General features: G+C 35.0%; 1 protein-coding gene and 1 long non-coding RNA gene across 2 annotated transcripts; one reads left to right on the forward strand and one right to left on the reverse strand.

Moving 5' to 3' along the window:
• Window positions 1–3,739: 3,739 nt before the first annotated feature.
• Window positions 3,740–48,397, forward strand: LOC134847996 (cullin-4A-like). The gene is made up of 17 exons (XM_063865326.1): window positions 3,740–3,980; window positions 20,456–20,555; window positions 22,885–23,044; window positions 24,645–24,754; window positions 25,198–25,366; window positions 28,256–28,362; window positions 29,031–29,164; window positions 29,942–30,057; window positions 33,716–33,852; window positions 34,177–34,448; window positions 34,828–35,048; window positions 35,292–35,477; window positions 35,838–35,951; window positions 36,159–36,344; window positions 39,997–40,119; window positions 42,609–42,737; window positions 48,021–48,397. Exons 1-17 carry the CDS (start codon window positions 3,806–3,808, stop codon window positions 48,114–48,116), a joined length of 2,535 nt encoding a protein of 844 aa, XP_063721396.1. The 5' UTR covers window positions 3,740–3,805; the 3' UTR covers window positions 48,117–48,397.
• On the reverse strand, window positions 6,934–11,248 carry LOC134848448 (uncharacterized). The gene is made up of 3 exons (XR_010162939.1): window positions 10,513–11,248; window positions 7,611–7,847; window positions 6,934–7,436 (listed from the first exon to the last, which is right to left on the reverse strand). It is a non-coding gene; the product is annotated as an uncharacterized LOC134848448 (long non-coding RNA).
• Window positions 48,398–72,089: the final 23,692 nt, after the last annotated feature.

Raw genomic sequence — 72,089 nt, forward strand, 5'->3', positions numbered from 1 at the left:
TTTTCAAAAGGGGGAAATAGGGGGGGGGGGGGTTGTGTCGAAGTACTTTGGGGGAAAGTGCATCTGCAATAATCGGCGATATAACAACATTGAAGATTTTTCTGAGATTGCTCCATAAAATAAATCGGATTTGATCCAATAGCGTAGCGTTCAACTGATTAAGTCAATACCTGCCCCATGGTACGATGCGCTTAGCAATAAGAAACGTATACTATATAAAGAGTGCAACTGTTTGTCTTGATTCAGGTAATTCAATTTTTTATCTGAAAAATCAATGTGGGTGGACTAGAAGTTCTAGGTTGATTTGGAACGAGGAAGAAAAGGTGACGAGGGAGAAGGAAGCTAGAAAGAAAAGAGTTGAACGAAGTTGATTAAGAAAAGTTTTTTATAACAAAAAAAACGATGTGTTTAGTCTAAAGAAAACAGATTTTTAAGTTGATATATTAGAATAGTAGAAGTTTCATCAACCAGTTCAAATTTTTTACCAGTTCAGTTCAGATTCTATTCTAGTATTCAGGAAGGGACTGACTATAAACGGACCTTAATTGGACAAGGATTTGTCTGGTGCTGTGAGGCAGGGATTTTTAGAAGGGGAGAAATTGGGGAAGTTTGTGTCGAAGTACTTTCGAAACAAATGGATAGAGATTAGCAGGGCTTGAAAAGATGTGTTTAAAATCTTCATTTTAAAATAAATTTGAAAAGTTCAAAAATTCTAATCTATCAATTCAATGAATGAAAAAGCGTATTTGTGGCAACCCATCTGTCAAATTTTGTACCCACCTCTCCGCTTTTCCCCATAGAAGTAATCAAAGCAGCGTGGGGACTAGAATTTATTTTGTCAACAGTCTAGAGCTATAATGGAAAAAAGCCTTATTTATGACAGAAAAGATGACATTTCAGATGAAAATGTTGTGGCGATGGCAATAAAATATTGTTTCAACGTGGCTGAAATTCATAATCGGTGTTGGAAATGACAACAATGATTATGGAGGTTGACAACTCATCCAGTAGTCCCAACACCTCTAGTCCCCTTCCTATTCCTCTCTCGAATTTTTCAGCTGTGTCCGTTCGAAATGGATCCCACAGCTCCCTTATGAGGAAAAACGGAACGACTGCAAAGAAGCTAAACATCAAGAATGCAAAAGGTAATTTGTTTATAGTTTGTCATTATTTTCTGATTTCAAAAACTTGTCACAAACGGAGTCAGCTTGATCACAGCTGGTTTTTTTATGCTAAATTCGGTTGATATCTGACCATATTTCTAGAGGGTGAGAAGACTCTTTCTGCTTGAGATGGGATTTATGTGCGAGGTTATAGAGTTGAGTGGCAGATTATGGATGATCCAAGGATTAGTTAATATTACATGAATATCCATACACACGGTTAGATTCAAACATAGTCTCCAAAGAAAACGCTGGTTTTTCTCCAAGTCTTGAATAACAGTTTTTTTGGCAGTGGCGATTTTAAGTGCTCCATACTTACACTAGCCAGCGTAGTTTGTTACTATGACTCTACTCCCCCCCCCCCCCCCCAATTAGCAAATAAAAGCTCATTTGCTAGCTTTTCACGATCTGTAGCAAATGAAGTTTCATAGCATCTGGTCTTGTTTTATTTGTGACTAGTTTTTGATGATCTGAAAACGACCGTGGGACAGTTGTAAGGATGTGAGACTAAATTACTGGTCAGACGTTGAACGCCGCTCTTAGCACTAGTTTTATATTTATGGTGACCTTTTTCTGCATAGCATTGGCAATATATTAGCATCTATAGATGCAACCTTGATGGCTAAAGATAGCGAGACGGGTTTTGTTAGTGAAGAGACGGGTTTGATCCAGACACTTAACTAATGGGAAATTATTAGAGCCGATAAAGCAAACAAAGCAAAAGCATGGCACCCTACGAGAAGAAAATTTTAAACAGAATTTTGAAGCAAAATTCATTACAGCAGTTAAATTTTTTCCACGTTCGATTTGAGGGCAAGCAAATGTGAAACATTTATGTATATAACACCTAATTTGTTTAATCACCCACCAAAATGCCTTGATTTTGTTTCTTTTGCCGGTTATTAAGTTCACTGTCTAAATCAGACCCGTCTCACTGTTATTCACGGGTATTTTTTAGGAATTTTTTTCCTGCTGACCGACCCTAAAATTTTTCTGAAGGTGTCTTTGGCGCAAAGATATTTAAATTTTTAGGGAGCGCGAGCCAAAAAAATGCAATTTTTTGGTCAGCACTTTCCTAAAAGTGCTTAAAAAAGTCATTTTTGCCTGCTTTTTAAAACATTCGACTGCGGCGCAAAAAAATTTGTCAAAATTCGGTTATTTACGATTTTGAGAGAGCTTGTAAAATCAATTTGGATGACCTCAGAAGAAGGTCTAACTTCCCCCACTTCCCCTCTCGAAAAAGCCTAGATCCGCCGCTAATCATGATGAATATTGTGATGATACCGATCAGTTCGAACATTTGACTTCTATGACAACCTGCTTTGCGCTACGGTTGATCTTTTAAATTAACTTAGGGATTGGAAAAGTTGAGAATTGCCAAAACTCATGTTGAGAAGGTCTTTTGGTTGTCAGACCCAAGGGTGCATGACCGGCATGCGCAAATCGAGTTTTAGAAACTTAGCGACATCAGTCGGCCGAAGCTACAGGTCTACTGGAGTTAAAGTAGTGGAGTTCTTCGAACAGTTAAGTTGGTGTACAGTGGCGTATGGGGAAGTATAGTATGGGCAGTTTGGAGGGACGTTTGGGTCTATTCTGTTTAAGTATTCATGAAGGGGCTATAACCGTATCTTAATTGGGCAAGCATTTGTCTGCTGCTGTGCGGCAGGGATTTTCAAAAGGGGGAAATAGGGGGGGGGGGGGGGGTTGTGTCGAAGTACTTTGGGGGAAAGTGCATCTGCAATAATCGGCGATATAACAACATTGAAGATTTTTCTGAGATTGCTCCATAAAATAAATCGGATTTGATCCAATAGCGTAGCGTTCAACTGATTAAGTCAATACCTGCCCCATGGTACGATGCGCTTAGCAATAAGAAACGTATACTATATAAAGAGTGCAACTGTTTGTCTTGATTCAGGTAATTCAATTTTTTATCTGAAAAATCAATGTGGGTGGACTAGAAGTTCTAGGTTGATTTGGAACGAGGAAGAAAAGGTGACGAGGGAGAAGGAAGCTAGAAAGAAAAGAGTTGAACGAAGTTGATTAAGAAAAGTTTTTTATAACAAAAAAAACGATGTGTTTAGTCTAAAGAAAACAGATTTTTAAGTTGATATATTAGAATAGTAGAAGTTTCATCAACCAGTTCAAATTTTTTACCAGTTCAGTTCAGATTCTATTCTAGTATTCAGGAAGGGACTGACTATAAACGGACCTTAATTGGACAAGGATTTGTCTGGTGCTGTGAGGCAGGGATTTTTAGAAGGGGAGAAATTGGGGAAGTTTGTGTCGAAGTACTTTCGAAACAAATGGATAGAGATTAGCAGGGCTTGAAAAGATGTGTTTAAAATCTTCATTTTAAAATAAATTTGAAAAGTTCAAAAATTCTAATCTATCAATTCAATGAATGAAAAAGCGTATTTGTGGCAACCCATCTGTCAAATTTTGTACCCACCTCTCCGCTTTTCCCCATAGAAGTAATCAAAGCAGCGTGGGGACTAGAATTTATTTTGTCAACAGTCTAGAGCTATAATGGAAAAAAGCCTTATTTATGACAGAAAAGATGACATTTCAGATGAAAATGTTGTGGCGATGGCAATAAAATATTGTTTCAACGTGGCTGAAATTCATAATCGGTGTTGGAAATGACAACAATGATTATGGAGGTTGACAACTCATCCAGTAGTCCCAACACCTCTAGTCCCCTTCCTATTCCTCTCTCGAATTTTTCAGCTGTGTCCGTTCGAAATGGATCCCACAGCTCCCTTATGAGGAAAAACGGAACGACTGCAAAGAAGCTAAACATCAAGAATGCAAAAGGTAATTTGTTTATAGTTTGTCATTATTTTCTGATTTCAAAAACTTGTCACAAACGGAGTCAGCTTGATCACAGCTGGTTTTTTTATGCTAAATTCGGTTGATATCTGACCATATTTCTAGAGGGTGAGAAGACTCTTTCTGCTTGAGATGGGATTTATGTGCGAGGTTATAGAGTTGAGTGGCAGATTATGGATGATCCAAGGATTAGTTAATATTACATGAATATCCATACACACGGTTAGATTCAAACATAGTCTCCAAAGAAAACGCTGGTTTTTCTCCAAGTCTTGAATAACAGTTTTTTTGGCAGTGGCGATTTTAAGTGCTCCATACTTACACTAGCCAGCGTAGTTTGTTACTATGACTCTACTCCCCCCCCCCCCCAATTAGCAAATAAAAGCTCATTTGCTAGCTTTTCACGATCTGTAGCAAATGAAGTTTCATAGCATCTGGTCTTGTTTTATTTGTGACTAGTTTTTGATGATCTGAAAACGACCGTGGGACAGTTGTAAGGATGTGAGACTAAATTACTGGTCAGACGTTGAACGCCGCTCTTAGCACTAGTTTTATATTTATGGTGACCTTTTTCTGCATAGCATTGGCAATATATTAGCATCTATAGATGCAACCTTGATGGCTAAAGATAGCGAAGTTTTAAAAGACCATGTCTCAGATGCGGGAAGGTGAAACTCCAAATCTCGAGATTACAGATTCGAATCCGACAGCAAAACTTTTACTCATTCGAGGCTTATTTCTTTTAATCTTTTTTCAATTTATAGAGTTGCTTTCTTCGTTTTCTCGCTAGTATCTGCGAAGCGCAGCTTCGACTGTCAAATTCAAGACTAACAAAGATACTTTTAATTTTCATTTAATTGTTTCCTTGTTACCCTTGTGATAAGCAAGGGTATCACAATCGGGTACTAGAATTTTTTCCCGTAATTACCTATGTCCATCGGACTCAATTCTGGACTCCTTCACCTCTTAGTCCTCTTTGCAAATCCTACTCCTCTTGGTTGAAAACATTGAGCATGGTTGATTTTGTTATTTTTTTTTATTTTGCATAGCTAGTGTTATAGTATGAACTATCTTTTTTTCCAACTTAAGTCGCAAATTTTGATGCGATGCAATTGTTGCGACAAAATGTGTTCATTTTGTAAATGTTCATTTTGATCCAGTTATTAAGTACAGCCAATGTCAAGGATAATAACAGAGACTAATATATATCAAATATCACTTTAGCTTCAAGGTATCATGGATATGTCGCGTAGAGGTAAGGAAAGAGACCAGCAACAAAATAAAAGGATTCGAACCTGAGCAGGGTCGGATTTTTTTAATGAAATTTTTCCTATACTAGCTAAAATGCGTCCGCTCTATAAATTGATGCATGTTTGTGGGTAAATTTCTTTTTCTTTCAAATTGACTGGTACTGCTAATGCGTCATTGGCTTGCTTCACTTTGCAATTATGTAGACTCATAATTGGCGTGCGTCACTTAAGAAATTTTTTAAACTCAAAGTTTTGCTCATTCAGTTTTTCCCAGTAGCGTTATCGGGCATATATTTGCTTGTGTATGCGAAGTTCAACTTCGCCTCGGACTAAAAATTTGCTTTTTATGTTGGTTGTGATTTTACCATTTCGAGTTTATTATTCGCAATTGAATGTTATCTTGACTCAAATTTGAATGAAATTTTTCGGTGTTTCCTATTCTGACTTTTGAGAGCAAGTGTTTTGCATTAGGATACAAAATTTTATCCCCGTTCAAAGTTTCGTTCGCAGGCCTCATCCTCTAAGGCTTAGGACTCCCAATAGACCTTGGCTCTAGCAGTTATTATTTTAATATGTCTGCCCCGTTTAGTTGTCAATTCTATATGAATTTACTTTTTGGCCGTGTTTGAAAAATTGCAAGCTTCAATTGTGTACTTTTTTCGCCTGAAAGATTGGTTCAACTTCAACAGTTTCGAATTTTATAAAATATCTGGGAAGAATTTAGAACTTGGAATTTCAAAAAGTTCCGAAGCTTTTTTATTTGCTCTTATTTTAGAACTAACACTGGCTTGTACGGGCGTCTGCCCTAGTATTTTCGGCTGTGTATCGTTTCAAAAGTTTTGTTTCCTAGCTAATTTAACGCTAACATTTTTCTTGAATTCGTGTCTCAAAATGAACTTTGCAAAGGCATGAAAATTTTACTCGATTTTATTTTGTACTTTTTTCCGAACCATTGTTTCAACTTGTTGCATTCCGTCTAACTTTTGATCGGCTTGATTTCTATGCTAATTTTGTGATACATCTCAATTGTTTCGAAGCTTTGCTTCGCCTCTGTGTAATAAACTTATGATAAATTGTTTTCCGGCAGATAAGACTCAAGAATCACGATTGATCCAGTAGCGAATGGGGGGGGGGGGGGGGTTAGGAATCATTTTTGTTCACCTAAAAAAATCTTAATAAACCCCTCCCCAGACTTCCACCCTCATCTAGAAAAACCTAGATCCCCGCGTGATTGGGTCCACAGATTCTCCTGGATTGGTAGAATGACCATAGGATCCTGAGATCGTTTCCAGGTGTCTGTTTGGCAAAATTATTTCTGTATGAATGTAATTCTACCTCATTGATTATAGAAATCCATTGAAAAAACTACAGCATAAAAACGTATTCTCATTCTTCAACTTGATATAATCATTCAAATAGGACAATAACTCGTACTCTAAGTTGAAATATTTTATGAAGTTAGAGATTGAGTTTTTTGCAGTAATTTTCAATCAAATTTTTTGCTAAATTGTTCTGTGATCTGTTGTTCCCAAGAATTTAAAAATTATTAAATTGAAGAATTTCAAATTAAATTATAATTGAAATATAACTCTTTTTCTCAAAGAAAACTTATACGAAAGAAAGTTGCAATGCTTTCGTATCATCAATTAGCAACTTATTCATGCAATTGAGATTTGGATTTTGTGCTTCTAGCTGTTCGCAGTTTCTTTCGTATAGTTGATGCCAAATTGGCATCATTTTTGGTCAGAAAATCTAAACAAAGTTAATTATTAATTATTCTCAAATCCCATTCAAAAATCTAACTAACCAAAATTGCATCGTTTTTGACCGATGAGGTTGTTCAAGGTCACCGATAATGTCAACATCTTGGCCTTAACTTGATAGGTTTTGTTAAAATTTTCTTTTGATGTCTCGAATGGGAAGCGTCACGTGTGTTTTGAACTGGTCGTTGGTTTTCAAGAGCAACAAAATATAGAGCTTGACCAAAGTGTCGACAAGTTCGGACAAAAGATAGCTTAACAGTAGACACACGTCCTCTATTACTGATATTAGGGGATTAGTGTCTTGGCATGAAGACGTTGCTTTGATGATGTTGAGTTCCGACAACTGGAAACGAAGCTTGTCGCTGGAGCAAACAGCCCGGCAGATGTAGTTGACAATTAGAATAGGGCACACGATTCGAATGAAAGACCTAGGAGAAAAAAAAACAAAAATCGAATCGCCTTTTTTCTGTTCAAAACTGAGCTAATGATATGAGATGAGCAAAGTTAGGGCAAAGCACTCAATGGGGAACTAAATATTTGGATGTTTTAAGCTTTTTTCTTTTTCCTTGTTTACTTTCGAAAAAAATGACCAATTTTCTGACCTTAGATGTGAGACGTATTTTCGGTCGCGCCTTTGCATTTGCTCACTGTTAGTAGGGGTGAACTCGATAAGCATACAGTGTTCCTCCGATTCCATCGAGGAGCTAGACGAAGATTTCGTGTTGCCGATGTTAAGAAGAATATTCTTGGCAGTTCTTCGGTAGTACGTGCAGATCAAAACTAACGTTGTGATGTAGAATGCATGCCATACTAACATGTAAATTACCCACAGAATTAGTCTAAAACAAAGTGAAAGAAAGTATGATAGGTAAGATATGTGTCTGATTATTACAGGCGTGTACGGGTTTTTTTTCTAACCTAATTCGCAAATAAAATTGTTCATTGAAAGTGGAAAGTGTTCACTTATTTGGTTGCACTTTTGCTATAATTACTATCTAGCATGAGAATTTCATAGCATTTGTTTTCTACTTTATTTGTGACTAGCTTTTGTGATGCATTAAACGTGCGTGGCTGAGTGGTTAGTGCGTGAGGCTTTTTTCCGGTTCCCCTCTTTGTTTTTTGCTGAAACTCATTATATGAAATTCGTTTTAGAATGACTTTTCATCTTAAAAACTGCAATAAAACATGTCAGCGTGAACAAGTGAACAAATTTTTATTCCATATCGTAAATGAAAAATACCGTGTGAACAATTTATGAACTTTTTCATTTTGTATTTTTACGAGGGGGGTGGGAAGCTGGAAAAGAGCCATGCTCTAGGTTGCAGTAGATCGCAGATCGAATCCGAGACACAGCCGAATTTTTATTAACTCGAGGCTTATTTCTACTTTTTCTCAATGCACTGTATAGAACAGACATCTTGTCGTGTTCTCGCTAGTCGTGTTCTCGCTTTGTCGTTTTCTCGCTGTAGAACAGACATTTTGTCGTGTTCTTTGTGAAAAATTTCTGGGGCCTACAAAAGAAACCAGGTTCACTTATTTATTTTTGCCCTTGAGATACCCCGGTTCTTTGTCTACAGAATTCAGCTCGTGAGATGTTTTTTTTACATGTTGACATCTCAGTCTCGTGAAAATTTAAATTTAACTACCAAATTGTATATATACTGACTTTCTCAATATCATGAAAATTCCTGTTTTATCAACAATTGATATTACACTCTAGCCATTATACAATCTAACTCGCTAGTAAAAGTACTCATTTGGTATTGTTGCCATAATCACGATCTGCAGTATGAGAAATTTGATTGTGTCTGTTCCCTGCTTTATTTGTCCGTAGTGCTTGCCGATAGTTAAGCGTCCGTGCCTCAGAAGGAAGGACGTGAGAATCCAAATCTCGATTTCACTGGTTGGAATCCGACACAAAGAAAAGTTGTACTAACACGAGGCTTATTAATTGTATAGAGCTGTTTTTTCGTTTTCTCGCGAGTGTTTGTGAAGCGCGGCATCGCCCCTGTGTTGCGTTTGCAATTATAAAGTGTTTGTTTGATTTATGTTGTTTGACTTTTTTGTTTTAGCTTGGCTAGCTGCCAAGCTAATTTTGTGTTGCATCGAGAGCTCCCAAATATTTGTGGCTGCTAGTAGATGAATGTATGCGTATGCTGCATACGTGCAAGCTATGATAGCCAAATAAATAACTTCAACTTTTTTTGCTTTGTCAGCGTTTTTTTAAGACTTCTGGGAAAAATTTTACTTCTTTTCAGGAAGTAGACTTTTCCCGTTAACAATTTTTCTGACAAATTTTAAGGAAATTGACCATTAGTTGTCATAAAAGCTCAATATCGCAGGTTATCAAGATCTCAAGGTTGAGTTTCATTGGTTTGTATAGAAATTGAGTTCTTTTTTTGGGAAAACTTGATTGTCGGACAATGGTTGTTGTCGTAATTGTTTTTGATTCAAACTTTTCCACTAAAATTGAAAGTTGTTCTGTAATGTGTAAGTATACCAACTCTGATTTTGTATAATTTTTTCTTTTTTTCTCACTCAAATGGTTTCGGTTTATGTTGAGTCGCCTTATATTGCGTCGTTTTAAGAGAAAAAACATTTATACATTGGTCATATGGTTCGTTACGCTATGAAAAGTTTTTAGAGTTACCAGGTTATTTTCTTGCTAGTGTTTGCGAAGCGCGGCTTCGCCCCTGTGTTGCGTTTGCAATTAGAAAACGCTTTTTTAATTTATGTCGCATTGCAATCTACGGTAGTTAGTTCGTTTCCAGTTTTGACCTGGTTTTTTAGTTTGTCTGATATCTATTGTTATTTGTAAATTTTCCGGATATTGAATAAGTTTTTCTCTCAATCAAATGGTTTTGGTACATGTTTTTTTGGGCTAGTTTCCTTAGTTTCAAGAGAAAATTTTTTTGCCTTCTGATACTTAAGGGGATAGGGTTTAATCGCTCAATAGAAATATTTTTGACAACAATTAGTTTTTTTTTGTTTTCAGCTAAACAGGCTTCTACCCAAGTATTGTCGGCTAAGTAGCCGCTGGGTACACGAAAATATTTTAAATGCTGGTGGCTATGTTTTGTGGCTAGCTTTCCGAAATTAAATTTTTCTTTTTCAATTTTTTGAAGAAACCTTTTTATTCTTTTCGTTGGGATTTTGAATTTATCGCTTATTTTTATTGCTAGGTTGAATTGATATGCTTGCTTTGTATCACAAGCGTTGCGAGGCTCAGCTTTGCCTCTGTGTAAGTGGTAGAGATTATGGTTCAAGAATGCACGCTGTAAATTTATCAATAGTTTTTTAAGGAAAAGGCCGCCGTTTTTGATGTTGCGTTAATAAGAAAAGAAAAGCCAGTCGCATCCTAGTCATATCTCCGTTCACGCTGATTTGTCTTTTTTTTTGCAGTTGAGAACCTTGAAGTCATTTTAACCGCATTCCGTAGCTCTGATTTCAGGAAAAAAGGAGAGGGACTGCAGAAGAACCGGGAAACTTTTTTGCCTAATTTACCTAATTTTGTTTCCCATTTGCATGAACTGAAAAAGCATTGTAATCGCGATTGTGATGACTCCACCCAGAATAAAAATAGCGAGATATTTGAGACTTTTCCATTCGGAAAACAATGTGTAACAATAGTTGGAACTCCTATTGAAACTGTCTCTATATATGGCCAGTAGCAGAAGAAGAAAGTAATACATTGAATCGCAGTAGAAAATTCGGACATTTCCATTGAGTGCGAGAACAAAATTTGGCCAAGCATCATGGTCAGTCTGATTGAATTTTGCTGTCGATTGATTATCATTGTCACCTGTATTTGCATGGAAATGAACATATTTGTCAGTACTGACAAAAACGCGACCAGTGATTAGAGCAACTACACTCGAAATCAGAACACCGCATACTAAGGTGATGATAAGCTGTTGGTCCGGAGCTAAATGGGAGCTACGGTACCGCTTGCTGCAGTAACAAAATAGTATATAAGAGAAGACAATTATGCCGAATAGGGAAAGCAAGTTGTTATAGCCCACAATTATGAGAAAGAAGTATTGGTGGAAAAGATAGCAGATTTGGTTGAGTCGCCAGTAGCTGGCTGATTTCCATTGGAGGGCGGCAAGGACTTCGAAATAAATATCTCCATTAGTTTCCAACATTTTGGACTTAATTCGTTATGATATTTGATGAAAAACGAAAAACAACACCTGAAGTTGCAATTGGTCGACAATGGTTTGGTCAATGTTCTATGATATGCACGGGCGTTTCTGTTTAATCAAATGATCTCTCTTTAGAGGTAAACATAACAAAATGTGAAGGTTAAATGGAAACTTTTGTGTTTAGTGAACTTTGCAGTCGATTTATGTAGTTGTTTTATTTGGAACTTTTAGTGTTACGGTAAATAATGTCTCGCGCTGATAAGTCATTCGAAAGAAAAAATTCAGCTTTGGCTTGTTTCGCTCAAAATCAATATTTCTATATCTTGAACTGAAACTATTTTGATTCAACCTGATGGATTAGAATTAGCCAATCAGAGGATCAACCGTACAGTTCCCCCCAAAATTGATTTAGGGGGAGAAAATATTGTTTTTTTTTCAGGAATTAACTTTGGGTATAGCGTATATTTATGCAAAAATAAATTTTTACGCTTGCGATTAGCAAGCGTTATCAAATCTGAAGACTTTTTCTACAGAATCTGTTTTTTTTTCGGTTCAACTGCTGTCTCTCAAAGATTGTCGGCCTTGTTTCCGCTTCGTAAGTTTTGCTCAGTTGCTAATTTGAATATCAAATATCTTGCCTGCCATGTTTTCCTAAAATTCCTGTTTGATATAAGAATGTATTATGAAAGTGTATGGGATTTTTTTTGTTTTAGTTTTTTTTGAAACGCTTCGGAAAATTTTATCACTTTTTGCAAAAAATAACTTTTTCTCAAAAACTTTCATACCGTTGACGTTGCTCTATCATGAAACCTTAATTTAATTGGGAATTAGAGTTTCTCGTAAAGAAAATTTCTCTCAAGTAAGTAAGAAGTTGACGTTTCTTTACCTCTAACGATAAAGCCTTTGCGTCGGGGCTCTATGGTTTAGGGTTTGATTCCCGGCTGCACCTTTCGCTTAAGCATAGCTTTCGCTTAATTTTGTTTTTCTCTTGAGTGGTTTTGTCTGATATGATCTGGGCCTATTTACCTTAAATTGTGTCTTCTAAAGAACGAAAATAGATTATTATGCTTTTTTTCAAAGCATGGGGCGTGAAAACGTGAGTTGAAAACCATTAAGTTTTATGGCAAAATTGTTTTTTTTTGGCTCAACGCGCTTCGATACAAGTGTTGAAACTGATTCTATCTAATTCTATGCTTTTTTAACGCTGCTGTTTTTTTCGATGTGTTTTTTCCTCCAAATGATCAGTTTTTGCTGGAAGTTTTTCATAAGTAAATCAACATTTCAAACACGCTCAACGTGCCGAAGTATAAGAGTGCTGAAATGGTACGTCGGTTCATAGCGAAATATTTAGAATACGTTTTTGATATCTTTTTTCTAATATTCAAAAGCAAAGCTTAAATCCTTATGGACGCAAGATTTTAGCGATTTTACTTGAGGACAATGGTTAACAAATTATTAGGGGCGTTGGACATTTTTCAAGCAAAAGGCCTGAAAGTTCTAGAAGCTTTTTTCAAGCCGAACTCTGGATTAGTTTCTACTTAGGGTCTTTATTTGGGTCAAATGGAAATATCCGTACAGCAAGTCAAGGGAAAGGGGCACGTCACAGCGAGGCAGCTCAAGTCAAGACAGGGTAGCGCAAAGCAAGAGGTAAAGGCAATGCGAGGCAGCGCAAAACAGGGCAGCCTAGAGCTAGTAAGGGCAGCGTAAGGCAAGGCAAGGCAGAATAGTGTTAGGCAAGGCAGATCAGGCAACGCCTTGCCTTGCAGCGCAGAACAGGGCAGCGTAAAGCTAGTAAGGGAAGCATAAGGCAATGCAGAGCAGTGTAAGGCACGGCAGATCAGGGCAGCGGAAAGAAAGGCAGATCAGGGCAGCAAAAACAAAGCAGGGCAGCGCAAAGCAGGTTAGGGCAAGGCAGGGCAATGCGAAGCAAGGAGGAGGGCAGGGCGGTGTTTGGTGAGCGGAAGTATCGTAAAGCAAGGAAAGGCAGCGTAAGGCAGGGCAGCGTAAGGCAAAACAGGACAGTAATGGAAAGCAGGGCAACCCAATAGGAGTGCCAGGGCAGCGCAAGGCAGAGGGGTACGCTTAATTAAGTGGGGGCAGGGCAGCGCAAGGTAATGTGAGGCACGGCAGTGTAAGGCAAGGGAAGACCTCTTATGCAAGGCAGGGTAGCGCAGTGCAAAGAGGCGGAGGACAGGGTAGCGCAATGCAAAAGGTGTAAGGGCAGCGCAACGCAATACACGGCAGCGTAATTCAAGGCAAGAAGTGGCAGCGTAGTGCAAGGAAGTGCAGTGTAAGGCAAGACAGAAACGCTTAAGAGAAAGCAGGGTAGCGCGAGAGGAGTGGCAGAGCAGCGTACGGCAAGCAACGTATCGCACGGCAAAGAGGGGTAGTCTAAAGTAATTAGGGGCAGGGCAGCGCAAGGTAAGGTGAAACAAGGCAGTTTAAGGCAAGGAGTGACTGCGCAGCGCGAGGCAAGGGGCCGGGCAGGGCAGCGTAAGACATAAACAGAGCAGCGCAGTGCAATGAGGGACAGCTGAAGGCGGGGCAGCAGCGCCAATCATGGCAGCGCAGAGCAAGGACGGACAAGGCAGCGCAAAGCTAGGAGAGGAAGGCAACGCAGAGCAATGAAGCTTCTTAGTCCGAAATCTGAAAAATTTTGAAATAAGTTTTTATGTTTGTCAAGTTGAGTATACAGAATGCCCTGAAGATTCGAGAAACATTACTTCGATTACATTTTCAACTTATTATTTCAAATCTAAATTTTGGACGCGCGCTTGCATGCTAACGATTGTTTTTTCTATGCTTGCGATTCTTATGCCAAAATTAAGCCTTTTTTTCCAGGAGCTCTGAGTTAAGAAGTTATGGACGAGTTTCCGAATGTTTATTGAAAAAAGTCACAAAATTAGTTTTATTTCGTGGTCGAGTTGGTTCTCCTGGTTGAATGCTAACAGAGGTCTTGCTTAGGATTGCAATTATAACGCCATAATTCAAATTTGATGAAGTTTTCAGTTAATAGGATATGGATGGCTTCACAAATATTTCAAAAGTTTCTCAAAACGTTCAAAAGTAAGTTTGAACGAGATTTTTTTTACTGGCACTTGAATGCTAATTGGGGTGTAATTTTTTGTTGCGATTCCAATGCAAATCTGGGTGGTCCTCCAGTTGCTCGTAGTTTAGATTTGGACGATTTTACGAATCTAATAAGGAAAAGTGCAAACCAATGTGCATGATTCTGGTTGGAGTAAGCGTTGTCTGTTTAAGCAATCAAATTTTCGATCTTGGGTGCGCCAAAAGTTTTTGCGGCTTTCTCGGTTTGGAAAAAAGTGGTTTTGTTTTACGGTTCCTGATAATAAAACATCAAAAATACCCAGGGTAGGCGTTTTTAGGTTTTTTGGAGCTGTTTACTGTTCTCATTTCTGAGTCTCTTTTCTAGTGACCACTAACGATGGTTTGTTCAATACTTGTTTGTTGTTGGCCGGAATAACTTATTTTTTTTCTGTTACGCAATGAAACAACTGAAATTGAAAGAACTGTACAAAGAACAACTGGAAAAATTTCAAAATTGATTTTCTCATGCTCATTTTTTTGCTTTAAAAAGTTTTAATTTCGCGCCAATGGAATCAAATTTAACTTCAACTAATTTTGCGAATGGGTTCTTGGTTTTGATTTAAAAATTTCATTGCTTGCCGGGAAAAGTTTTATATTGATGATAATCGCTTCGTTATAAAAAAACTTGGAATATTCAAAAGGTTGAGCAATTTGTCAGCTTCTATGAAAGTTCGAAATTTTCTGCGAATCGATTCACGAAATTGAAGTAACTAGAGAAAATTCGAAGTTACAGTTCATGACTTGTTTTCCAAGAAAAACTCCGACTTCTGGTGAAGCGATTTACTATACATAATAAATTCAATACTTCTGAAAATCATCGCTACTGCGTAAAAAGCCTTCTTTTGCCAATTGGTCTAATAAGGTTAAAAAACCACGAAGTTTTGAAAATTTTCCTTGCTCGAGTGTTTTGATTATAAAAAAGTTTCACTTCTGAGGCAGGTTTTACTTCCCACTAATCTCAATCTGTACTGAACAAAAACGCTCCCAGCGGTAATCGAACCCATATATCTACTTTTTTGTCAAATGGTGTAGCCACTTAACTGAGCAGTCTGTAAAAACTGCAATAGTGAAAATTTTATAACCCAACGGAGAATTCTTAATTGTAGGCATAGGTATGGGGTACAAACACATGAACAGAAACCGGTCAATCTCGTTAAGATTTTCACACTAAGTTCGTATAGTTCTTCTTTAATCAATTTGCAGACTAGTTGGTATAGTGTCTAAAACTTATGTCTGAAGTCCTATAGGCTCGAGTTCGGTTCGCGGTGGGTACCAGCTTTTATGCTTACCTGAGTTAAATCAGTTGCATCTGCCACCTTTTGTAATATTTCTGTTAAGCTTTTTGATATTATAGAAAAAATCTTTTTGGTGTGTAGGATTAGAACGTATGACAGAAGGCAAGCACGCCGAGAAAAAAAAACAGTTCGTAAGAGGTAGACCAAAATACGTTTCGTGCGTTAGCTTTATTTAAGATCATTAACATGAAACAATGATAAAATCCATCGACTTGGGTCGATATAAGGTTCCGGGAGGGGGGGTCGTGGTGAGGGGATGCACATTCCTCTAATCCCAAACTACATCTTCAAAAACTCTACGGAAGTTTCACCGCCCTTCTTCCGGGCATCAGAGTAGAGCTTAGCCCACTTACAGCCAGCAATGAATGTGTGATTTTTAAAGAAGAAAGAAGGCTTGTTTCAATTGTATCTTAGTACAATTGTTTTTCTTAAGTTAAGTATTTTTTAAGCTTTCTGTTCGGCGTGTTCATCTATTTTTATTGGCAAAATTTTTTTGACAAATACTTTAAATTAAAAAATAAACAAGGCACTTTAAACGGAGCAGCAAATCCTAAAGGGCTTACGTTATGTTGACATTTGGCTATTTTTGTCGACAGTTGTATCGTTTTTTTTAATACTAAGGTTAGCCCCATAAAAATGGCGTTTTTGGGTGTTCACTGAGCGGCAAGGTCAGATTTAGTTGTTACGTTTTCTCCCATTTTTGAAATCTTCGTAATTTTTCTTAAACCATATTTTTTTGCTGAAAAAGAATAAGCTCTATATGTTTTGAGTTGTAAAACTTCGGTAAATTTTCGATGTCACAGAATATTAACCAAAAAGGCCACTATATCAGTTTGAAATTTCAATTGACGGTAGCAGAAGCTGATGTTAATTCTGTGACAAAAACCACAGGCTCGTAGTACATATTTCTGTAAGGCCGCGGCTCACACCATTTGCAGAACACCTTGCGGAAGTCGCGCCAGGGCTGAAGTAAGGTCAGTTTGAACTCAAAATTGGTGCGAATGAAAAATACGAAGTGAAGTTTCAACAGCGTGTCAGTTAAAGCACAGCTGATTAGTCGAGATAGGCTGACAATTTTTAACAATTCGGTTTTTCCGAAAAAGTGACCAGTAAAAAGTGTCGTAGAAGTAATTATGATCCAGGTGAGGTAATAGATACTGAGAAGTGTTGAAATGAGAATCATATATAGTCGTATAGTCTCGACGTACTGTTTTTCCTCTTTGAGGTAGACGGGAGAGTTATCTATGTCATCCATGTTTAGTTCAACGTATTGTAGTTTGTCATCAAGAGTAGCCGGTTGATATCAGTGCAGGTAGCACAGAATGTTACGACTTATGTTTGATATATTCTTGTCTATCAGCTTCAGAAATTTTCGTAAAACGTTTCAATTTTAATTAGTTTTTTTTTCCAATTTTATTCTTCCCTCTTCGTTTCCTCAGTCGTGATTCGAACAAATTTTTAAAAAATGTCAATTAAAACCGATTTGAACTTTGTGCTTTTTAGTCCGATTTCGAGTAGAACGAAACTTACTCCAGGAAACCTAGGTTTTGAAGGATATTTCCGTGAATAATATTGAATTTTTTTTATAATTCAGCAACAGGGCAGAATGTAATAGGGAAACTACTAAGAACTTTTAGACTTTATTAAGAGTCGATGAGTGTAGTTCAGTTTCATATATAGGTCATGATCTTTTTTTCTGGCTCAAATTAACTTTCTCGCGGTGGTTTTCTTATTTCTTTTCAAGTTCAGTTCATTTCCTTTTAAAAAGAAGGCAAGCTCCAGTATTGAACAGTAAAAATTAAAAATCACGAAAAACGTGATTGACTTCTAATTTCGAAAATGGAATTTAATTATCAGATATCTCAGCGAAATATAAGTTTTACCGATTGACCCAGTTGTCTCAAATTGGGTGAATTTTATCAAAAAAGTGTCAACCGTTAATTGTTCCAGAAATTCAGAGAAATGTAAGGCCAGCTATTTTTTTTGTCTTGGAAATTCAACATTAAAAATTTTTTCATAAAATAAGTCTTTTTTTTTCTGTTTATTTGCGTTAATTGCCTTTTCCAACTGTCTGTTGGCTATATTTGCGGTTTGATTTAAAACTTGCTATTAATTTTTTTCCAAGTCGAAGTCAACTTACACGCTTCAATAACAAAAGGTAAAGGTGTAAAAAATTCGGTTGACGTTTAGGTGCGATGAAGAATTGTACATAAACTTTTTTTGATGAAATTTTTGGGAAATTAAAATCTGCACGGTGATTTGACTCTTGTAAGAATATCGGAAAAAATCCTTATTGAATATCGGAAAAAATCCCCCAAAATAATTATAAAGGTTGTGAAAAATAACTGCTGCTGAAAATAACATTAATAAATAAATTAAATAATTATAAAAAAGTTGTGAAAAACAACTGCTGTTGAAATAGATGCTCCTTGTAGAAAATGAAAACTGGTGGTCTTAAGAAAATTGACACTTTAATGTTCAGCTCGATTTTAAACTTCTTCACTTTTGATAAATTTGCATTGGGAGGATTTAGGGAGGTAAATAAAAATCCGCAACTTAGCAAAAATCATAGATCTGCCCTTAATTGTTGATATTTTTTGAATAGTTGAACTAAGGACCGGTGTCGCCGCTTTCAGAAGAAGGGTCCAGCATGCTTTCCTGTGTGAACCTTTTCAGATATTGCTCCTCTTCATTGATGTCATTCTGAAGTTTTTTCGCCGTTAAATAATGAAGTCTGCAAATGACTATTATGCTAGTTAGAAAATAAATATGATGAATTATAATAATAGCACAAGCTGATGTGCTTTGGGTTGTTTCATCATCAAATAATCTGCCGCATACCAATGATTCTTTGAATGCTATAATGAATAAACTGACCGTTGTGTAAAGTGCGCAGTACCCTAAAATGGCATAATGTGAGAATATTTTGACATATTGACGGATCGGCTTACAAGAAGCATAAAATCGGAAAAATGATAAAAGTAAGGCAAGAAAGTGTAGAATGTCAGAGCCGAAGAAAACTCGAAAATCCATCAATAATGAGAAAAGGAAATGGTTATTGGTTTCGTCCCAAATAAAACCGATAATTTCGGTTATGACGTTGGTCCAACACGAAAGCAGTACGCCACAGCATATTGAAATGATGATGTAATAATCTTGGGCGAAATCTTTTCGGAACGATTTGCGATAGAAATAGCAGAAGATAATGTAGGTATAGGCTATGGCATTTGGTAAACCGTACATTTTTATCGAAATAGCGTACTATTCTGAACTATTTCTGCAACAACAAGGTATTGTTTTTTTTTTCAGAGACTACAATTTTTGCTCAGCTATTTGATAATGAGTCTTTTAAACGGTATCACGTATTTAGCGGTTTGTTGGTTCGATCACTTCAAGCGAAGGAAAGGAACTATGGATTAGCTAGTGTATTTTCCACCCAGTCTAACGTACCTCCAGGAAAAATTACAGGGGTTCAAGTGTGGAATCATATTAAAGCCAGTTTTGTCATGATTCGGTTTCAAAAAGTATTTCAAAAATTGTCTAGTGCCGAAGAAAAATTGGACTGAATAAATCGGTTTTCAGACTAAATTAGACAAAAATTGAAAAGATCCACATTTTTTTTGCTTTATTTTCCTATTCGTCCTTAATCAGTCTGGTCGGACCATTATGTGTTACTTGCTCTACAGTCGGCACAATTTTCTCCTCATGTCATTTGGAAAACAATGGTATTAAAAAAAGGAAGTAGGGGCACCGGTAGCTTACATTGTATGAAGCGAGAAGCATGAGTTCTTTGTGAAGCTCACAAACCATAAAGGTGGTTAAGTTTGGCTTCGAGGGTTTCTCTAGATATACTGTGTACGGTCTACCAATAAGGCCAAGAAACGATATAATTCTGGTGTAGATCAAAAAGGTTTGGAACGCCAATTCTCGAACGAATTCGCTGTCGCCATCATCGGGATAACAGAACACCAATTTCTGCCACTGTAATGAGGTGTCGTTGCTGTCATAGCCTATATGGTGTCTTATAAAGTCAGCAATGTTGCTAATGTTGGAAAGACTTTCTTTCATTTTGAAAGCCTGTAGAGTGAATTTGCAGTTTGGAGGTGCGTTTTAATAGGATTTCATAAAACAAATTCTAAAAAATATCTTAAAATATCAGTTATCGTTGGTATTTTGATAGTAAAGGTCCGCAAAATTTCATAACCTTGAGAAGCAAAATTATGCAGCCTATTCATGTTTTGTTGCTGGTGTTGATTATTTATGAACTTTCATGGTGTTTCCACTATTCCTTGTTTATTTTGTTTGGTCACTTTAGTTGACCTAATCTTTGTAGTTTGACCGAACTGATTGCGTATTTTACAATTAAGTGAACTCCTACCTATTTTGAGCAACCCTTTGATACGTATTCAGGGTCACATCAAATTTTTCTAATAGTTTGTCGAAGATGGTTTTATCAGATCAATTAAGCAAATTCCTGCTAGAACTGGTTTTTCTAGAATCTAGATAAGTACAAAATGATAGTGGTGTGATACGGCTCCTTCGAAAATATAGTTGCCCACCCATAGATGGATCCCTCAAGAAATATCTGGTCGTTAGGAAGTTCGGAAAGATAATTTATCTTTAGTTATTTGTATTTTGGCAATTTAAACCAAAATAGAAGGAATCATCGTTCATACTTGTTTTTTAGGGGCTCTTACTTGGGATCTTGTTAACTATCCCCCGCCACCCTACTGTACCTAGTAAAGAACTGCCATCACTATCATGAAGTAAAGCAACGATTAAGGATATATGAATTGGTACTTTTTAATGAATTTCCTCCTATCCTCCCCTCTCCTCTTACTTGCACCCTTCGCTTAATGGCTGTGCTTTTTTGACGCTTTTTGCTTTGTGTTGTTTCAGTGATTGGCCCAGTGTTGCCGGACAACTTTTACGGGCGCAGCTGGGTTGAACTGAAGGAAGCGATAGACGCCATACACGACTCCAAACCCACTAGTGTAAAGTAGGTGCACTTAACTTGATTAAATTATTTTGCTAATTGTCACAGCTAGTTTTGCTCAAAACTGACTCCCCAGATTTTTTTAAATGTTATATGAGATTGGTGACTTTTTTTGTCGGATACCGGCAATAGATTATACAGGCAATTGAATTGGGAAGTATGGCTCCATCATAATCAATCATGCATTTTGAGCGCAGAAATGTTCTTTAGGACCATGCCTCGCCGCCTGTTTAAGATTGAAAGATCAGCAAGGGTGTTGCAACCCCGGGTACTAGACTTTTTCCTCTAAGTAACTTTGTTCACAGAATATTCAATTTCGTAGGAATAGTTATTTTCAAGACATGCTATTTTTCTTGAAAATTCAAATCAAACTATCTCAATTTCGGTAGTACAAAGGTGTAGTCCGTTTTGGGCAGTACACATTTTTTTCATGATTGTTTTTTCGGTTTCGTGTTTTTCTGATTTGTTTTCGTCGTTTCATAGTCCGTTGTTTAAATCGCATTTATATTATCTGGTACTGTTTTTAATCGGGTTACTTTGTAAAGACGGATTTTATTGTTCCGACTTTCGTAAGAAAGTAACGGAATACTTGTGCTCGGGGTGTTTTTTTTCTTCAGACAAATTTCGACTTTTTAACTAGCCATTTTTGACGGAATTTTTAAAAAATCATTCGAAAGCTATTGTTGTCCGGAGCTTAAATTTGAAACAATATTTTACCTGTGATCATTTTTCGTAAAGTTATGGGGGTTTAAAGATAGCCGTTTTGCCAACTTGGGACAATTAACGCGCGATGTATTTCGCGCTATTAACGCGTAAGCGAGATTTAATCCGTCTTAGAAATTGTTCCGAATTGGTTCAAGGAAGCTTATATGCCATAATTGGTTTGTTAATAGGAGCAAAATCTATCACTTTGTACTTAATATGACGTGTGGGGGGATGTTTTCAAAAAATTTCATTTTATTTTATTACATATTTTAATTTTTCATGTTATTACTTCTCCATAGACCTTAAAAGGCAGTCGGAACATTCAAGGCTTCGCCCTGATACGATTAGTCTTGTTTTGATTTTAAATTTTAATAATATAATTGAAAGTTCTGTAATTTGTCGTTTTACCAATTATGATTTTGAATATTTTTAAAGGTTATTGTTTCGATCAAAAGGTTTCGGCTTACGTTTCATCGACTTATTGAACTTATATTGCGTAGTTGTGAGAACAGATGTGTCAATTTAGTATGAATCATAATACTGCTGATGCTCAATTCCGTGAAAGTTTCAATAAAATTACAATCTTATAGGTAAGCTTGTAATTAGGTGGAGTAATTCTGGCAGTAATTAAGGGTCCATGAACGTAGTTCAGACTCTTACATAGGTCGCAATGATTTTTTAAAGTTTTTTTCAGGAAAAGTCTAAAAGGCTCAAATTTATTTTTTCGTTCTTTTTTTTGAATTTATTTGATTCTTTTGATTTGTTTTTAATTTCAGTGCATTTCTGTTGTTACGAAGGCAAACTCCACTATCGAGCAGCAAAAATCGACTTCTAATTTCAAAAATGGGTTTTAGATATCAGATTTCCCAGCGAAATAAAAAATTTATCTATTCATCCAGTTTTCTCAAATTGGGTTAATTTGATCAAAAAAGTGTATCTTAAATTGTTCTTAAATCCAGAGCTTTCAGGGCATCTTTTTTTGAAGTTTGAAAGTTTTGGCTTGACTTTTTTCCAACTGTATCTTGGCTATGTTTATTTTTCAAATAAAACTATTTTAATTTAGGTAGTTCTTAGGTTTAGTCCGTTTTCGGCAGTAAATATTTTTTCAAAATAAAGTTTTTCAAAAACATTGAACTTTTTTCGGATTCGTTGTTTTCGTCCTTGTTTTCGTCGGTGCGTTTTCTGGTTTTTTAAATGCCATTTTTATTACCTGGTTCAGAGGTTGTTTTGACTTACTTTCCAAAGTTTGGGTTTTGCTTTGATTGAAATAGTTTTTGTAATAATTGAAAGTTCTGTAATTTATAAATTTACTAAGTCTGATTTTGAATAATTTTATTTATTTTTTTGTTTTTTTTTGACAAAACGGTTTTGGCTTTTATTATATCCGCTTAGTCGTATTATGTTGCGTAGTTTCGAGGCTGCAATGTTGTTTTTCTATCGCAAGTGTTGGGTAGCTCGGCTTCTCTCTATACAGTTTTGATCGATGAAAGATATTATTTCAAACTCTCCGGGATGCAGCACAAAATAGTTTTTCAAAAAGTTTTTAAATTAGTATGGTTCAAACCGTCTAGGCTGCTTTAGCAGGAACCGAATGCACTTGTGCACCGTCATTTGTTGTTTTTTTAAGCCTGGAGACGTTGTATGACCGCGTGAATGACATCTGCACACATAATCTGTCGGCCAGACTGTATGATGACCTGAGACTGGTGTGTCATCAGAGAGTGTCCCACACTGCCAAACAGCTCTGTGACCAGCTGTCACTTCATATGGACCAGTTCCTCACACAGGTGGCTTACTTAATTTTTTTTTTCGATGAAATGCATTTTATAGGGGCGATTGTATGTATAGGGGGATAGTTTTTTCGCAATGGAGAAAATGTTCAGGCTTACTGGTCTTTTTAAAAGGGCTGACATTTTGAGTATCTAAAGATCCCGCTATCTGTTTTCTTGATTCAGAAGTTGATGAATAAAGATCTAAAAATGTATGCAATTTTTTTAGAAATGTTTTCCTTACCAAAATCTCTAAATAGAAGTTCTGGTTACTGAAGAACAATTTGTTGGTGATATATTGCAATAGGTGGCAGATCCAACTGATCTATCTTAGCTGCGCAAAAAAATTGGTTTCCAACGGGATTCAATTCGGGGTATAGGGATTTTGTGTCAGTTGATTCGGCCACTGTAGCAATCAGTTTGAGCTGTTCAAAGAGAATAGTTTAAGATTTAATATCATTACCAAGAACTTCATTTCAACAGCAGTTGATTCATGTATTTGTGACTCAAAAAATACTGTTATAAGAATTCTGAGTTGATTGAGAAATTATCCATTTTAGCCTTTTTGCAGCCTGGTTAGTATCGTGTTCACCCATGGACTGATCTAGGATTTGCTGGAAGGGGGAGGCGGATTTAAAAAAAAAAATTAACATTTTTCAGGTCGACCAAATTGATTTTCTGAGCTCTCCTTAGTCATCTCCTAAATCCTAAATTTTCTGCGCCTTAAGCAAATTGTTGAAAAAACGGCCAAAAAAGGCATTTCTAAACACTCTTGGAAAATGTTGCCAAAAAATTGCATTCCCCCCCCCCCCCCCCTCAAAAAATAACTATTACATTATGGCGCCAAAAGCGCCTTCAGAAAAATTTTAGGGTCCGTCAGCCAAAAATGGATATCTCAAGTTAGTATAAAGGGGATACCCTTTGGGTCGGCAGGGGGTCGAATTTCTGAATACGCTGCTGTGTTTACTACTGTTGACCTGCCGGTTAACCTACCACCTATTGTAATATATCCGCAATTTGGAAACTGTTTGCAGGAAAATAATCGAAAAGTGATAAAGCACGCGGTTCCGTAATCATTACACTAGCAAGCGTAGTGTATTAATATGAATCTACTTTTTTCCAACTTAACTCGCAAATAAAATGTTTTTTTGGTGGCTTTTTTCTATAATCACGATCTTTTGTTTTCATAGCATGTTCTCTGCTTTATTTGTGGCTAGTAATTGCCGATTGTTAATTGTGGCTGAGAGGGAAGGACGTGAGAATCCAAAACTCGAGGTCGCAGGTTGGAATCCGACACATTGCGAAAGTTCTACTAATTCGAGGCTTTTTTATACTTTTTCCCATTTCAATTCATAGGGCTGTTTTTTTTTGTCGTTTTCTCGCTAGTGTAAAAGCTCGGCCTCTGCGTATAGAATTGCAATGTAAAAATTTAAAAATTAACCATTATAACTAATCAATCCGATGAATAATGTCATTTAAATCCCGCATTATGGGCAGTTATTTCAGACGTCTTTTTTTGGAAAGGTAGTATTTTTTGACTTTTTAGAACCCCTTTTTTATGCTGGTTACTGTCAAGTTCATCGTTGCATTACAATACTTTTTGTCTTGTGTTTTATAGGTGGGCACAGCGTGGGAGCTTCACTGTCAACACATGGTCATGATTAGAAGCATCTTTCTGGTCATAGACAGGAAGTACACATTACATACTGCAGGAGTGAACTCCATCTGGTGAGCAAAGACTGCGCCTATAATAATAAAATAATAATAAATATTATCAATTCAGTTCAATGTAAAGACATCGACTTTCTTTTACTTCGCTGAACTTTCAGTCAAACTGAAAAATAATTTCTACTGCAATAGTGGTACCACGTGAAAGTTCTAGGAGCCTAAATAAAACGGCCTTGAGGCACAAAAAAGAGCTTCGCTTAACCAAATAACTACGGAAAAAAAATTAGCAGCCGGCGCTTCTTAAACGAGCTCAAAAATAGTTGACTGATTTTTTGGATTTCGTAAAAACAAAGTTTTGGAGTCATGTCAATGAATGTTATGTAGACGTGTATGTATAGCTTGCGATGAATTTTTTTCGGGATTTTTAAATTGTTTTTGACCATTTTAAATTTTTTTTTTATTGTAGAAGCATAACAATTTTTGCGTTATGTTCACGTGTGTAGGGAGATTGGACTGGAGCTGTTCAGACAGTGCGTACTGTGTGACAATGGCAAGGCCATTTGTGTGAGGACAGTGGATGGTATTTTAGAGTTATTACAGAAGGAAAGAAACGGAGAACTTGTCAACTCCTCCCTCATCAAGTGCCTCCTCCGAATGCTATCAGACTTGCATGTAAGCTAAGCGAATCCCTCATGCGGGAATAGGTTGCCAACCAATCAGAGCTCAGTATATACACTACCGAGCGTAGTGCAACAGTACGAATATTCTTGTTTTCCAACGTAAGTCGCAAATATTGGCGCCATTTTTGGGGCACCTTTGCGGTATTTGGTAGCATGTGCTTTATATTAACATAATTAATAAGTTAACACAGTTGAAGCCTTTTTGATTCATCAAATGAGCCGAAAAATTCTATTTGTTTCAAACAACAGTGCAATAATCAAAATTCCATTTCAGAAATTTTCCTACTCAATATATCTGGCATTTTTTTTAAATGCATAAGTTATTCATAATTTGGCTCCATACTCTCCAATTTATTTTATGCAAAGTTAGTGTGGACGCTTATTAATTGGAATATGCATGTCCGTGATTCGAATTTGGCCAGGGCCTGTTTTTTTGTGAACGGACAATTTCAATTTTCATTTTATCAAAAATCTTAGTCAGAATTTTGTTTGTCTGCTTTTTTATCGGCTTAGTTGCTACAGCACGGCATTTTGTTGATTTCAGCCTTTTTTTTTACTAGAAATAAAAATCTCATTGTATTTTGCTATAGCGTTCCACGAAAATTCTTTTGATATTTTAGAAATTGTTTCATATCTTTTCATTTGCAACATTTGGTGGCTTTTGTTTCTAAAGGGTTTCATTGTTTTTACAGACGAAAGCAACAATTAGTGCCTTCATTTAAATTTCTTGAAATATTGATTCTTTCTGACTGCAACAATTAGAAAAAAATTTATATATTTGTTTTCCACTACTTCGTCGTAAAAGAAAGAAGGTTTCGATTTTTTTCCTTCTAAAAAGTTGTTCTCGCGTGGTTTCTGTTTGTTCAGTTTTTATGAATCAATAAGATTAGAAAATGATTAGATTGGCCTAAATTTTTATTTTATTTTCCGCCATAATTCTGGTACAATTTTGTATCGTAAGTGGTGGAAAAGCACTGCTTCGTGTCTGTGTTCAATATTCAATTGAAATCACCTATCTAATAACACTAGTCTAATTGCCTCTTTGGTTAAGATTAGCAATCAAATCGAACCTACTTGTTTTTTTTTTCAGTTAAAACAACTTGTCAACAGAATTATTGAATCATTTCTTATATTTGTTTATGGAATCATTGAATCATTTCTAATATTTACTCAGCATAGCTTGTGTGATAGTATGAACTCGCTTTTTTCCAACCTATGTCGCCAATATTGTTGCGACAAAATGTGTTCATTTTGAAAGTGTTCATTTTGATCAATAACCAGCTATTAGTTCCAGTCGATGCTAAGGATATGACACAGACTATTATATTACAAATAGCGCTTAGCTTCAAGGTATGATGGATCTGTAGCGTAGAGGTAGGGAAAAAGACCCACAACAAAATAAAAGGGTTCGAACCTGGGTAGGGTTGGATGTTTTCAATGAACTTTTTCGTATACTAGCTAAAATGCGTCCGCTCTATAAATTGAGGCATGTTGGTAAATTTTTTTTTCAAATTGACTGGTTTTGCTAAAGCGTCATAATTGGCTTGCATCACTTGGCAATTATGTAAACTCAAAATTGGTGTGCGTCACTCAAGATTCTTTGAAGACTCGAAGTTTTACTCATTCAGTTTTTCCCAGTAGCGTTATCGGTCATATTTTTGCTTGTGTATGCGAAGAGCAACTTCGCCTCTGTGTTATTTATATATTCAAATTCCATATTTTCTTTGGCACAATTGGCTTGGAGGTAACGTGAATGCTTGGGTAAATAGAGGTCCGGCCACGACCGTTATATTTTGCAAACCCAGTAAAGTTTTTGTTCAAAAAATGTCTGCCTACTGTTTGTCTGTTTTTTTTTGTTGTTGAATTTGTTGCCACTGCGCGGAAAAGTCAGTCATTTCGATTTATTACTGTTATGTGTTTCAATTATATTTTTGATTAAAAAGCGTTTTTTGGCACACAACACACTCTTCGGCACGCTACACATAAAAATCCGTGAATAATTTTAAGTTCTTTTTGTGTAATTCGGCAGTAGGACAGAATCTAATCAGGAAACTGCGGTAAAGTTCCAGTTTTTATTAAGAGTAAAAGTCGATGAACGTAGTGCTAACTCTGATATAGGTCATGATGATTTTTTTCAGGAATTATTCAAATTTGTTCAGGCGTAAATACTTTTTCGCTGTTTGACTTTTGATTTTTTTTAATTTCAATTCATTTTCTGTGTTAAAAGGAAGTCAAAATCTATTATCGAACAGCAAAAGTGCAAATCTTACAAAAAATATGAGTTTGACCGCGTTTGAGTTTCGAAAGTAGAATTTAATTGTCAGATTTTCCAGCAAAAATAAAAAATTTTACTTATTGGTACAGTTTTCTCATTGGGTTAGTTTCATCAAAAGAGTGTCAATCATAAATTGTTCTTGTAATTCAAAGAGCTTCAAGGCCATCTATTTTTTTTCTTCGAAATGCGAAAGTTGAAATTTTTAGAAAAGTATTTTTTGTTTACTTGCGTTCATTGACTCTTTTGGCGGCTATTCTCATGAGCGAAAGACTCATAGGAGAAGGACCGAAAATTCATTTATTGAAACGATACAGTTGCCGCTCAATGACAAGGAATTAAATGAATTAATAATTTGCTTCTCTTATAACGAAATCCGTAAAATATAAAATATGTTACAATTCGCCGGCGGTCAGTCCCCGAAAAAAGTTTACTTTCTTTGAGGCTTTCACGCTTTCTTTCCAAATTTTGAATACTGAAGTCTGATTGGCTGATTTATATTTTCGCCCATTTGGTCCTTTGCATATGAGGGATTCCACCCTCTTTTCCAGCTGTGTTCGCTATGTTTCTGATTTGAAGTGTTTGCGTGTTCATGTTGTTTTCGTTTAGGTGTACAGCAGCATGTTTGAGAAACGATTTGTGGATGCGACTGAGCATTTGTACAGGACAGAGGCACTCCATCTTATATCCACCCTAGACATAACAGAGTACCTCAAGTCAGTGCACGGCTAGATTGTTACACGCTGCAGCTACCCCTTTTCGTTAAATGACGGCCAATCAATATAATTCAGAAGCTTTTTCAGGGAAACATAGACGGGTTACTTAATAATCTGAATCAGCACGTAATGTCAATGAACTATAGTGGAAGATGAAAATATTGAGAAAAGATGTTGATTAAGAATTAACTAGTAGGCTTCAAGTAAAATATATGGTTGTCTTGCGAGTGTTGCAAAAATCAAATCAATTCGTGCCACCCCTCAATTTTCAAAAATCGTTGATCCACCCCCCAAATATTGTGGATTGTTAGTTGAAACATTTTGATTGCAATACGTTTGTCTTCTCTAGAAAACAATGGCAGACGATGTTAAAGAAATAACTTTCGATAGAAGTAAGGAAATAGCCGTATAGTTGATAAAATTTTGAACCAAATTGAACTTAATCTAAAGAAATTGATCAACCTAAGTCTTTGAAAAATCTATTGGTAGTGACGTGAGGTTGTTTCTGTAACCAAAAAAACTTTAGGTTGTTTTTATATCCTGTTATAAGAGCAATCGATGTCATCATAGCTCTTTTTTGAAACTAAACCGTTGGATATTAGATATGTTATTTAATGTAAGGAGGTTCTCATCTTTTTTCTTCTGTATTTCGTGCAACCTGGTTTTAGACGTGCTTCAAAACGTCTACAAGAGGAAGAAGAGAGAGCATCCAGGTACCTGGACCATTCGACTCGTAAACCACTCATAAGGACAGTAGAGAAACAGCTTCTGGAAGCACACGTCGACGAAATACTGGCCAAAGGTAAATACAGATGCTTTTGAAGCCGAAACTCTCTCAGACAATTTGAGTGTGACAATTTGAACATGAAAAAAACTAGTCTGAAAAGAATTTTTTGTTCTTGAAGCGTAAAAGAATAAATGATTGTCATTTCCATAGGTCGTGATGGTTTTTTTTCAGGAAAAGTCTTGAAAAGTGTTCACGCTCAAATTGATTTATCGCGGTTTGACTTGTGATTTCTTTTCAAGTTCAGCTCATTCCTTTTGTTAAAAGGAAGGCAAACTCGACTATCGAACCGCAATGAAAAACGTGAACGTCCTCTTGTTTCAAAAATGAACTTTGTCCTTAATTCCCAGCGGAGAAAAAAATACCTATTGATCCAGTTTTCTCTAAAATTTAATAAAGTACCAATCATAAATAATTTTTTTTGTGAATTTTTAAGAGTTGTATTTGGATGAAGTTGTTATACATTTGCACATGGTGACGTACCGGAAAGATTCCAAGTTAATTCTAGTTGGCGATAAATGATATTTATTGGCTTGACTTCTTAAGAGAGGTTTCATATTTTATTGATGGATTGTGATGAAATTGAAATGGATCGGGATTTTAGGGATCAATCTTCTAGCATGCTCCACACTAAACTGCAAACTTAATGGGTGGGGGTTATCTTGGTTTTATGTTGGAAATTTTTGCCTATCACAGTATTTTACCCGCAGTGCTGAAAGCGGCTTTACTTCAAAATATTGATGATGGATGATCTATGCATTGGGAAGATTTTAACTTTTGATGACATGTGCTTAGGTTTCTCGACACTACTCGCGGAAGGAAGATTGGAGCAATTGAGACTCCTGTTCGACCTATTTCAGAGAGCAAAGGCTCTTCAACAGATTAAGTCTGCCTTCTCAGAATACATTAAAGTTAGTCGTTCATATTTCTTCATCTGATTTGAATTAAGGCAGTACTTCTCAACTACAAGAAATAGTTTCAACATAATTTTTTTAATCAAATTGAATCAATGTTTTTAATGGTACTACGCTAAAAACCAGATAAGTTACATTTAATTTGTTCCTTTGTTTTTTTTTCAAAATTTCCGGCGTTTTGTTGATTTTAGTTAAGTTGTGAAGATTTGAATTCCAAATGAAAACTTTTTCTGGTACAAAAAGATGAATAAAACCCAAAACACTATTTACACGAGCAAAGGTGAAGATTTGAATTCCAAATGAAAACTTTTTCTGGTACAAAAAGATGAAAGAAAACCCAAAACACTATTTACACGAGCAAAGCTTGTGTGATATTGCGAACTCGTTTTTTTTCCAACCTAAGTCGCAAATATTAGTGCTCTTTTTGAAAAAGCTTTTTTATTGCAGTATATGCATAAGATCAATAACCAGCGATTAAGTACAGGAAATGCTATATTAACACACACTATTATATAACAAATAGCACTTAGCTTCAAGGTATCATGGATCTGTAGCGTAGAGGTAGGGAAGGAGACCAGCAGCAAAATAAGAGGGTTCGAACCTCAGCAGGGTCGCATGTTTTAATGAACTTTTTCGTATAATAGTTAAAATGCGTCCGCTCTATGAATTGAGTCACGTTGTTTGGTTTTTTTTTTCAAATTGACTGGTACTGCTAATGTGTCATAATTGGATTGCATCACTTAGCAATTATGTAAACTAATAATTGGCATGCGTCACTCAAGAAATTTTGTCGACTCAAAGTTTTACTCATTCAGTTTTTCCTAGTAGTTTTATCGGTCATATTTTTGCTTGTGTGTGCAAGTGTATATGTTTTCTGTTAGGATAATTCGTAAATTTGTTGAGGCTCAAATTTGGTTATTCGCGGTTTGACTTTTGATTTCTTTTCAAGTTCATTTCGTTTTCTTTGGTAAAAGGAAGGCAAACTCTACTATCGAAATACAAAAGTGTACAGGTCGAAACATTTTAACTTACAGATTTCCTAGCGGAACAAAATATTTTACCCATTGACCCAGTTTTCTCAAATTTGATTTAATCAAAAAAGTGTCAATCATAAATTGGTCTAGAAATTCAAAGAGCTCTAAGAGCTTGGAATTAGGAAGTTGAGAGTTTCTGTTCATTGGGGTTCCTTGACTCTTTTCCTACTGTCTTTTGGCTATGTTCTAATTGATGCCGAGTTGTAAAATATAATTTGAACGAAGTTATCTAACCTAAAGCTCGTGGTTCTACACATGCGAAGTGTAGTGTGATAATACAAGGCAACCCTTTTTCAACCTAAGTCGCAAATTTTAAAGCGTTAATTTTAAAGAGTTAATTTTGGTGGTACTTCTGCAGTCAGCTGCTACGACAGTTTAATAGAATGTACTTTGACATTCAGTTTATTTGTTTTTTTTAGAACAATAGTCAAATTCAGAAGTTTTTCAGCTCAATTTGTTTTGGCATGTTTTCGAAATGCATAATTTTTGCACAATTTTGCTTCAGTATTTCCAATCAAGTACATTCAAAGTTCGTGTGGTTGCCTTTAATTCATTGTATTACAAATCATTACATGCATAATTTGTGTTTTTGTGCATTTTGAAGCTTCCTTTTGCCGCATACTATCTTTTCTATAAGCTTCTGTGGCACAATAGTGTAGGGCAGTCAAAAGGAAAACTCGAATGCCCGATTACTAAGGTTCATTTCCCGTAGAGTTCATTTGCTTTCCAAAATTCATTACTGTTCATCTTCCTATTCTTTGATCCTTCTTAAGCTACTTCTTGGCGTTTTTTCGCTGGTGTTTATATAATTTTGGTCTTGATGTTCGAAGGGTTGCCAGCTACTTTCTTTTTTAGACATTAGTTTCTTGTGTTCTCTTTGAGTTCTCTGCTGTACCTAGATCGGGGTTTGATTATAGTGATATGCTTTTTTCAGTAAGGAACATCTTTTTTAAGTCATTTTTTCAAATGATCAATTTACCTGCAAAAACTATATTATTGATTTGTTCGTCAATTGGCTTGTTTTTAGTTTCTGTTCAAATCGCTGATCATAATGATGTAAATTAATTTGTCGGACATGTGTCGTAAAGAGGTTGAGAGGGTTTTTCTTGTCAATTTTTGTAGTGAGCGACGGATGTTTTTGACCTTCGCGATTAGCTAGTGTTAATAAATCAGGTACAAGATTTTTCCTCAAGAACATCGATCAGAAACACCCCCACCACAGTACAGTCAGCAGAGACTGCTCGCTAATGCTGTAATGAATGTGCTGCTAGTCAATCTTTTCTTTCTTAAGAAGCGTAATTTGTGGCGTGAATCTTTTTAGCTTGCTATAGCAAGGGTTCTTGTAATCGGGAACAAGAACAACTTTTTTTGTTAGATGTTAATTTGTTTTTTTTTATGAACCCTAATAACTTTGAGGCTACTTCTCACTTGGTTTAGTGGTATAGCGCGTGCCTTTGGGTTCCCTAGTCTTGGGAGTGGGTCCCGAAGTGACCTTGTTTTTTTTCAATGCGTGGAATTTGAAATTTTTGTCTGGTTATTTTGTATTGTCTCACCTTCCAAAGCATGGACAGTTTTGAGATTTAAGAAATTACTAAGAGTAATGACCATAGTGAAGACTTTTATATAGGTCTTGGTAACTCCATATGTGCAACTAATCTCTAATAACTACAGATGTGCATTCATACACATTAATGCATTAATGAATGCACTTAGGTATATATGCACTTTTTGAGCTCAATTGAAATTCATCTGCTGAAAGTGACGTAAAAAGAAATGTGGAAATGGCGCAAAAACGTGAACAATTTCTAGTTTCGAATGTGGAATTTAATTTTTAGATTTCCAGCGGAATAAAACGTTATCTATTGATCCAGTTTTCTCAAGTTGGGTTAATGTTATTAAAAGAAGAGCCAATCGTATTTTGTTCTAGAAATTCGAAGAGCTTTAAAGGCATCTATTTGTTTTCTGTGAAAATCGAAACTTTCTGTGAAAATCGAGATTTTTTCAACAAAGTCTGTTTTTTTTTCTGTTTACTTGCGATCATTACTCTTTTCCAACTGTCAGTTGAAAAGCGTTTTGTTATTTGTAATTTTGTTTACTGATTTTATGATTTGTTTTGTGTTTTTCAGCTTAAATAGTTTCGGCGTATGCATTTGTTTATTTCAGAAGTGGTGGGGCTTTTCAAGTTTTTGTAGCTCAATTTTCGGGCGGCTACCCAAGTTTTTTCAGCTCAGTTACTACTCAATAGTTGTTTCTGAATGCTTATTCAATGCTGATTATTTTGTTTCGTGACATTTTCCCTCAAATTAAACATCATTTGAGACAAAAGTATGAAATTTTTGTAGACTTAGTTTTTTTATAACTTTTTTGAACATTAGTTTTCGACTTAGTGGCTTCCGTCTATTTTTCTATCCACTAGCTTGCAATGCTATTAGTGTGTAGCGCAGGTTTTCTGTTTCGCCTGTGTTAAGCGAGTATTTTGCCATTTGCTAATTATTCCATCTTAACTATTATTAAAATGTTTTTTTTTCATTGATTTAGCAGGTCAAGATAATCGATTTTGTTAACAACTTGGCATGAATTACGAAGCTGTTGCTATATTTTACTGTTGTAATTTGTTTCAGTTGACAGGGTCGAACATAGTGATGAATGTGAACAATGATGAGCAGATGGTGTCTGAATTACTGTCTCTCAAGGAAAAAACAGACTCAATTGCTACCACTTGTTTTGCAGGTCTCGACATGTACACGCTTGCAATAAGGTACTAAAAATTAGTCGAATAAAATGTTTTAGTTATTGCCTTAGAGTCATTATATGAGGTTGCTTGTTCGAGGTCCTCTAGGATCAGTGCTTCTTGCTTAAATTGCAAACTGAAAAAAATACTGCATGTACGTTGTGATGAATGTAACAGCTTTGGTTCTTTGTAAAGACCTGAAAAGTCCGTATTTTATTTTTCGTTATATTTTGAGCAAGGGAAGCCTAGGGACGCCTGAAAAAATATACATTAGGCGTGTTGCACTTTGAATTAAAGCTCCAGTCAAAACGATCTATGTAGAGCTGCAATGGAAATTGTTTCTTATTTCAGGGAGTCTTTCGAATCGTTCATCAACAAGAGAGCGAACAAACCGGCTGAGATGATTGCAAAGTTCATAGACACGAGACTGAAATCGGGCAACAAAGAGAGCTCGGAGGAGGAGCTGGAACGTCTGATGGACAAAGTGATGGTCATCTTCAGGTTCATCCATGGCAAAGATGTGTTTGAAGCGTTCTACAAGAAGGATCTGGCAAAGAGACTGCTAGTTGGCAGAAGTGCTAGTGTCGATGCAGAGAAATCGATGCTGTCCAAACTCAAACAAGGTTAGAAGATTAAATGGATACTTTGCTGATGATTTAGAAGAAATAATGAAGGAAAGAAGTTTCTATATTTAGTTTGCGTGGTTATTGTGGTTTATTTTAGATGGTCCTAAAGACAGTTATTCATTGACACAGATTTCTCAACTTTGATTCGTTTTTACACTAAAAAGTCAATCAAAGTTTTAAAGGATGTAAAAATGCTTCTTTTTCGCTCATCTAATTTGTTCTTGAGATCTCTCCCGAATTTAAACAAAGCATGGATTCGTGGAAAATTCTGGTGTAAAAGAATTCAATTTTTTATACAGGTGTCCTCAAGTTTTCCAAAAACTATTGAGACTCGCTATCTTCAAACCCGAAAAGTAATGATTATATCATATTTTAGAATGTGGTGCTCAATTCACAAGTAAACTGGAAGGAATGTTCAAAGACATAGAACTGTCGCGTGATATCATGACCAACTTCAGACTGCACATGGAGAGCAGAGTCACGCCTACGAAGAAATCAACACCACCAACAACAAATGAGTCAACTGAAGAGGAGTCACGTGATCGTCAAATGGATGACGTCATTGAGGATGAGTTCGTGGATGAAATGCAGATAAAAGTAGGATATATATCAACTTCAAATGTAGTTATGCTTTAATTGATATTAGTTTTTATTTGATATATGTCTTAACGTGTTGGATAAAAGCCAGGTAAATTAATCTGGAAATTTTATTCTTAAACTTACGAATTCTTCAAACAAGTCTTATAAGCTGATATTCTGTTTAACAATTTGAAGTAATTTTTTCAGGCGCCGTGTGTTCAAATTGAATTGAATTATTACTTCTTGTTTCTAATTGTTTAGAAAGAAAAACTGGACCTTGCGGATCCGGTAACTAGCAACAGTAGCAGAAGGTCATCCAGAGATGTCAACAGTGCCGATGTCATTCCTGGCTCAGCAGTGTCAGGGGAAATTGAATTGATAGTAAATGTTCTCACCATGGGATTCTGGCCCACTTATCCCCCAGTTGAGGTCAACCTTCCAAAAGAGGTCAGTTTCGCTCTTCTGTTTTCAAAATTCAGAGTTGAAAGAATTTAGGGCTTTGTTGTTTTTACTGCGTGTTCAGTACCGTAAGGCGCTCACTACTAAGAAGCCGAGCACGGCTGAATTGTCACGTTTAAGCACTTAGATCTTTCCCCTTTTTCTTTTTTTTTTTCAGGAAAATCCTAAAGTTTGATCACGCTCAATTTTGATTTTTTGTAGTTTGACTTTTAATTTAATTATCAGGCTCATATTTTTGTTTAAAGGAGGGCAACTTCCACTATCCAACAGCGAACAAGCGAAGGTTAATAGTAAAATAGTGGACTGGAAGATCGTTTTTTGATGCAATGGTTTTCGGTGTCGTTTCAGATGGAGCAGTACCTGGAGTGTTTCAAGCAGTTCTACCTGGCCAAGCACAGTGGGAGGAAACTCAAGTGGCAGAGCACTCTTGGCCACTGCATCGTCAAAGCCAGATTTAACACTGTCAGTACCAATGTTCTGCAGCTGTGCCTCTGTATATATTTATTCTCCGATTCAGTTTCCTTTTGACACTTCTCTGACTTTTTGCTGGATATGGTTTTTTGCATGTAAGCTTGGCTGACGCATTATGATTTAATTTTTGGTAGCGTTTCATTATATGCTTCAATATCTTAATCTCGTCTAAACTGAGTTAGTGATTTTGGGTTTTAGGGTGTGAAAGAACTGCACATGTCACTGTTCCAAGCCCTCGTGATTCTCCAGTTCAACAATGGGTCCTCCTTCGCCTATCAGCAACTGAAGGAGCTGACTAACATAGAAGACAGTGAACTCACCAGGACTGTACAGTCGCTCTCTCTGGGCAAGAAGGACTCAAGGATATTGAAGAAGGATCCACTAGTAAATACATTTGGTTTGAAGCGAATCTTCTACCGTTCCCCCCGTCTATTTGAAGTAGTAATGCGCAGTGTTTTAAGGCTAGGAATGATATTCAAAAGTTTCTGGACATTTAAAACCCTGCATAGGTCATTTTTTTTAAGTTGACTTAAATTAAACATATCTCCGGCAAAAAGAGAATCATTTATGTAGTTAAGTTCATGCTAAAATAAAATCTGTGGTAAGCACCGAAGCAGGCACCCTAAAAGTAATGAAAAGATTTATCCAGAAACTGCCCTTGAAAGTTTACAAATCGATGATAAACTTGAATGAAAAAGAACACTACACCAGAAAATGTAGTTGCTATTCTCACACCTGCGAGGAGTTAACCTGAGTGGCAAGAAAAACAAAAAAGTCAACTAGCGACTAATAAGATTCTCATATAAATTAAAATTCGTTTGAATTTTAGCATCAAAAATGTCATCCACTGGTTATAAATTAGAAAACAAGGAAACAAAATCTGCAACTACAGCACTTTATTTGGAACTACAGAAATGTTTATTTGGATCAGGTTTAGAAAATACAGTCCAGGAGTTGATCATCAAACTCTTAAATAGTCTTTTTTTTAAAAAAAGTTATGAGCGTAATTCTGTTTCGCGATATCATTTTTTAATTTGTGAGGTGGCATTCCAATCCGATTCACGATTACGCAAGGAGTTGAATGTTATCTTATTGTTGTTACTTTTTTTGTTTACTACAACCTAGGTTGATGAACCTTGTATTGTATTTGTGATTCGATCCTGCAAAGTAATCATGAAAAATTGGTGAATTCAAATTGTTCAGACTTTGAGAACAAATTTGAGTAAATATATATATTTATAAACATCCTGCACATTGTCTTCAAGGAAAAGTGAATATGTCGAAGAAGGTTTCCGTTTGTAATAATGACATTTAAGAACTTAGGCTAAGTTTTCGTAATTTTTTGAAAGAGGACGCATGCATTAACTAAGAAGCATTTTAAATTGATTAAAAATATTAAATCTGAGGTTCAAAAAAATCTTTTTATCCGGGAAAGCCTCCAAACCGTTTAAAATTTGGTTCGAATGGAAAATAAGAATATAATAAGAATGTTAATTATGACAATAGTTGAGATGCGAAGAACGACATTGATTTTGGAAGATGTTTTTAAGGAGCATGTGTTCTTAACCGGTGATTGTGGCTCAAATTTACAAAAAAGGTCGGTTTTAGTGGAGCGTTGACGTCTCACGAGGTGGTTTTTTTTCTAACTATTTTCAACAAACTAGTCATGTTATATGGTGCCAGCGGTTATTTTTGGGGAACATTTACAGCTTTTTCATAGCATGCGCTTTGACATTCGAATAGTAATAAGTTAACACAGTTGATGCCTTTTTAATTCATCAAATGTACCGAAAAAAGTGATTTGTTGCGAAAAACAAAAATAATGAACACTCGGTTTCAGAAATTTTCTAGCTCAATATATCTCGCAATTTTTATGAAATGCTTAATTTATACAAAATTTGGTTTTATGCTTTGCGATTTGTTAGATGCAAAGTTAGTGTGGATGCCTTAAGTTTGTTATATTCCAAATTAAAACTTGCAAAATTGAGTCTATTTGTATCAGGTGCCCTTTTTGCTGAATCGCATTGGAAATTTTTTAGCATATTTAGCTGCCTTATAAGTGACTAGTGTTTGTGGGTTGTTAAGCTTGAGTGGATAGTGCGTGAGACTCAAAATCTCTTGATTGGAGTAGATCGCAGATTCGAATCCTGCACGTAGCCGAGTTTTTGCTAATTTGAGGCTTATATTTTTCCTTTTTCACTTTTGACAGAGCTGCTTTTTGGTCATGTTCTCGGAAGTGTTTGCGAAGCGCAGCTTTGCCTGTGTTATAGATATAAAAGTAATAACTGAATTCTTTTGAGGGGTCTAAACTAACTGAACAATTCAAAAAATAACTTTAACAGGCAGTGTACACGTTTTAAATTGAAAAAGGATAGCCAGTTGCTTGCAAGTAGCACAGAATGTTCCGACCTTATTCATAGTATTACAAAAAAAATGTTTATCTTTTTCAATTTAGTGTCGTTTTTTTTGTGCACGTTCTGATGAGAACTTTAGTGAACTAGACAAACGACAACAGTTTTATTTGAAGAATGAATATTTTTAAATAGATGGTTTTTTCTTGAAGTACAATTTGTGAATTTTCAGAATTTTTTTTTGCAAAGAATCTCTAAATGAAACTCCCAGAATTAGTTTTCCCGAGCAAAATTGAGTGAACTAACTCAATTGAATCGATCCTGGAACAAGTTTTTGTCGATACGGTGACAATTTTTTTTGCTGTTCCGATTCCGTCTGAAAGGGCGTAATTATGATACATTACTCTTCCCATTAAGATATTTATTTGTGGTACCTGGTTAAGAGTCGATGAACGCCGTAATTGGTCGTGATGCTGTTAGTTTTTTAGAAAAACTTTTGAAATCGTTTTAGGTTCAAATTTGACTTTTGTCGTTTGAATTTTGATTTCCTTAACTTTTGCGAGAGCAAGTGTTTTGTTATCGGGAACTATACTTTTTCGTTCCCGTAAACAACTTCTCTGACGAATTTCGAAGAACTTTAACTTGTATGATTATTGAAAATTTACAACTGTTAGGTTACTTGTAACAGCAATATTGTCAAGGTCACGAAAAACGTGATCGAAATCTAGCTTCGAAGTTGGTTTTGATTTTCAGATTTCCCAGCGGAATAAGAAAATTTAAGTTAATCCAGTTTGTGTTAATCGTATTCAAAAAGGGTGGTTTATGTTTTTCTGGAAAATGAAAGCTCCTAGGCCATTACGTTTTTCTAGAAAAACAAATCAGTGTTTTTTCATGTTTTCTGGCGTCCATTCACTCTTTTCCAACTGTCTGTTGGTTATGTTTTTCTCTGAAGTTCGATTTTTGAAGTTTTTCAAAAAACAATTTCAATAGATTTTTTTCCTTTTCTTACGTTCATTGACTCTTCTAAGCCCCAATTATAATTTTTTTCATCGTCTTTCAATAAAACCAATGGCTTTCTACACTTGGTTTTGATGTTTTTAATTAAGTTCCGAGCTGAGTTCAATTCACTCACATCTATGATCAATTACACCATGGTGATCAGAAATCCCCTTTTCCGATCCTGTTGTGCTGCAATCAAAGTTCGACGAAAATTATATGTATAGTAGTTCTGCTGGTTGCAGCTGTTCTGGTAAACCAATTTTCTCGATTTACTAAGTTGAAATTCAAATTGGATCTGTCAAAATCTGTTTTTGCTTAGAGTTGTCAGAAATATGTATGTTCAGATCTCCACATAAGAATAGATCTCCACATAATTAACGAGGACGTCGCTTGAATTTTTGTTCTAATATCGGATTACTGTTGATTTTTTTAATGGGAATCCTGAAGGATCGATTGCCCGGAAATGTGGTTTGCCGATCATAATTCCCTATGCGAAAATATGAAAAAGCTTGAAATTTAGTCAGTTTGAAAAGGTTAAAAGAAGCTGATTGGTTAAAAATTTCGGGCATTCAGTCCAGTAGTGGATTTAGGGCGAGGAGGGGTGATCTAATCGGCAGATCGACCCCTGACCCCCGAGTTTTGGTAAGTAATGATTTTCCTCCCTAATGTTTTTTGTGCTGTTGCAGGACAAGGAGGTCTCGCCAACTGACAGGTTTTCGATAATCACTGACTTCCAAAACAAACACTACCGCATCAAAATCAACCAGATTCAGCTGAAAGAGACAAAACAGGAGGCAGAAACAACACAGGTAAACAGCGATAAACAAGCGGTAGACCAACAAGCCGAAAATAAGATAACATTCCATCAAGCTGAGAAATAATTTTGTTATGTAATCTAACAACTGATTGCCCCTGCTGTTATGCAACTGTTACATAATTCTGGCAGTGAAATAGGAAATAAGTAAAACAAGAGCCTGGTTGCTGTGCAAGTAGCATGGAATTTTCCAGTCAGTCTTGTTGACAAAACATTTATATTCGGAGTTTTCACTTCTCTCTTAGAGAGCCAATTTATAATAGCTCAATCAATGGAAAACATTATATTCAAGGTCTGACAATTAGAAAACGAGCAAGCTGTACCATTTTGTACTCTCTCTATTTGACTTTTTTTTTTGTCCAGGTCAGGCATTACTTTGATTTTAAGCAGATGATGTTATCACGTAGGGGTCCCAATTCGGGGTTTGGTTCTTTGAGAAATTGAAAGTAGGTTTGAGAATCCGAGAAATCGAAAATTAAATCTTATTCGCAATTACAGCGAAAGCAAGTGTCTTGTAATCGGAAAGTAGACTTTTTCCTTTGCACTTGGCCTTGAGGTAACGCCTTCGTACCCTAAGTTCAGGGGTTCGAATCCTGGGCGGACCTTTTTTTTTAAAGTTAATTAATTTTTTCCGGTAATTTTTTGGTCAGGTTTAGTTTTGTCTGATCAAGTTTTTCGGCTTAGTTGCCACATCATGGATTATTTTTTGTGCTATGAGCAAGTATCATGTTAGTTGCAAGTGTTATTCATTGTAGTTCCAGGCGAACTTGAAACTTATAGCCGTTTTTTGTAAAATCTATTTTTTTTTCGGCTCAAATGGTGTCTGCTCACAGATTGTCGGCTTTGTATCCGCTTCGTAAGTTATGTTCCGTTGCTAATTTAGACTTCAATGTCTTTCTTTGCGTGTTTTCTCCGATTTTCTGTTGATAAAAACAGGTATTATGGAAAGGTATGGGATTGGGTTATTATTTATTTTTTGAAACAATTAGAAATTTTTTCACTTTTAACCAAAATTTTAGTTAAAAAATGGGTATCAATGGAAAGACCGCCTATTCTCCCTGTGCATGCATGCTTCCTAGTTTCTTCTTACATTACCCCACTATCTACAGCCTCTGAAAAATTCTGTGGGGGGAATATTTGACCCATGTTTTTGATTTTTTTTTTCGTTTTCTGAAAAACCATTCTTTCAAATCTGAGAAAGTGGATTCAATAGATAAAATGGATCGGAAAAAATTCTTTGCATAAGCATCTACGCGCATTTTCTTTGAAAAAAATTATGGCCCTCGGAATAGTCAATTTTTCGAGCGTATGGCAGTTTTTTCTTAATCGTTTTGACTTTTCTCGAAAACGAACCTCCTAAATTGTGGATTCATTGAAGGCAGCGGCTCCCGTTCAATAGTGGCAGATCACAATACTTTTTGACACAGAAAGGTGCGGCCCTCGGAAAAGTCAAATTTTTGATTTTTCGACCATTTTTTAAATTCTTTGACTTTTCTCGAAGTACCCAAATCAGACCTTGAATATAATGTTTTCCATTGATTGAGCTATTTTAAATTGGCTCTCTAAGAGAGAAGTGAATATAAATTTTTTGTCAACAAGACTGACTCCCAAATTTGAGTTTTCGGGCTCAATCTAAATAACATGTTGCATGAATCTATTCTGCATAAGCGGCTATTTTAAATTTCTGTTTTGTTGATTTTACTTTAATCGTCGTTTTTACTTTAATCGATAACTATCCTGCCGAATCTGATACCATAAGTTTGATCGAAACAACAACTTGTTGAAAGCCTACCTTTATAATTGGATACGCCCATTTTTTTTTCTAGAAAAAATCTATGGCCTTCAAACACTTCAAAGTTTTGGAACTTGGACCGTTTTCTGAAAACTTTTTGACTTTACTCGATAAATCCGGTTTTGGGATTTTTCTTTACTGTAGCGGCCACGACCTGCTTTTAGCAGAAAACATATGTAAATTCTAATTTCGTAAAGTCAAGCCTTTGAATTTTTTTACCAACCCTATCAAATCTGGGATGAAATTTTCAATCAAAAGAACCGGTTGCGAGATTTTTTCCGGAAAAAACGGCGACTCATTTTTTTCAGATATTTTTTTTTTGGGAAAATTCCATTTTCTCAAAAATGTTCACTCTTCTCACTTATTTTAGTTGGCTTTTTACTAAGGTTTTGGGTAAGGTCTTCTCGCTAAGGTTTTGGGCTAAGATCAATTTTTGAAGTTACGCATTTCGTCCCGCATCAGTATAACAAATTCAAAAAATTTCAAAAGGGTACTTCCAGCTTTATTTGAGCCCCTCGTTGTCTTTTATCGAGACATTCGAAAACTTTGTTTGGCCCAGTTGTCTTTCAACATTTTCATTTTTTTTTTCGGCATGTTTTTTCATGTTTGGGTTGGATCACAACAGATGCGAAGCTCCGCTTCGCCTCTGTGTTTGTTTTGAGTTTGATTAAGTGTATTTTTGCTTGCTTTAGGAGCAGGTGTTTGCAGATAGGGTCTACCAAGTAGACGCTGCCGTGGTGCGAATCATGAAGACCAGAAAGAGCCTCTCCCACAACGAACTAGTGTCCCAACTTATACACCAGTTACGCTTCCCCGTTAAGGTAAGAAAAATTGGCCATAGATTATAAAAGTGACGTTGCTTAATAGAACATGATATGCAGTAGATATATAATGCCAGCTGGCGTAACGGTCAAATACTTCGAGTTACGTTCGATTCTCGCTATGGTGAACATTTTTTTTGTAAAGAGGCGAACTATTATCATCCAGCGCTTGCTTACTATTATCAGCCAGCGCCTAAAACAGAAGCTTTAATTATTCACGCTACAGGAAAATCTACTTCGATTTTCTTACGGAAACCTAATTCTGTTTTTTAAGGTGTCAGTGAAGATGGTGATGACTCTTATAATGGTCGTGATGATTTTTTTTCAGTTTTTTAGGGAAAGTCATAAAGTTCGATTTTTCGCAGTTAGACCTTTGATTTCTTTTTAATTTCAGATCATTTCCTATGTTAAAATGAAGGCAAAATCCTTTATCGAACTGCGAAAGTGTAAAAGTCGCGAAAAACGTGATCGACTTCTAGTTTCGAAAGTGGAATTTAATTATCGAATTTCCGAACAGAAAAGGACTTTAGCTATTAATAATTTTCTCAAATTGGGTTAATTTTTGGCTTCCGCCTTCAAAGGTCCTGCAGATGCTTTTGCAACCGGTTTATTTTCGATGACTTTGCATAAGATCTGCTTTGATTAACAAAATCACATATTTTTTGGCGCGACATGGTCGCGTCACATAGTTCTTTGATTTCGACCATACTCTGCTCTTTTCTGATGAATAGGAATACAATGCAGTAGAAATGAGACTTTAAAGTCGAAAACAGAAGAGAGTTGATAAAAACGATATTGCACAAATGGCATTTTGTTTGAGTTGAAATCTAAACAAACATAGCATATTGTATTTCAGAGTTTAGTGGTATCGTTTTTTACGAAGTGCAAGTTTCTTTTGCTGTTTGAAATAAAAAACTATTTGCAATTTGGCTGTATATTTCGAAGTTATTTCTCTCATCTCTATTTTTATTGAAAATCTTTGTAACGTTTTGCCTCTTTGTTAGTCAACTTTATCAGAGTTTAAAAATTTTTTTTGTATTTGCGAATTTATATCAATGAAACTATTTGTAGCAATTTTTGTTCTTTCGCTTGTTTGCGGATTCTTGCCGAAATCAAACTCATTTTCTCAAAAGCGAGAGGGAAATTATTACCAAGTCGCGCAATCAGAGCTCGAACATTTGAGCAAACGACTTTCATACACATTTGGGTTATTGAAAGAATTTTGCGATCAGATCCTGAGAATGACGTTCATGTTGCAAGCATTTTCGAATGGAACTCTATCAGGAAATTCAAATCTGGAAAACATTGGATCTAAGATTGCAAAAAATATTGAAAAGTTGCCTCAGGAAGAAAAAAACGGCTTGGGTTTAATTCAACAACTAGCTGATGTAGTTTATCTGAAAGCAATGATGGGCGAAAGTGTGAACGCGGAAGCTGTTATGGATACTAGTTGGAAATGGTGTTCTGGTAAAATGAAATTACTGGAAGGTGCCAGTATGTTTTACAGGCATTTTGCAGGCCAGTTAGAACTGAAAAATCCCGATAATAGTGACACGGAATTGTTCAATGAAGTTGTTTCGGACAATTTGGAGAAAATGGTTTTAGCCATGACGTTGTTTTGCGAAGGGCTGAATGATTATTTAACTAAACTGCAAAGTGTGGTGGTTGAGTCTGAATTTTAATGTTAAAAAATTGATAATTGATCGTCGTAACAAATATACTTCAAATTTAATAACATTTGGAATCAAGGAAATAATGATTTCCACAAACTTTATTTGCTCTATCATTGCCAAAGTTGGTGCTTTGCTCCATTAGTGTAATATACGAGTCCGTTTGTCCTACATAAGTTTCACTGAAATTTGTATTCACTTTGTATTCGTGTTTTAAATTTTTGTTTTCCGCACAAAATCAGGTACCAGAAATAATGATCGGACTGGGTTGAGTGATATATCGTAAAAAAGCCCTTTCAGTCGTGATTCGAACCACATAAAAATTCTCAAATTTTCTGGTGTCGAAAAAAACCGGTTTGAAATTTTTTGACTTTTCGCCTTAACTCGAACGAATAATGCGAGCGAACAGGCTTATAATTGCTTAGGTTAATGTCTTTTTTAAGAGTAGTGAACATAGTGAGTACTCTTATATAGGTCTTGCTGATTTTTTTTGTATTTTTTTTCCAGGAGAAAGTCTTAAAATTTGTTCACGCTCAATTTTTATATTTCGCAGTTTGACTCGTGATTTCTTTTTAAGATTAGTGAATTTCTTTTGTTCAAAAGAAGGCAAACTCCACTATCGAACAGCGAAATTGCAAAGGTCACGAAAAACGTGATCGACATCTAATTTCGAAAATGAAAATTAATTATTAGATTTCCCAGCGAAGTTTGAAAAAAAACAAGTAGTTTTTTTCAGTTTCTTTGCGTTCATTCTTCTTTTCCAATTTTCAATTGGCTATGTTTTCTAGACTTAATCTCTTTTTTAAGTTCACTTCAAGATCTTTTGCTCTCAGTTTCGAAAGATGAATTTAATTTTAAGATTTTCTAGTGATAAATAATTTTAACGCGGAAATAAAGTTTCTCTTAAACAGGGCCAATCTTGATTTGTTCTAGAATTTTAAAGAGCGTCAAAAGCATCTTTTTCTTTTCTTTCTTTGAAAACCGAAAGTTGAGATTTTTCAAAATCAAGTCTTTTTTTTCTGTTTACTTGCGTCCATTGACTCTTTTTCAACTGTCTGTTGGCTATGTTCTATTGATGGAGCTTCGTCAAAATAGGTTATTTGAATCAAAAAATTACCCTCATAGCCTTTTTAGATATTAAAGGAGCTTCAGGTGATATTTTTTTCGATGTTCAAAAATCAATTGATGCTCGTTGACGAGTTGCTTACTGCATTTTGGCTCTATTTTAGTTGGTTTAGTAGTTCATCTTCCTAAGTGTGTTTGTAGGTTGTCATGATTGTTTTTCAGTCTTAAGATTTGCTCACGCTCAAAATTGATTTTTCGCAATTTTACTCATAATTTATTTTAATTCTCATTTCTTTTCCTTAGTTGAATTAAACGCAAACTCGCTTATCGAAGAGTAAAATTGTAGTGGTCGCGAAACACGTGATCGATTTCTAGTTTCGAAAGAAGATTTGATTTATCAGATTTCACCGAGGAATCAAAACTTTACATATTGATCTGATCCCGTTTTCTTAATTGAGTTAATTTATCAAAAAATTTTAATCTTTTTTGTTAAATTTCAAAGAGGTTTAAATTAAAAGTCAGAAATTTATAAAAAATGAAATTCGAAAAATGATTCAATTAAGTCAGTATTTTTTTCCTGCGTTCATTGACTCTTATCAACTGTCTATCGGCTATTTTTTGTGGCAGGCTTTCCGCACTAGTTGGTCAAATTGAGCTCTAATTCAGTTGCACTCTATGAGAAAAAATATTGGTTTCACGCAAATTTTGAACTGGAATTTAGTTTCAGAAATGGAACAAAAATTAGCTGTTGATTCTTCTCCAAATTGCCCTCTCCTCTGTCCGTATCTTTCAACTTAGCCCGCAGAAATCATTATCCAAGTTTCGTGCTTTTTTTCCGCTTTATTAGGGCGCCTGATTTTGCTCCGAACATTGAAAGTGGGGAAGAGTTTTTCTCTTCGGGTGTGATCAAGTTTTAAAAAAGGTTTTAAGTTATCAAATATAGTCGAATTTCGAGCAAGTAAAGTGAGTTCAAGTTGTAAAAACTTAGTTTTGCAAGAAAAGTTATTGTGCGAAAATTGTTTTAAATCCCCCCCCCCCTATTTTAACTCATTTTTTGAATACAGATGTTGTCGATTATGCCTTATTTTTTAATTTTCTACAATTTTGTTTAGTTCTCTAATCACACCATGCATTAAAAACTACACTAATCAGAAGAAAATCAGTTTTTTATGAATATGGTTGGAACATTCATTGTGCCATTTGCACAGCAACTGGCTAACCCTATTAATTTTAGTTGATGTACAAGATTTGGAAGGAAGATACATGGCTCAAAATCTGAGGATCAACGGTTCGATTTCCGCATTCATGTACTTTTTTCATTTTCAAAGCCTATTGACGTATCTTAATTTTCTTTCAGTTTCAAATTTTCGTCCTGTTTTTTGCGTGTATGTGCGAAGTGCATCTTCGTCTCGTCCTGCTCTAAAGTTTTTGATTTCTTTTTTTTGTTTGATAATTTTCCAACTATCCAGTACCCGTTTTGTTATTCCTATCCCGTAGTTGGGAGGAATTAAGTATTCTTCTGCTTGTTTATGTAAAATCAGTTTTTATAAAACGTGTCGTTGAAGGTCGGTCTGTTCATGTACATATTTTATAGGTTTTTCAGTCATCATTTAGTTATTTTTTGTCACTGAACTTTTTTGACATCATTTAGTTATTTTTTTGTCACTGAACTTATTGATTATTTTAATGATTTTTGGTTTCTGTTTAAGTTCAATCGAAATTCATTTGCTAAATGATGCTCTCCAATTACGAATCTGGAAACAGTGCGAAAAAAGTGAACGATTTAGTTTTGAAAGATACATACAGACCCAATTTTTGCTAAGTGGACTAGTTTTATGAAAGAAGTCATTCATAAAAGTTTCTTGAAAGCCAAATGGCCTTAACGAAATGTTTTTTTTTCGCAATTCGAAAGTTGAAAAATGTTTTAAAAAATCCGATAATTTTAATCGGTTCTCTTGAGTTCTATTGACACTTCTATCTGTCTGTTGGCTATGCTAATAAATAGGCCATGTTCAGGGGCGGATCTAGGATTTTCTCGAGGGGGGAGGCGGATTTCAAAAAAGGCGGATTTTTCGAGCTCTCCCAAAGCACTGTTTTATTCCAATTTTGGCCAAATTTTTTGCGCCGCAGGCAAAATTTCAAGAATAAAGGCCAAAAAAGGCGTTTTTAGGCACTTTTTGGAAAATATTGATTAGGCACTTTTTGGAAAAATGGATATCTCAAAATAGTACAAAGCAGGGGGGTCGAATCCCTAGAGGGGTAGGGCGTCCGACCCCTCCCCCCCCCCTCACTGCCCTTAAATCCGCCCCTGGCCATGTTGGTTAAATTAGTCCCACCTCAAATCTAAAAAAATCTCAACTAACCTTTATTTCAAAAAGTTTTTTGTCCATTTCTTTTTGTTCGTAAAAATAACTGTTGTTGAAAATATCCATGCTACCTGTACATCACACGCAGTTTGATCGAATTTCGTTGTAGATGTAAGTTGCTTTAAAATTAGACTTAAATAATCATTAGAAATAATGAATTAATAATTTTTTTGTAATTTAAGGCGAGTGATCTGAAAAAGCGGATTGAGAGTCTGATAGAACGAGAATACATGAAAAGAGACGTGGAAAACGTGAACAACTACATCTATGTTGCCTGAAGACTCACGAACGGCTGTCCCTTTTATTCATTTTCGAATCCCTACAACCGAGTTAGATCTGGATCAAACAGACTTTCTGTTGCAATAATTGCTCACTCAATTAAACTAGCAGCTCGTCGCAGGCACCAATCATTTTGCATTAGAATACAAAAATAAAGATTAGACGAAAAACTGAATCATAGACATCTAATGCTATTATTATTGTTGTTTATAGTTGATGTATATTTATGAACTCTTCCTGTCTCCTTAGTTGCTCATTTACATTTTTGTTTTTAACACAAGTTTTAAGCTGAAGTTGTTAGCAAAAAACGGCCTTAAGCTGAAACTTAAATAGGTTGCAGAGTTGACTTAATATTAGAAAAATTAAGTTGTTAGCTAAAACTTGCAAGTTTCTTGTTAAATCAAACTGTTCGCTGGAGATCATTGCAAATTAGATTGAGGCCTCATAATTCAATGACTCGAAAAAAGTTGAAGCAAGATATATTGGCTCCAAAACTGCCTTTGAATCTTAACTGAATAAGATTTAAGAAAAAAAATGGCTGGCTCGCGTCATGTTTTTGTTTCGGTCGCTGAAAAGAGAAACTGTGGACAATTTTCCAAGCTAAATCCGGGACAGTACAAATTATGAAGCGTGTTTAAAAAAACGTTTGTGGATTAAATTGAAAGGAAAATGTGCCCATTTTTTCGACTGTCAAAAATTAGATGAAAATGGGTTGAAATACTTTTTTTTCGGAAACCGAAATGTTTGATAACCGAGTCTGTCAACATGAGCACCCTCAAAAAGACAACAAAAGTATTTAAATGTTTTCTTAACTAAAATGTCTGGAGCAAAGCGGGCAACGAAAACATGATGACCGATTGAATTGCAAGGTGCTTTTTTCAAATGTCCAAAATAGCGCATGTAATTACTGGAACAATCTCTCATTGGTTTTATGGGACAAGTTACCTTCTCTGCTACCATTTTGATTTAGTTCGCGTTTGAAATCAGTCATACTCCTTGTTGTGTTCTGTTTTCCCGGAGGGTAGTTGTGATTAGTAGTAATTTCTAGAACGGATTTTACTTTGGAAAGAGATGCAAAGATTGGAGTTGAAGAAACAGAAATTGACTTGAACGGCAAGATTGGCACGGAAATTAAATCAGAAGTAAACCAGAGTGTAAACTCCAACCCATCGAAATAAGGTGCATATCCAAGCTTAGTTCTGCATAATTGAACGCAAATTACTAATAGATTACTAATTGCATAGATTTGGCAGTTTACTTCTCAGTCAAAGTTAATTAAAATTTATTGCTAATCAAAAAGGTGATTTTTTTTCACATTACTCAGGAAAAACTTATTCAAGCTCAAATTTGATGTTTCGCGGTTTAATTTTGATTTTTTTTTCAAATCCACGTTTAATTTGTTTGCAAAATGGAAAGCAAATTAAGTGTAATTGAAAAAGTAAATGCTGTGCAATTACTGTAAGGTCGAGACGAGAATGTTATTTCGTAGGATTCCCAACGGATTAAAGAAGAAACAGGATCAGTTATAAATCAAGAAAAAAATCTATACCGATTAAACACACCCGAAGTTTTAAGCAACTGCGGGGATTAACGAAAATTGTCGAAAAAGTTCTATTGAAAAACTAAAATATTAGACAATTTATCTATGACATGTTTATGAGCGTCGTATTTTTGGGTTGATATCGAAGCAACTCTGAATTATGTGCTGGTTGCCTTGCATTTTATTATGCTCAAAAATTACAGCATGTCAAGAGAAAAACCGAATATGTCATGCATAGAGATCTCGACAGGGAGATCAAAATAGTTTATTTGCACACCGTAATCAAGTTATTCAAATTTTGAAGTCAGCCTCCTTACAAAAAGTTCTGGTACTGCCGAATGCTTAATAAGAGGGGGGGGGAAGGAGGTAACTAGAGGGAGTCCCCATTTTCAACTGAAAATCAATACGCAGGGAGGGGGTTCCGAATGAGAGGAGGGGGATCGTTTCAAACCTAGAACCCCTTACATTCTTCGAAAAGTAATTTGCCGAATACATAGTCGAATAGTAATCGAGTAATTGTACCACTAGTAATTACACGCGAAGTCATAGAACCTTGAATAGGGACAGCCATCTATGACAAAGAGTAATACAGCGTCAAAGTGAACATCGAAATGCAGATGCGGTGACACTATTAAAAAAATCAAAGCATTAAACGCGTCACTACACTTTTCTAAGAATTGTATAAAACAGAACGCTGCTAGTGTATTTTAAAGAAATGCAAAAATCAATTACAGAGGGGGGTTCAGAATAATAGAGGGCGTACCCCGATTTTACCCCAAAATCAATATCAGGGGGTACCTCTTATTAGGCACTTGACAGTAGCTCAACTGTTAAAAGTCTTTAATCATTTCATCAAATATGAACTATATTTTGTGCAAATATGATTTATGGTGTCCCACTCTTTAACCCTCTTTGTTTACACCCCCCTACTTTATAACTCTGTAACAAAATAACCCCACAACAATTTAACCCTTTTTAATGACGATAAATTATTTCAAATTAACTCCTATTATTAAGTCCTTTCACACGCATAGTAATATTCCAATTAGGTGTACTAGTTGAGGCCGGAGAAACCATTTTTAATTCACTTCATTCATTTGTCGCTCAAAAAAAATTGCATTTTGAATAGCTTAAGAAATAATCCCTCCTTCACACGTTTAAAACAGAGATAATTTTCATGGTGCTAATTGAAGACAACAAAAGACGTTATCATACTGCCTATTTTTAAACCATTCTTATACTACTCTATCAGATATAATGTTTGAAACGTCTATCCATTTTTACTTTATCTTCAAAACACAAACAAATACTAGTGGTATCAGGCCATGAAAATTACCTTAAAATCAAAAACAAGACAAGATAAATTGGAACTGCTCGAAATACCAAGCCCATAAATGCCGCGCAACAGCAATTATGAATGGAGAATATTTTGTTGAAACGAGGGGTCAACATAATCACGAGATTTCCACGGGAAACCTGATGCTCGACTAGTTTTGGAAAACATCAAGGATCTGAGCGATAGTAAAACGCCAACCGTCGCAGTCGCAACCGCAATTCAGCCCATAACAGAAGACATTGCCACTCAAATAGCCCTACCAGCCAAAAGAAAAAATTCGCCATGCAAAACGAGCGCGCAAGCAACAAGAAGAAGTCTTACAAGTCTCCCCAGCAACTAGAAGTTTCGAATTACCCGAACTTTTAAAAATTTTATGAGGTTTGACAGTAGGCAAATAGATCACGAGATAATTATTTTGTTCGGCGACCCTGAAACACTACGTGTGCTTAAAAAATCCAAGTTTTGCTTGGCTGACGGAACTTTCAAAGTCACCCCGAAACGGTTTTCATCTATACACGTTTACTCTATCAACTTTACTCTATACACGTTAGTCTTTCAGGAAAAGCTCCCGCTTGCATATATGCGTTTCTGCCAAATAAAACAGAAAAAAAGGTACCACCGTTCTTAGAAGCTCTAAAAATACTAGCCTCTGATAGTAGACCTGAAAAAACTTTGCTGGAATTTGAGCATGCCGCTATTCAAGCGTTTCAGAAAAATTATTATAGAGTCCAAGCTGTTGGGATGTTTCTTTTATCTTTCACAAATTTATATGAGATAAATCGCGAAGCTCGGATTGAAAAAGAATTACGAAACAAATCACGAGTTCGCTTGAGCACCTAAATTGATACCCTCACTAGTTTTGAAAAAGAAGAAGAAAAAGGAAATTCATACGATAAAATAATGGAGCAAATTCAAATAGTATGCGATCGCACCATAAAAGAATTGGAAAAAATAGCAAAAGTTGACGAGCTTTGCCTTTATTTTGGATCTAACTACATAAAAAGTCTCGTCCCGAAACGAGAAGTCCTATTCCCCCTTCTTTATGGAAACAAAGAGATGCGGCATCATCGGGTTTGGCCAGAACAACAAATGCTGTCGGGGTTTTATGAGAGGCGTTAAGAAAAAGGGGGTTAAAAACGCGGGGTTATAAGCTTGGGCTTCATGATTCATACGTTACTATTCCATTATAAGGTATTTGAAACCTATTTATCATGACCAACAGACAATTGGCTAGGTGTTAATAAAAACACTTGACCTAAAAGAAGTTTGAATTCAAAGATTCCTGATTGATTGTTGTTCTTGTGACAAAAATGAACGAGTCGGAGCTTAGTGGATTATTAGTTCCCTAAATCAACCGTCAAATCCCCCTAAGTGGCCTACCATATCATGTCTTCCCCGAGCATGTTATAATTCTGAAATTTTATTCTGTTTGAAATATGCATTTCACACAAACGCGCCCAGTGTAATTATTTCAAAGATTTTTATTTAGTTTGTAATTTTAAGGGCCACAAAATTAATTAAATTGAGGTTTTAATTAAGTTTCGATAATTGAATTTGTTATATAGAAGATGTAATATTCTCTTCTAAATTATCTTCAAAAAATCGTATTTTCTTCCCCTAGTCTAATTATGTTTAATTTGAGCCCTGAGAGTTTAGTTTTAAGCAAGCAATTTTAGTCTGTTAAAGTCATTTTGGGAATCAAACTTTTTTTTCGAAACCAAAATGAAAATTTTATCAATTGCTTAACTTGAAAGTGAGTTTTCAGAAGAAAAAAAATTTGGTCCTTGGTTTTTTGATAATTCTTTCATATTCAAGTAACACTTTTTCTCGTTTTCTTAAAAAAGGTAAGTTTTGCACTCGTGGCTGAAAATCAAAAGTCTTTAAAAAATTCAATTTTAAATGTTTTCGCTCAATTCCAAAATTTATCGAAAATCAAATTTTTGTAAATGGGTTTCATTCACACCTTAAAAACTGTAAATTAAAAACTCAATGAAAGTTTGTTTTCGCTTAGTACAAAATTAAAAATGAAATAGTCCGAATTTTTATAATTTCATTTTCTGTTTTTTATTTTTTGATGTACACATTAAATCAAGTTTTTCTAAAAAAAAAACTGCAAGCATACTTTTAATTAGTTCTTACCAAAATCAATTTTATAAGTCATGTTTCGATAGATTAGCGTAAAAATAAAATTGTTCTAGCTTCAACTCAAATATCATAAAACAGAGAGAAAAAAACTGAAACATCTGTCTTTTGCGACCTATCAAAGGCCTCAGAACTATCGATAAATAATTTTCTTTTCACAAAATTATGAAATAGTTGTCGATTTTGATTTGATCATTCATTTACTAAACAGCTACTGAAGTGTGATAAAAAAAAGAGTCTAGTGGCCTGCAACCAAAAGATGATTATCTGCGGTTTAGGAAATTAGACGATAAATAAATTAGACGAGAGAAAGAAAAATTAAATGGATCTGTGTTGTAAAGCTGCAATTATATCGCATTGACCACCGTACCAAAATTAATTTTTCTATAGACTTAATGAATTAAAACGAAAATTTAGTCTTAAATATTTTGAACAATTTTTGAAAATCAGGGTAATCAAAATATGCAATTTTGTCACTGTTTTTTTTTGCATAAAACTTGATGCTTTGTCATTTAAAAAGAATTTTTTTTTAGTGAAACCCCTGTCATAAAATTTCGTAGCGAAAATTGAAATTATAAGACTAAAATTTTTTAGAGTAATCCAAAAGTTTTTGCAGGTATTTTTCAAAACTACCCCGCAGAATACTCATAATCATTTTAAAGCGCAAACCGAATTTTGGATTAGAACAAAAAACATCAAAAATTTCAGTTTTTGACTGCAAATTTGTTTTTAAAACGTGCATAATGTAGTCGCTATTGACCCGATCTATGTTTTTTTTGTAATTTCTTGTTCTTTTTATTGTTTTCCTCACTGGTTTTTTAAAATGCGCTATAAAAAATTTCAAAAATTTTGTTGTTTATTCTTTCAGGTAATAGGTAACGAATTGTTGATCAAAAAACAAATTTAAAACGTAGCGTCCTGAAAATATCAATTTGAAAAATAAAAACAGTGTTCGTTCCAGTCGAACAAAAATGGGGAGGAACTTTGGATTCGGGTGTATTTTAGTTTTTTCCTTTTTCTTTTTTTCTTTTCTCCGCAAAATCAGGTAGCACAAAAGGATTTTGGAATGAGTGTTAAATGATATATCATATTAAAGCCATTTTAGTCGTGATTCGATTGACATCATGAAATTTTCAAAAAATCAACCCAGTGACTAGGTATTGGTGTAAAATTTTGATTATTAGTCTAAAATCGATCGAATCATCACAGCAAGCATGGTTAAAATAGGATTAAAATGTTTTATTATGCTTAGTTTAAGCCGTGAAAAAAATTTTTTTTTCGTTAAAACTAATTTTCAAACTTTTTAGCGTCAATTTGGGAATGAAAACTCTCCGAGTTTCAAAAATTTTGCAAAAAAAATTGAAAAAATTTTAGAAAAAGTTTTATTTTGAGCTGGTCTCAATGCATATCAATAAGAAGATCTTCGCGTCTCAGCTACTCAAATTTTTCGAACAACCGGAGTCTTTTTCATTTGTGTTTGTTTACTAAAACAAGTAAAATATGGTGAAAAAATAATCAAATAGAAGTTATGATTTTTGGAGAATTTCTTATCATACGTTTTTCAAGTATTAAAAATGATAAAGTTAACTTTCGTTCGAGCTTTTGAGATTTATGGATCCGCATTAACGTTTTTAAGTACCTTCTTGATAAATATTTTAATATGCAATGGGACTATATACTCTGTTTGTTTTGATAGCCCGTTGCTTCTCGTCCTAAATGCTAGTTCTGCAAAAAACGGTAATGTCTTTATTCCGTTTATATGCTGACGTCTAAATTCCTTTCACCCGGATTATTTTTTTCAAGCTGCAGCAAGAATTACGAAGAGGCCACTATGGATATTTAAATACTTTTTCAGCATCTATTTAATCTCGTTTACTTTCTATTTTTTCAAAGTTATTTAGGTTAATCATTTTGATAGCAAAACAGGCTGATTGTGTAGATTAAAACTCTTCATCTGCTAATTTTGTATAAACGATAAACGATAAAAAGGACTTTGACGTAGTTTGATTTTGATTAACGTCATGAATAGATAAACTCTCTTGATTTGTACCTCAGTCGACAAAAAGTTTTTCAAAGGTCACCTAAAACATCCTATCTGCCAAAACGTTTTGTGGCCGATATTCGGTTTTGCTTTTTGACCAAGAATTTTAAATTGTGATTCGCGCACACAATATTTTACTGCGCTGTCTTCAAGGATTCCTCTAGCATAAACAAGATTTATTTATGTTGAATGTATCAAAAAAGACTCACGCTCAAAAGCTTCAAAAATCCCTTAAGCTCGCTAAAATGGTCTAAGAATTTATGAAAACTCTAAATTATCTGCAAATTCGATATTTTTACACAAATCAATTTCTAAACTATAATCTGAACGAAAATGCACGATATTTGCGCAATGGAATAGAAAAAACATGATAGTAGTTCGCATTTGCAACAGCAAAAATCTAGAGAAAATTACGTTAAATTAAAAGCGCAGGCAGCTAAGTTCATAATAGGAGCGGCTGTATTGTTTTGAATATTTGATATTCAGACTTGTAAAAACTAAAATTTGAGTTTTTTTTTGGTTTTGATATGCACGTTTTTTGAACTTTTGCTTGGCTTTGTAAACTGGCTCGGCTTGAACAATACTGAGACAAAAAGAGACAAGACTGCTCGTATCAAGGCAAAACCTGACTACTTTTAGAGTTCTGTGAAGTAATGTTGGATGAAAACTTTAAAACGTAGCCAACAGACAATTGGAAAAGAAAAAAAAAGCTTCAATTTCAAAAATATTTATGGTCTAAAACTCTTTGAACTTTAAGCACAATTTATGATTGGAAATTTTCGATAAAATCAACTCAATTGGAGAAAACTGGAAAAAAATGCTTTTTATAGTAATTGGAGCATTTTATGAATTTTCCGAGAAAAAAATCATCAGAATTTATATTTGAGTCTGAACTATGTTCATCGTCTCTTAAAAAATGAAAATAACAATTTCAATTAGTTTGAAGATTTTTTTGAAATAAATCGCCACACGCTATGTGAACACCGACGTACAAAACAATATAGTTGGCATATAGCAAAGTTTTTAATGGACCATATAACATGCCTCAATTTGGCTTGTATGGATTTTAGAGACAGATAAATTATCAAACATCTTTTTTAATAATTTATTGGGGGTGGAAAAGTCGCCAATTTAGCCAAATTGGGAAACTTAACGCGCAAAATATTTTGTGCTTATACCGAGCAAGCTAAAAGCACAAAATATATTGCGCGTTAAGTATCCCAATTTGGCCAAATTGGAAATTTATAAACCCCCAATAAATGATTAAAAAAAGATCACAGAAGAAATATACTTTTAGTTTTGGGCTCAAGACAAAAGTGTCTGCTAGAAAATACGAAAAAAATGTCCGGAAATAGTGAGTAGTTGTAGCAATTAGCACGCACGTAGTGGGGAGAAACAGTGCGACCTTGATAACTACATATGCAATCAAATACACTTGGAGAACGTCAAACAGTTGAAGAGCCGAGTGACGCCTCAAAAGTAAGAACAAACAAGACTGCTCGTAGCAAGGCGAAGCCTTGAATCTTCCGACTGCAGTTTGATTTGTATGGAGCAGTAATAACATGAACAAATTAATTGAAAAAAAAAAATGATTTTTTTTTTCAAATTTGATGTTTTTAGTGAAAATTATCCCCTCACGCGCTATATAAATTTCAAAGTAATAAATTTTGCTCCTAGTAACGAATTATTGCAAATAAGCTTCGTTCAATCAATTTGGAACAATTTCTAAGACGGATTAAATCTCCGCCTACGCGTTAATAGCGCGAAATATATCGCGCCTTAATTGTCCACAAGTGGCCAGAATGGCAATCTTTAAACCACATAGTTTTACGAAAAATAATCACAGGTGAAATATATTGTTTTCACATTTAAGCTCAGATCAAGATTACCTTTCCAATGTATAAAAAAAATTCCGTTGAAAAAGGCTTTTTAAAAAGTCAAAAGTTGTCTGTAGAAAAAACCTACTCCTAGCACAAATAGTTCGTTACTTTCATTACAAAACTTAGAACAATAAAAAAAATAATTTACGCGCGCATCACTCAGCTAACCAATATAGAGTTTTTTCTATAAAAATGCCATTCTAGTCATAGAAAAAACCATTCCTAGCCACATCACAAACACTTTTCTGCATAAACAAAAACTTCAAAAACCATCATATTTTCATAAAGATTAATTTTTTAAAAGTCAAAAAAAGCTATCGTTGGAACACTGAGCGCAAGTTGCACAACAGTCTAAATTAAATCGTACGTAGCATTTTGAAAAACATAAATAGTTTTGCTCAATAAAGTTTAAAATTTCACAATTTTCATGCTGCCTGCGTTTTATCTAACCCAAACTGAACTAAAGATAACAGCAATAACTAAGAAAAAATGGATATGATTTATTTGCAAGTGGTATGCATCATTATGAAGGGACCGAATGCTGGACTTTTGTTTTCAGCTAATCAGTTATTTTCAGTCAATCAGAAATGAGTATTCAAAATTCTCGAAAAATTAGAAACATCTCAAGGAAAAGCGAACAAATCCAGGACCTTAAAACTATTACTGACCGATTCGCAAATAAGCAGATACTTGATTTTTCTAAAAATAGCGAAATTGAAGTCGGGTATTGCAAAACCCGACTTCAATTTCGCATTTTTTGAAAAATCAGAATCTGCTTATTTTCTTATCGGCCAGTAATAATTTTAAGGGCCTGGATTTGTTCGCTGGAAAAAAACTGAAAACCGATTTTAAAAAATTGAAAAATTTTTTAAATTGTATATCTGCACGTAATGTACAGCAAAACTTTGCTGTGCTGTGATAATTCATTTTCTGTAATTAATAAGTTCTGCAAAAGTCATATAGCTAAAAAACACCTCCATCCAACAATTTTGATTGGTTGAAAGTTTTCCATGTTTCGGTTCCTCCATTATGAGAATAACCCCCGCATAACAAGCAAAAAAATTCGTATCTTCTTATAAAATGGTCTATAAATTTTCATCTCATCGTGGTAGTCTGATTGTCAAACAAACTTGTATCTAAACATCAACTTTTTTCACCATTGAATGTTTTTTTTATCAAATTTTCTCCAATTTTGATAAATGCGGTTTTCTTAAGCTGTGGTTTCATGATTGTTCTGATGAAAACATGCAATTTTCAAAATGAACTTAGAGATTCGGCTCCATATGCTCTTCATCTCAGCACAGAACGTCTTGTGTATGAGAGCGTAAACAAAAGGATTCGAGACTGTATTCAGCAACGACAGCATATACGCCACAATGTAGACATCCGACATTGTCGCATTCTTAGACAGGGTCGGAATTGCGTGAAAGAGTAGCTGAAATAATTCAAGAATTTAAAAATTTATAATTCTTTAACTGCACGTGGGGGAATTCTCTACAAAATATAATATTCACGCATGTATATCTGTTGAATTAGTGCTTTTGGGGATGGATTTGTTACTGGGTACCATAGTGGGGGGGGGGGGGGGATTTTAGAGATCTGAAAAAAATATCTTATTTGATTAGTCTGGGGAAAAACTTTGGTCGACACAAAAAATATCGACTCAAAAACTTAAAAATCGGAGCCTTTTGGAGAGCGTCTCATGGAATTGAAAACATAAAATCAAACCATCACTTCAGCTAGAAGGAGAATAAAAATGAAAGTTGATAAAAAATTACTGACTTTATTGATCAAATGCAGGTTTATTAAATTACTTTAAGTCTCAAGTTTATGGCACTAAGTTCGGTGAGTGAAGATAACAAAATTCGTTGATTTTTTACAATAGTGAGTTAGGTCCGATGTGGTTAACTCATAGAGTAATTTCGGATAGGGTACACCGTCTGCTCGTCACGCTATCTTATTTTCGGCCGGATAGATTCGTGCAACTTCTTAGTCTAATACCGATCCTAATCTTACTCTTATATCTACTAGTCTCAGGGTGTTTAACTAGTCTCTGCTAGGCTCAATAGATCTAGGGTATACTGGTTTATTGCGGCTGCTGAAGTTCTCTTGGAGAGGTAACTAGTTTCTAAGTTAAATTCAAATCTCTCTGGTGCTGAAATTACAAGTAATTTCAGCACTTACAAATAAGTGGGTTGTTAGTTAGATGGATTATGATTGGTTAATATTAAATATTTTACAGTGGTAAAATATCTAATTTATCCAATAATAAAATGTAGTTTAGATCAGGTTCCAATAGGTGGCAGATTCAAGTTAAATAGCTGCATTACCATTTGCCATATTTTGAACAAAATTTACTGGTCCAACTTTCGAAGAAAGTGACGAATGTATATGCTTGGGATGGTTTTTTGGCTTTTTTTCCGCTCTACTCGCTCACATCTTTCAGTTTTACTTTTAAAAAACTTTTAATCTTGTCGTAACTCGAAATTTGAAATGGTGAACAAATTAATAACTGTAAACATATTTGTTCTTCATGCCCATAAATCGTAGGAACGCGCGTTTAGCCATAATAACACCCCTCTCTGAGATTTCATGGATAATAATCGATTATATTATGCTTTCATTGTCTCCACAAAAATCGAAATTAATTAATTGTACTCCATTAACAATGGGTTATAATCTAATTTTGACAAAACGTTATAATCCATTTTAATCGATTATAATATCGATTATATTTATTGGACTGTTTAAGTTTTTTTCTTAAGCTAATCTGAATTTTTAAAACAGTGCAGTGTTTTCACAAGCTGACAATTGGTTTTGATTTAACGCACGTTTTACTAGAAAAATGCAAAAATGAGACTTTTTTCGGTCTTGTTTTTAACTATTTTCACTTCAAAATTTTTGACGTTTTTTTTTCCAGTTTGCAACCGTTTTAACTTCTTCCCAATTTACAGCCTTAATTCACTCCTTGCTCCTATCCCACGTTAACCTCCCATATTTTAATGGAGTGTGGGGGCTGGTAATGATGAACGTAACTCCCAATTATTTTGATGCCCCCTAGTTTGCCACCCCCAAGATTTTACCCTCTCCCCAGTTCACACGTCCCACCACGTTAACTACCTCCCACCTGCGAAGGGTGGTGGTAAAATCTTGGGGGTGCGGTTATTAGGAGGAGATAAACGTGAAACGTGAGAGGGGAGATGAAGAAGGGAATGTGGGGGTGCGAAGCTTATGAACAAAAAAATCGATTATAATAAAGCAGAAAATAGATTATGATTGATTATAATGGATTATGATGAATTTTTGAATATTGAAAATAATTGATTAAAAACCCCTAAAAATTAATTCTCATGGTTAAATGGGCCATAAACAATTGTATCGGTTAAATGTTTTGACTATTTTTCCTATGAAATTCTAATGCGGGACGTAAAACAAACAAAAAAAACAGAAATCTTAACATTTGTGGTTGGGGGGGGGGGGGGGGGGGGGGTCGAGTGGAAAAGAGAAGTTTTTTTTTACTTTCTTAAGCAATTCTTCGTAGAAAACATAGGAAGCGTGTTGATCCGAGAACTGTGGAAAGCCAAGTGATTGTGCTGGCCACTAGCTTAATTGCGCTTGGAATTGCGCGATTAATGCTTAATTGAGACAATGTGCGTATTATCGCTTAAGCCTGGCGAACTATCCCAGAAATATAAATGTCCAGATTAAGTTGAGGCAAACATACCGGTTAAAAATTAGTCAATTATTATTCCGAATTTTGAAGAACACGAGAAAAAGGTATTCTGGGTATTTTTTAAATTCAGACTTTCAAAAACAATTTTCTCTCGGGTCAATCTCTGGTTCCGGGTGGTCACGCCAAGTTAGTTCACCACTACTAACTTGTGACCACTTTTCGTACCGTTGGGTGGTTCCAGGGTTGCCAATTTGGCCAACTTGGGACAATTAACGCGAGAGATACTTTGTCCTATTAACGAGTAAGCGGAGATGTATTGTTCCGACTTTCGATACGAAAGTAACGGAATATTTGTGCTCGGGGTGGGTTTTTTCTTCAGACAAATTTCGAATTTTTAACTAGCCATTTTTGACGGAATTTGTTTATATCATTCAAAAGGTATTGTTGTCCTGAGCTTAAATTTGAAAAGATATTTCACCTGTGATCATTTTTTGTAAAGTTATGAGGGTTTAAAGGTTGCCATTTTGGCCAATTGGGATAATTAACGCGCGATAAATTTCGCGCTATTAACGCGTAGGCGGAGATTTAATCCGTCTTAGAAATCGTTCCAAATTGGTTGAACGAAAACTATCCTTTTGTACTTTATATGGCGTGTGGTGTGGGGGGTTAATGATTTTCATAAAAAATCTTCAAATTTTAGAAGAAAAAAAATTTCATTTTTTTTAACATTTCATTTTTCAATGTTATTACTGCTCCACCTTAAAAGGCAGTCGGAACATTCAGGGTTTCACCCTGATACGAGCAGTCTTGTTCTATCTTAGACATTGTTTAAAGTAAATTGAGGCATGCTATTTGGCCTATCGAATTCTTCTCTTTATGCTAAAAAAATCACTTTGTGCTTCATATAGCGTGTGATTGGATGATTTGTAAATGGATGATTTCAAAGTTTTGTCAATTTTATTTGAAGCGAGTACTACTCGAGGCACTTTAAAAGGCAGTCGGAAACTTCAGTGCTTCAACTTGATGCGCGCAGTCTTACTAGATATTTCAAACCAAATCATAAAACGTAGAATTTGAGATTTATAATTTCAACTAAAAAATAAATTTGTAAACAAAAACTATCGTAGTAGTAAGTACATTTGACTGCCATTGGAAGAGATTATGCTTCATAGTTCACTAGTTTAATACATGCATTACATTGATAGTTCTCAAAGTTAACAACTATTCGAATAGTGCTACCATAATTTTTTCAGAAGATAGGACTCGTTGACTCGTTGAACCTCGTTGAAACTCGTTGAACCTTACCATTTTGACGAAATTTTATGCGGAGAGCACTTTATGACCAAAAACCCACTGAAGTTATTTATTGGTACTGGAAAATACTTGTGAAATCATAGATTTTATTAGTTGATGATTAAATTTCGGATAAAAACGCAAATACAGTATTTCGGTGTTTTTCTAAGGTGCTTGCAATTTTCAATATTCTGCGAAAAATTATAATTGATTCTTTCAGTGATTTTTGAACAAATAATAAAAGTAACTTTTCGATCGTATCAAATTTGTGAGAGTTTTGAAATGAAAATTTGATAATCAATATAAATGACGTACAATGAGTTAATTTGAGTCAGGTTTGTGAGAGTTTTCTGCAGATGGAATTTTTTGCAGATTTTTCTAGTTTAATTTGATTTGAAGAAACAAACTTCAATTTACTTGTTGTCGCTCATTACAATAAAAAAAAAATTTGAATGCTCTAGAAAAACTTTTTGAATATTTACGAAAAAATATATATTTGAAAGAGAAGATTTTGCAAAATTAAAGTAGCTTTTGCCCTTCTTAGTAGTAAGCGACTTAACTAAACCCGCCGAACGTGTTTAAGCATCACTTTTTTTCCGGTCAACTTTCCAGCCCTCCCCCTGCTTTTCACAAAAAATTTTTGCGTATAACAATCCTAGTTGCGATTTACAAGGAACTATCAAGGCTATCCAGCCAATCAGGGAATTTTCCGTTTCCATTATTTACCCACATTGCAGACTACCCAGAGAAGTTATGAACAACCAATTAATTAGAGAAAAAAATAGGCGATTGACAAGGACTGATCTGATCTAGACAGCGAACTTAATAACGAGCAAAACAAAACAAATTGAAGGCCTTTGGCGGGTAATTGAACAATTTAAGCTGTAAACGAATAACTGTGTCACAAACTGCAAGCCCTCAAAACGCACACTAAATAAGATTAACTGTAATATATAGTGATTCAAAATTTGGGTAACATTTTTTTTGGGTGACATTTGGGTGTCTTGCTTGGGGGCGTAGCCATAAGCCTGTGTGCCTATAATTGTGCGATAATTCCTTCAAAACGGTGTTCATTCAAGTACGCGAAAATAATTTAGCCTAAAATTCCAAATAATTGTGAAAATAATATAATTTACAAAAGAAAAATAGAATTTCGCTCATAATCAATTAAATCATCTGGCTTTTATATTCTGAGCCCATTTAAAACTGTTTTCGGATTTCAAAAGTAGTTTTAAATGGGCAAAAAAATCAATGGAGTGGGCGAAATTCGATTTTCGAAGGCCTAAATAAAACTAATTTTCATGCTCTCAGCTGCATTAAAAAACGTGAGCGTAAACAACTGATCAGTTTTTTTACAACATTTCTTGCATACAAATAGCCGTAAAAACCATTTTTAACAGTTTTTCTTATGTGATTTTAAGAAGGAGGGTGGCATTGTTACCTGAGTAGTGATGTTGGGCATTGTGAGTGAAATATAGATCACACAGATACAGATGCAGAGTCGTGTAGTTTTCGAGCCTTGTCCTCGGGAAGCGTCTCGGGTTGTCGTGTTGCCGCCGTCCTTATTCAGGCGACTTGAAATGCTTCGGAGGGAGGTTGACTTCGGCACATGGAGACGACCGGCCGTTGATGTGGCGACTTCGGTAGTCGTAGTGCTGGTTGATGGGAGGTTTTGATTGTTGCAATCGGCTGAAAAGAAACAAAACTAACTTCTTTGAACCAAATTTGTCTTTTTCGAAGCCGGGAAAATATTCAACTATTTCATTTCTGCCAGTCAAAGAGGAATCAATCAAAGGCTGTGTGGACGGTCAAGGATCACAGTTCGTCGAAAACGAAAACTAGTAGTATTTAGAGAAGCAGCGAATCGTAGAACGCGGCACTTCGTTGCAAGCGACATTCGAAGGCATTTTGGCAAATTTTTGCTTCACGGCCCAGCCTGTCGTAAAATTTTTTATGATTCTCTTTTGGAAAAAGTTGGTCTAAATTAAAGTATTTTTCACATTTTATTTCGTGAGAGCTCTACTTTACGTCTTGAATTTTCTTTTAGACAACTTTTTTCTTCATGAAATTTTATCACGCTGTTGTCATGTATAATGTTCACGTCAAACCATAGAAGACATTCTCCTCTCCCCAACAACCCTTAACTCGTATTGGTCCGATCACTGGCATTTGTCTAAGGAAAAAACTTTTCTGGTATAATAATTATACATTTTCTATAAATTCGAATATACTTTGCTCATTTTTGATACTCTTCTAATTGTGTGCATGTTTTATGTGGTTTTAAACTGATGAAAATTTATAGGGCTGACTTTTCTTTTATGGCGCACGACTTCGAGTAGCTTTTGGCGACCTTTCGATTTCCAGTTTTGATAGTGTCTGTTTTTTGAGAGCTCTCAGAAAAAACCAGTGCTAAATGTGGTGCCTAAACAATGCTCCACAGAAACTCATTCACATTTTTCCTCATATTTTTAACTACGGAAGTTTGTATTTAGGGAAATTTTTCCTTTTAAATGGTTAGGGATCAAAGGGTTAGTTAGTATTTTTAGCATAGGGAGGGTATTGTCCGCATACTTAGAGGCGTCTCAAATAAAGCTCGTCTGGAGCAGTATGATCAAATTAACATCCTCAACCTCCCCCCTCCCCCTCCCCCCTCCCCCTTACCCCCAATAGATCTAATTAAGATCCTCCACAATAGCGTTTGTTTTAAAATTAAATTTGCTAAGTGCTGCGTGATAAAACTCTCTTTTCTGAAACGCTCTTTTCTGAACCAAGATAACATCCTCCCCCACCCTTAACAGCTTGGGGGATGGGGGGAGGAGGGGAGGATGTTAACTTGTCGTTCAAATGCATAATACATAAAGATCTTGATTTGCATTACAGAAAAATATGGTGCGATTGACTCGGTATTGAGAAAAACTGGTCTAATTTTTCTGCTCTTCTGACTTAATTTTTCTGCGTTTCTGATATTGATTAAATTTATGAGTTGGGTACTGTTGCCTCTCTTCAAAAAAAAGAACAACTTTGCGTGTCAGTTTTTTTAAGTCAGTCTAAGAATTTGACTCCTATTAGATCGTTTCAGCCTCTGTTCCAATCTTAACTCTTGTTGTTTGTTCGAATATCGACGGTGCAATCAAAAACGTTTCATAAATCAATTGGGGTTGGCCCGAAATCAAAAAAATCTCATTATTATTTAAAAAATCTCATTATTTTGCAAGACTTTTGGTGTGATTTCTTCGTAATAGTTTTTTTCTTGATCATTTTTGCAAGACTTGACGTTTTTGGTGTGATTTTTTTTGGTAGACTTGATTTAATTTCTTCTTGGTTGTAGGTCAAGGCCATGCTTATCTCATTAACTGGTAAATATGCTCGACAGAAAAGTTTTAAGATCTTTCTTAAAGCTTTTCAATGCCATAAGCAGGTCAATGCCATGCTTATCTCGTTAACTGGTAAATATGCTCGACAGAAAAGTTTTAAGACTTTAAAAGAAAAATTTTAAGTCTTTGTAATCTTTCTCAAAATATCTTAATTTTTACCCGTTTTGTGTTCGCAACTTCTTGCGTTTTTAGATACATTTTAATTGTAGATACATTGCGAAAAATAAAACCAGGACCCACAATGTACCAAAACATAGAAACTTTTCGAATTGCCGATTTCATTCTGATCTCACAATTAGTTATTATGCTATCGGGTATCAATGGAAAACCGGTCAACTAGTTGCATTTTTTGGACAAAAAAGTTTTATTGGGTTTCCGGTCAAAATCATCACATTGCGGAACTTTTCCAACTGTTAGCTGACCTGAAGATGGTGTGTATATTTGATTGTAAAAAGCCACAGCACTTTTGAAGGATGCATCACACTGCTGTTTTTGGGCTTCTCACCAAAAAGTCAAGGCCTTATTACGAATTAATAAGCAGCATACTTTGACATTGATAAAGAAAAAATCCCTGACAATTCAATCTTTCAAGTTTAAAGTCAGCAAAAAACTTTGACGGCTAATCTTTGTGTTACTTTTTTTTGTGCTATTTAAGTGCACTTTGTCGAACTGTATCGTGTTTTAAGGTTTAAATTGCTGATCTGATTTTTTTCAAATCCTCGACATTTTTTCAGCGTTGTTTTAAAGTTTTCTGCAGTACTGTTCATGATTTTTTCGAAATTTTTTTTTTGGACAATTGCTGTTTAAGTTCAAAAAAGTTGTGATGGAAAGCTTGTTTGTAATTGACTTTTTGATAATATTTCAATTTCAAAGTTGTTCGAGCGATTGGATTCAATATTTTCTAAAATTGGAACTCTAGTAGATATCACAAATCAGATTTCCGCCCATTCTCCTGGACTTAACAATTCATAATTCCAATTCTAAAAAGTGATTACCTGTTGAACCGAGAAACCATTTAAATTTAAGTCAAAACTCTAAATTTCAATTTTAGTTACAGTTCCAGATAGATAACTTCTAATCTTCCCCAATTAGTTCTCAGACTATTCTTCTTATTGACTGCTCTATCTCCGCCATAAAAAAGCAAAAATAAAATCAATTCATAGTGTAGACACGTCAAAAAATATGCACATACTATTTACAATTGAAAAGAGAAAACAAACGTACGAAAAAACTTTTTTTATGCATACGTTTGCTTATTTTATCTCAATACTCATTGGTCAAAATTTTTTTTGGTCTGTTTTTTATTGTGGTGTCTCTTATAAAAGAGAAATCGAATAATTTAAAACTGATATCAGCTAACCAAATCTAGATGCTTAAAATCTCTAAAAAGATAGCGAAATATTCAAAATAAACGAATTAATCTAGGCTCGTAAAAAAGTTAATTTCAACCAACTGCAAAAAAATAAACAGTTGAATTTGAAATTTTGTCAGATCGAAACCGCAATAGAAAAACTCTAGCAACCCAAGACATTTAATTTGAAAATCAGAGCGGATTTCGTTTGCCAGATCTGCGCCAATTGCGCTGCAAAAGTTTACTGTCATACTAAATTTCTTTTTCTGCTAAATTTGACTTCGACGTTGTGCAAAAATCATGTGGCAAATAAGAACGTTTGAAAATGTTGATTGGTCGCACTCCCAGGATAATGTTCACTTGGATGATAGAACTTTTTTCAACCAGTCGGATCCCAAATTGTTTTTCGCTTTGCATGTTGGCTTACAACTCAAATTTGCCATTTTAATTTGGGGTGGTGATCATTTTAATTGACTTTTTAATAATTTCTCAGGAAAAATTGGCGCAGCATTTTGGATTCACGCATTTGTAATTTTGGATATATTTTGGGTAAAACTGAAAATTAGACGAGCAACTTGGGTTCAACCATTGGTAAAGTTGGAATTCTAAAAGCTTTAACAAATCAGGCTCTCGCCTCTTCTTCTCGACCTAAAAATTCAACCAACCATTTTTAAAAAAAATAATGACCGTTAAATTGAGCGATCAGTTAGGCCGAAACTCAAAATTTCAGTTTGAGTTACAATTCTAGACAAACAAGTTCTCCTTTCAGACCCATTCGAATTCAAAGCGTTTCGTTTTATTGACTGCTCCCTCCCCGCAATAACGAAAAAAGAACACAATTCATAGAGTAGACACGTCATGAAGTGAACTATACAGAATTGAAAGAAGAAAACATATTTTTTGCGTACCTTGCTTTTTTCATCTCAATACTCATTGGGCAAAGCTTTTATTGGTCTGTTTTATGATTGTGGAGTCACTTATAATGGAGAAATTGATCATGAAAAATTATTTCAGCCCATCAAAACTGAGCAATCAAGCTCTCAAAAAAATTGCAAAAACTTTCGAGGTAAGGAATTACTCTGAGCCCGTAAAAATAATAAATAATATTTACCCAACTGCAAAATAAGAAATATATGAACTTAAAACCATTTCAGATCGAAGTTGCATCAGAAAAAATATTTTATCTCACAAAAATTAGATCGCAAAATCTGAGCGGAGTTTGGTTTCCAAATTTGTGCAAAATAAACTGCAAATTTTGGCTGTCCACTAAATTTCATTTACTGCAAAATGTAACTTCGATTTTGTGCAAATACCATCTAGCGAATAGGAAATTTTAACAGTTTTGATCGGTTAAAAAGTTTCCAACATTCAGTCCATCCATCATCAGAACTAGCCCTTTTTGACGAGTCTGCAATAAGCGATCTATTTTTGTCCCACTCCCAGGAGATTGTTTACTTGATTAGGAGAAGCAGTGTTTTTTTTTTTCAAAAAAAGTGAAAAATCATTTCTGATCCTGATTTTTTTGACGCTAGAAAAATTTTATCAAAAATAGATGTGTTGGACTTATTTTTGAAACGGATGCTTTTGTGGCATGGATTTGAATTAATTATTTCTCCAACAGACTTCACTCTTGATATGTTGTCAAACGACGTCCAAGAGACGTCACAAGTTATCTTATTCCGCAAAGCAATAGTTTTATAATTCATATTTTTTCGTACCAAAAAGCAGCATACGTTGATCTTGATAAAGCAAAAATCCTTGACGGTTCGCACTCATTGATCAATATCCTTCAATTTTAAGGTCATGAAAAAACTGTAACGCTATAATTCTTTTTGTTTTTATTTTTTTGTATACTTTGTTGAAACGTATTGTGTCTTGATGCTAAAGTTTGCCAATCTGATTCTTTCAATTCCTCGACTTGATTTTTTCAGCGGCATTGCAGTATTTTTTGCGATATCTTCGACGATTTTTTCTCGAAATTGCGATTGGACGATTGCAATTCAAGCTTAAAATGGTTGTGATGGAAGGCTTGTTTGTAATTGATTTTTAAATTGAACAAACAACCTGGATTCAACCAATTCTAAAATTAGAAAACTAAAAGGTTCCACAAATCTTGACATAAAATTTCGGAAATCCTTTATTTAATATTAATGACTTGTAAAATTGAGCGACAAGTTAAGTCAAAAGTCCAAATTTTGTTTTAGTCACAGTTCTAGATAGGTATAGTCTTTTTATAGACCCATTCGGATCTTAGATTATTTTACCTACTGATCCCCCCCCCCCCGCAATAACAAAGCAAAAAAATAGACTCAACTCATAGATCAGACACAACATAAATTATGCAAATACTATATTGAAATGAAAAAATAAAACAAACGAATGAAATACATAAATTTTTTAAATTATTGCGTACGTTTTTTTTAATATTTTCAGTAGTTAAAGAATGTATTGGTCTACTTTTTGATTGTGGAGTCTCTTATAAAGACCGAAGAGTGAAACCGAAGAGAGACCGAAGAGTGAAAACTGATTTCAGCCAATCAGAATTGAACATTCAATAACTTAAAAAATATGCGAAATTTTGAAAATAAGCGAATTGGTCCAGTCCATTTTTAATTTTAATCGATTGAAAAATGAGAAATACATTAACTTCAGTTAATGTCAAACTGAAGTCGCTTTAGAAAAAATCTAGCCCCTATCATGAATGCTAATTTGAAAATCAAAGACGCAAAGTAGCGAATGAGAACGTCTGAAAATTTGATTGGTTGAAAAAAACTGTCCATTCGGTCCCTCCATCATAAGAATTACCCCCTTTTGACAAGTATGTAAAAATTATCTACTTTTTGTCGCACTCCCAAGATATGATTCACTCGGTTAATAGAGTTTTTATTCAGTCAATCGGATCTCACAATCGTTTTCTTTTTGCCATTTATTTTTGGGATGGTGATCTTTCACTTGCTTAATTTAGGGGACCAATTGTTCACATGGTCTGGGAGTTGTGTTATAATTGGAAGCAGGAGTTTTTTGTTCAAAAAATGGAAATAAGTTTCTGAATTTAAATTTTTGACGCGAAAAAAAACCTTTAAACTATTGCCGTGTAGATTAAATTATGAGACTGATGATTCGGTGGAATGGAGAGGAAAAAAATACCCTTTCGAGCAGGGGGAGGATCTAGGATTTTCTTGAGGGTTTTTTTATCTCACATTTTTTCAAGTGACGTCCAAGAGACGTCACAGTTTGTTTTAATAACTCAATGATACCAATTTACAAAAGAAACAGGAAAAGAAAGAAATTAGATTTAACTTTCAATCGGTGACATCTTTAATGACACTAAAAGGATCCCTTTTGAAAGCCCACTTCCTTCTAATAACATCAAAAAGCATCTCTAATTGGCTAAACAAGGATCTCATTATTTATACGCGATTTTAAATTTAGCTATAGAGGTCAAACTTTGATACTAATTCTACTCAATTGAGCTGGCTTGCTTATGCAGATTGCACTAAATAGCTTGATTTGAGATGTTTGTTTCGGGTCCATGTGCTCACTTTATGTTTTGATCATTTCAACCTTACTTGGATAAACTTAAATTTGTCGTTTACTTTTAGGGTCCTAGAGATCACCACCCTTAATTTGCTGGCGTAAGGAAAACGGCATGCTTTTTATTTAAAAAAAAAACTTTTTTTTTGCTAGGCGCATCAAAAATTGCATAAAACGTTATAATTCAAGTACATAGTTTCAACATTAGAGGTTAAGCGTCCAATAGAGACAACAAAGAAAACGGTCAGTTTCATTCTTCAAAATAAGAAAATAATTAGAAAACCTTTGTATCAGTTGTTTCAGGTAGCAACAAAGCATTGAAATTTTGTTTGATGAAATAAACTTTAGCACAAAGACGGCAAAAAAAATTGTTTCAATACATCTCCTCGCTTGATATCTAATTGAGCTTGATACCAAAACCTGAAGTCGTTTTCATGACATCAAGAAACATTTTGCAAAGAAAAATCTTTTTAAAAACCTATCTGGGACTTAATAATTTACTTCGGTGTCAACAAGTACCATCAAAAACACCATGCCAAATAGATTCGCGCTAAAAAATGAACAACACGAAACTAACCTAACCAATTTCAGACTGGACCAATTTTTGGAATCACATCATGTTTAGCAGCTGATTATTGCAGAGCAAGTATGGTATAAAGTTAGCACTTATCAAATGAACATAATTTTTTTTATTCTTTTTTATTTCGTTAATAGCCTCATTGAAAGGACGAAAATAATTTTTCTTAAGGTTATTATTTCAATAATAGCCTCATTGAAAAAGATTTAATAAAATAATAATGAGCGTAATTATGAACTGAACGCAAAACGCTCTATAGCTCGACAGTTTTTATCAAACAAAAAGACATCCAGCTTCATCTCTAACCCGTGAACAGACAGATCATTGCGACAAGTTTACAATTGGTACACGAGGGAAAAGCTACCCAATTGTCCTGGGCATCCGCGTCAATGGTATCACAAACTAAGAACATCCACAAGCAGACCATTTCCCAGCCCAGCATTGCAACAAATGACTATAACTCCCATATAGTATAACGTTTTTAGAATTTTTTTAGATGTGGCAAACACAAAGCAGTACGTTAAATGGTTAATAGCCAGGTCGAGAGTCTCAGCGCACTCAAATTTTACACGGGTACTAGCCTTGAAGGCGTACTTTCAACATTTTTTCTGTTCATTTCTACCAGCTCAAGACTACAAACATCCAAACTTGCGAGTACTAGCCGTTTTGTCCAATTTTTGTTTGGAATCGGCATCAGACTTGCGGTGTTGAAAGCTATTGTCTTTCTTCGCAATATTGAGTTTGAAGGTATTTTTTCTTCATTAAATTACGACTAAGCGAGTAATAAGTCAACGTAAGAACAGTAGGAGCAGTTTATGATAGCATTTTGAAGAAAGTATCTAAATTAGGCCTTACGGACACTTACAGGTCAAAAAGCAAGCTAGTTCTAGTACTGAAATGGAATCCGTTACTTAACTTAATACTGTAGTCAAAAATAGGAAATCGCGATTGACTTAATAATTGATGAGACTTGTAATGTGGCAATCAAACTCGAAAAATCCCGAAACGATCTTGAACAATTGGACAGACTAGATCACGGCATATTTGCAAAAATTGTTGATTGGGCCGAAAAAAAATAGGCCGACTAGACAAAATTGATTGAAATCCACTCTTTCCGATTTGCTAACATAACCACAGCCAAAAAGGTGTATTAAGATTGGCATCTTGATATAACCGATTTTTTTTTTCAAGGCAGCCACCCTTCAGAAAAACAAACCAATTTCTAAAACTG

The sequence above is a fragment of the Symsagittifera roscoffensis genome, chromosome 6 (genome assembly GCF_963678635.1).
Source record: "Symsagittifera roscoffensis chromosome 6, txSymRosc1.1, whole genome shotgun sequence".
In the NCBI taxonomy this organism is placed as follows: Eukaryota; Metazoa; Xenacoelomorpha; order Acoela; family Convolutidae; genus Symsagittifera; species Symsagittifera roscoffensis.

Coding starts and splice junctions, on each gene's coding strand:
- LOC134847996 (XM_063865326.1), top strand. CDS start 3,806: ATGACAACAATGATTATGGAGGTTGACAACTCATCCAGTAGTCCCAAC. Junction 29,165..29,941: donor CGACGAAATACTGGCCAAAG/GTAAATACAGAT, acceptor ACATGTGCTTAG/GTTTCTCGACACTACTCGCG. Junction 33,853..34,176: donor ATGTACACGCTTGCAATAAG/GTACTAAAAATT, acceptor TTCTTATTTCAG/GGAGTCTTTCGAATCGTTCA.